The sequence below is a fragment of the Pseudochaenichthys georgianus genome, chromosome 23 (genome assembly GCF_902827115.2).
Source record: "Pseudochaenichthys georgianus chromosome 23, fPseGeo1.2, whole genome shotgun sequence".
NCBI classification, from domain to species: Eukaryota; Metazoa; Chordata; class Actinopteri; order Perciformes; family Channichthyidae; genus Pseudochaenichthys; species Pseudochaenichthys georgianus.
Window position 1 is genome coordinate 11,417,334 of NC_047525.1, and position 72,089 is coordinate 11,489,422.

A 72,089-nucleotide genomic window follows, 5' to 3' on the forward strand; every position below is an offset into this window, starting at 1 on the left:
AGGTTACTGGACTCACAGACGAGAACGACCTGGACAGAGCATCGGGCTTGGTATTTTTGGAACCAGGGCGATAGGTGAGGGAGAAGTTGAAGCGGCCGAAGAAGAGAGCCCACCTAGCTTGTCGGGAGTTCAGCCGCTTGGCTGACTGGATGTATTCCAAATTGTTATGGTCCGTCCAAACCAGAAATGGCTGCTCGCTGCCCTCGAGCCAGTGTCTCCACTCCTCCAAAGCCATCTTCACTGCCAGCAGTTCCTTGTTGCCCACATCATAGTTTCTCTCCGCAGGGGAGAGACGGCGAGAGAAAAAAGCACACGGGTGAAGCTTGTTGTTTGGCCCAGCTGTCTGAGACAGAACAGCGCCCACTCCGATGTCTGATGCGTCAACCTCAACAACAAATTGTTTGCTGGAGTCCGGCTGGATGAGGATGGGGGCAGAAGTGAACAGAGACTTGAGTCTGAGAAAGGCCTCGTTAGCCTCAGAGATCCAGGAGAACTTGACTTTGATGGAAGTGAGACTGGAGAGTGGAGCTGCGATCCTGCTGAAGTTTTTAATGAACCGGCGATAAAAGTTGGCGAAACCCAGGAACCTCTGCAATTCCTTCCGCGTCGTGGGGACTGGCCACACAGAGACAGCGAGAATCTTTCCAGGATCCGCCTCCAGCCTGCCTTGTCAGATGATAAATCCAAGGAAGCTGACACGTTCCTGGTTAAACTCACACTTCTCAGCCTTGACGTACAGCTTGTTCTCTAGCAGTCTCTGTAGAACCTGGCTGACGTGATTCTGGTGTTCCTCCAGGCTCTTGGAAAAGATCAAGATATCGTCGATGTAAACAAAAACAAACCGGTTGAGGAAATCCTGCAAAACATAATTCACCAGGGACTGAAAAACTGCTGGGGCATTTAGAGAGTCCGAAGGGCATGATGAGGTACTCAAAGTGGCCAAGGGGAGTTTTAAAGGCGGTCTTCCACTCATCACCTTGGCGGATCCGAACCAAGTGGTAAGCGTTTCTGAGATCCAGCTTTGAGAAGATGGTGGCACCTTGGAGAGGCTCAAAAGCAGAGTTAATCAGGGGAAGTGGGTACTTGTTCTTCACAGTGATGTTATTCAATCCACGGAAGTCAATACAGGGATGTAGTGATTTATCCTTCTTGTCCACGAAGAAAAACCCCGCACCTAGAGGGGAGGAAGAAGGACGGATTATTCCAGAAGCCAGAGAATCACCGATATATTTCTCCATGGACTCTGTCTCAGGCCGGGACAGATTATAGAGTTTGCTTGTTGATAATGGCGCTCCAGGCAGCAAATCGACGGGGAAGTCATATGGACGGTGAGGAGGGAGAGAAAGAGCCTTATCCTTGCAGAAAACTTCCCCCAGATTGTGGTAAACCTCAGGTACGCCAGATAAATCCACATCAGAAGAATCACAAGGAGCAGACACTGGTTTAGCAGGAAATGGAGGTACAGCTGATTGCAAACAGTTAAGGTGACACTTCTGATTCCAAGCAATTATCCTTCCACCAGCCCAATCAATATGAGGGTTGTGAGCACGAAGCCAAGGGTAACCAAGAACCAACGGGGTAGATGGAGCGGAAATGACCTTGAGTTGGATTTGTTCTCTGTGATTCTCCGAAATAAACAGAGTTGCAGGTAAGTTCTGCTGGGTCACCCTAGAGATGCGTTGGCCATTTAAGGCATAAGCAGTCATGGGGTCCGATAAGGATTCCAATTTAATTTGCAGCTGGTTGGCAAGTTCCAGGTCCACAAAACTGTCCTCAGCACCAGAGTCTATGAGGGTGGAAAGGGGCAAGGTCTGAGAGTTGGAAAAGAGTCTGGCAGGTATGAGGAAACGGCGCAAAGTAGGGGCAATAATTGAGGTAGGAAGTGTACTCGTCAGGACCCCCAAATTCACAGACGAGCGCCTGCGTTTGGGCGGACAGGGCAACCGGCAAGGAGATGCCCCAGTTTGCTACAATACAGGCACTCTCCTGACCTCATGCGGCAAAGGCGTTCCTCAGGCGATAATCCTGCACCTCCCACCGGCATCGCTTCCTCCTTATCCAAGGTGGGCACGTGAGATGGCGAGGAAAATGCAGATGGTGTGGAATCAAAGGGAGCACTTCTGGGAGGATAGCTCGGCTTACTGGAAAAGGCATTTGGTGGACGCTGTCCTCGCTCTGCATAACGTTCCCTTAGCCGGCTGTCGAGACGAGAAACCAAAGAAATCAGGGATTGAAGGTCTGGTGGCTCATCTCGAGCAGCCAGCTCGTCCTTCAGTTGCTCCTTTAATCCTTTAACGAACACTGCCCTTAGAGCCACCTCGTCCCATCGGGCTTCTGCCGCCAGTGTACGAAACTCAATGGAGTAATCTGCCACGGTACGATTCCCCTGCTGTATCTTTAGCAGACGATTGGCAGCCGAGCCAGAATAGTCAGGGTGATCAAAAACTAAAGACAGTTGTTCAGAAAAAAACTCCAAAAGAAAGGGTGTCATAATCCACTAGGGCTGTGCATCTTCACTGGTCTCACGATTCGATTCGATTACGATTATCCTGTCAACGATTCGATTCGGTTCGATATCCCGGTGCATCCCGGTGCATCTCGATTCATACCAATGCGTTGCATCCTCAATTTTCTAGATTACTGCACATGGCTTATTTTTCATCAATGCATACATGCAGTCAATACATATGAACTCTCTTTTTATTATTTAGAAAGTGCTTCAGAAATCAATAACATAAATGTCTTGACATTCATTTATAAACCAAAATAAATGAATTGTATAGGTCTAGCCTCCGTGTGTGAAGTTGTTCCATCCTCAAAAACAAAAAGCTAATGCTTCTGCAGTCTAGCTGCAGCTTCTAGCCACGGCCTTCTGTTAAGAAAGGACACTGAATGTCCTGAATGAGGCATCACACACAGGACGTGAGTCTGAACACAGCAGACAACAGGAGTATTTACAACAGCATATACAAACTAAAATACTGCATGTGGGTGCACACTTACATTCTCTGTTTTACTGTTACATAAATCCAATGAATGAAAGATAAAATTAGCTTCATTATATCTCAGTGATTAAGTGAATAATAAAGTTTCTATCGGGTCACTATCAGCATGTCACTCATTATTTTCAGGGAGGGGGCGGGGCTTGGAGGAACGGAGAGGAGACGGTGATCGCGGAAGCTTTTTTCCTCCTGCCTTCACAAACTTTACACACGTATATATCGTCTGAAAATTGCTAGAGGACATTCATACTCTGTAATCCAAGACTTAATTAAATCCACCAAAAACCTGACATGATTGTAACGCGATTATTTTTGAAAAACATAAATCCCTGTCTGTGTCTCTGAGCCGCAGCAACACGGAGTGATTCAGAGCGGGTCCTTCTGCTGTGGGTTCTGGACTGGTGTTCTTGTGTTGGTGGATAAAGCAGACTGCTCCGTGTTCGGTGTTGCTGTGCCGCTGTCACGTATGTTCCCTGATCTCTGCGTCACCGACCGATTTGATATTAAAGTGACAGAAAAAACGTTATAGTAAAGCCGCGGCCGGAAAATCAGGAAGCAACGTTACTACTCTATAACCGATTATCTTCCGTCACTGCATCGAGACCGAATCGTCCACGTCCGCATCGCAATGCATCGTAGAAACGATTATTTTCAACACCCCTATAATCCACTGATGAACTTAGTGCCTCAGCCCAAGTTAAGGATTTACCACGAAGCAAACTCAACAAATAGTTGATCTTGGTAACATCAGAAGAAAAAGACTGGGGGCGCTGGCGAAACACTTTGCTGCACTGAAAGATAAATCCCCTGCATTTCTCCACCTCACCATGAAACGGCTCAGGGTCGGTGAGGAGGAAATCCCGGCATGGAGTGGGTACTGGAGGGGGATTAGAGGTGGCAGGAGTTATAGCTGCTGTCGTCAGGTTGGAGATCTGAGCAGCCAGGTTAGAGATGTGCTGAGCCATGGATTGGTTACTGTCCACCAACGCACGGATTAACTGTTCATGTTGACCCAAAAGATTGCCTTGAAGCGACAGAGCGTGCTGGACGGAGGAGTCCGGTCCGGTGTTTGTGGGGTTCATTTTAGGACCAGTTCGTTCTGTTAAGCTCCGTGATCGCTTTTCAGGACTGAACCCACAATACAAACACGGACAGGAAAACAGGAGTTTGCAGCAAAAGGTTTTAATTTCAAATCGTGACAGGGGATACTAACTGTTGTTAATATAGTCCAGGAAAGGGGATAAAAAAGCGAGGGAATGGAGATCCTCAGCCGAGGCTCCGGAGTGAGCTGGGGATATCGCCAGGCAGATGAAAGGTGGGTTGAGCCTGTGTCTTTACGCTCCCTAGAGCGAGTAGGTTGGAGCAGGAGTTAGAGTTTGTCCTACCGGACAGGAGTGTGGCGAGCAGGGGTTTCAGAGCTGAGGGGAGCGAGCAGGCTGGAGCTGGTTGCGTGGAGAGCGGATGAATCCGACGAGGAAGTGGCTGGACGTGGCTAGCGGAGGAGGTGATGATGGGTTCAGTGTAATCTTGACGACGAACTGGTTAAGACTGGATGAGGAGACCGGGTTAATAAGCAGGTGTGGATGAGTAGATGATCAGGATGAATGAGAAGCAGCTGCGGAGATGAATTGGCGGGAACCAGAAGTAGGTCAGCCACACCCAGCCCGGGAGACAAACACAGACAGACAGACAACAACAGACAACAAACAAAAAGGGAAGCAGAAGGAGGGAGTACTGCAAATCCTTACAATCAGGTGTGTGCAGGAAAAAGATACAAGGCAGTCTTGAAGCAAAATGTTGTTCCAAAAGAAGTAGCAGTTCAGTACATTTCATGTTTCAGTTAACGCTGAGAATGACCAGCGTTACAGTAGCAGTATAAAGGAATCAGAATACAACCAATCTGGGTATTTATGAAGTTACGCTGTCAGATTCTATAACATTGACTTACTAAATTGATTGTTGTATTATTTATGGAGATATTTGTTTTAGCCAAAGACCTGCACCATCAATCTACATACATTTGAATTGGCAGATAAGAATGTATTGCATATTCCAGCATACATTGATGTTGGCATACTAGGCCAGCCATGCAGAGTATTTAGAGCTCATTGAAAATAATGTAAATGAACTACATTCTTTATGAGGTCAATGCTGAAAACAAACCATCCAATTTTAATTATTCACTCAGCTAACATAAGCAGTTCTAGTTTTGTTTGATTTTATGCAAAGTATTCATGGCCAGGGAAACACAGAGGAGAAGGAATGTGCTGTATTTCACGTGTTCGCGACTCAGCAGAATCTTAACATCCTGCTTTGTGACTTTGCACAACCCTGGCACCGCGGCGAGACAAGGATTTCCTGGGTAAAGTGGGCTGGATTTCATAGGAGGGCAGACTACAACGCTTAAGGAATGTGTTCATATATGCTGGTATTTTGAAAGGAATGCCCACGAGCTACACATACCTCATTAAACACTAATTATAGATTCTTCTGGAAGAATGGTTCACCTGTTCACTCGCTGTGACACTGAGTTTTAAAGTTCAGGACATTTGGAAAAGGGGTTTAAATGAACCTTCAGGGCGATAGTCTGTCTGCTGTGTGGTGAATGCTGTCCTACTTCCAAACTGAATGCATCTGCAGAGCCGATTTCTGTCTACATCCACATCTGTTTCTTCAAATTGGACTGATGTAAATCGCAACTGGAGTCCAATGAATCATTGTTGTCTTTGTTTCCTATCAGTTGGTCCTCGTAAACATGTTTCCTCTCTGTGGAGGAAAACAAAGCTGAGGGAGTGGTGGAAGTGGTGACATGAATTGAAAGTGTAAGGTCAGGGTAAGGACAAGAAGGACAAGGACATTGTGCCAGTATTACACCTCAAGAGTGTATACAGATGATATACAAATCAGACAGAGAAATGAGCGCGTGAGCAAAGTGCGAGTTTGGTCTACGACTCCCAGGGGCCCTGTACACTTCTTCACACTCGGTTTGACACCAAACACATAATGAGGCAGGCAGGAGGCCTCTGGTGGTTTGGCCACACACACACACACACACACACACACACACACACACACACACACACACACACACACACACACACACACACACACACACACACACACACACACACACACACGCGCACATGCGCACACACACACATTTCACGCTTTTGAGAAATAAACACTACTATTCCCCGTTCTGACTCTTCGTTTCCTGAGCGTGTTTATGCCAAAACACAACGTCCACTAAAAACAAACCAAGATGGCTGCAGTAAAAACAAAGCTGGCTGGGAGCTTAACCTCAAAGTCACTTAATGGTTATTTTTTCTCTCAAATGCCCTAGACAAAGTTGCTGCGTAGAGTTAGATTAATTTAGAGTCAAGAGTTTGAGTCCGGGCCACCTGCTGCCGCTGCACCATTACCATTAATCACAGAATTCAACCAAAGTGAGTCTGAGTGTCAACAAACAATTTAAAGTGGAAATCAAATGTTTCACTGTGTTTACATAATGAAGTGCAACTCAACTTTTCCTGCCCTGGCTGTTTACTCATCACTCATACAAGCAGGTGTGGGGTCCACGGAGTCCCGCCAGGATCTATCAATGGCCCATATTCAAAAATCTTTGAGGGATTACTTTGAAAATGTGTCTACCTTTATAAGAAGAGCTGTGGCTTTATCTGCAGCCTATAATCCTGCATAACAGGACGCAAGAAACCTTTATATGAACGTTTTTATTAAAAGCATGCCTGGTAGTGAGGTCATACGGAGCTAACATCAAGAATTAATTATGAGTAGGCTAATAAGTGAAAAAATTGCTTAGTGGTTATTTGATGCAGTGCTAAAGATAATTGTGGTTGGGATAAGAAATGGTTTGCATTCAGTTCTAACTCTGACCCAATATTTCATCAGCAGGACATGGATTTGTTTGCAAAACAACCCACATCTGAAGAAAATCTGAATCTAAACAAACAATATACTGTAGTTTTCTGTGCAGTTTAAATGACCTCTGTTAATCTCTTCTTCAGTAAATCATAAAGCTAAGAGCTGTGTGCAGAACATAACATGGAAAATAAAGTTTGTCACGGTTAACATATCCACCAACAGTGACAGTTTAAAACATGAATATACTGTTGTCATGGCCATTTGCCAAGTGGGTACGATGCTGTTCACTGCAAGAAGGATTCCTTCAAATGTAAGGCAACCCCTTTAACATGAAAATAACAGATATGGAGACAGAACCAGGTGAGTGTTAGCTTAGCTTAAAGGAAGAAGTATAACGACCTTCTCAACCACAACTTGAACATTTGATATAACTTATATATTTGTGAGATCAGAGAAACTGGTAGGTTCATTGACTATGTAAAAGAGGTGAACATAGCTAGCTAGCTGGTTTGACTTGCTAATTATTTAGGAGCCAGGAGTGAAGATGGAGTATGTGACAATTACAATATAGCAAATGCTATAGTTACCAGCAAATGCTAGAGCTCGCAAGCTTGTTTAGTTAGCAAGGTAATGAAAAGTATTGATTGGATCTGTATATATATATTTATTTCCTCCTCTGAGAGCTGACTAAAAAATATTTCAAGAGAGTCTGTGATAACACACCAAGAAAATCACTGTGGGATTATGAATGAATCACGTCAGTATGAGAGCTCTCCACCTGTTGCTGGACTGAACCAAGACAATCATATCAGGCACCGAGAGCTGTGTTGAAACACATACCACAACCCCCATGTGAATTCCCACCTCTTCATATCAATGTCCGATAAGCGTTGCAGAGGATAAGAGAGCATTATGCTCAATCCCATGGCCTGCCAACTTTCTCACATCGCCTTATCAAAGACTGTCAAACCAACAAATCAACTTGGTGGGAAAGCTGAAAACTATCCCACAAGTATATTAACATAGAGTAACAATATTGACAAAAAACTTCTGATGATTTGAATTGTGTATCAGGAGGATAAGAATTCACACAAAGCATTTTTATTTCCGTTTCATTCGTGCCTTGCAGTTCACCTGGAGGTCTCCCAGCTGTGATGTTTTTGTGTGATATTGTGTGATTCCTGAAAGCCAGATAGAGCAGGCTGCCTGCTGTCACTCAGGCTGTATAATTACCACTCAGACACAGAGAGGTACTCCACTCCCTGTTGCCCTGACTAATGCATCCCACCTCCATCCATCCATCTATCTATGCATCTACCCATCAATCCATCCTACCCCTCTGCAGTTTCCACCCCTGACACCATCTCGCTTCTATGCTCAGCTACTATTACACACCACATTTGCCCCATTAGAATAAAAGGGCTTACAAATAGCCATGTCCTGGTTTCAGCTAATGATCTGTTCTCATACTAAATCCTTTGATGTTGTACAATCATAAACATACGATCAGACCATGCAGGGTGGTACCATTTGATAACATGGCAAAGTTGATGACATCCAGAGGTTATGAGCTTTATTTCAGTGTAACGTTCCTATTTTGAATTAGAGTCATTTGTTTATTAAGAAAGCTACAGTTTCAACATGAACATATTGTCTCAAAGAACAAAATCTGCTCTGTACAGCCTGTTGCTGATTTTTGGAACGTTTGAAGCCTTGGGTCAGGATCCTGAATTATTTTTCACATAATATGCAGGGAGACGCCAAGTTATACAGCAAGTCATGTGAGTGGCAGACGGGGGAAGAAATCCTTACAATCTTTCAGAGGTTTTATTATGGCAGGTTGCCGTGCGATGGTTTTATAAATGGAAAAAGGTATTGAGTTGTTTAACTTGGAGCAGAACTGCACAGTATATATGTGACACATTGTGATGTCTCATCGGTCCCTCTGTGCCGGAGCAGTGAGGCTGAAAATATGTCTGAGGGCTGAGCAGGGAAACATATGCAGCTGATAAGCTTGAGTTGAAACAACTGGCTGTTCATCTGGAGGTGATCACGAAATATCCCTACCAGGAAAGACACTTCCCGCTTCTGACAAGATTCAGCTCTAATGAAGCCGCCTCAAACGCAACCCCCCAAAAAAAGGAATAAAGAAATCAAATAGGAAATGCCACATTTATTTTTGTCTCTGGCAGCAGCCTACGTGTTGTGTCTGCATAACAGAATGTCATTGTCATGATTCAAAGGTTCTTAGTCTATGCACACTACATGGTCTCAGGATAGGGAATGAGGATAGAGTATACTCCTAATACATGTTGTAGCATTACTGCAGTTGTCCCTTTGGACCCACAAAACATCTGCACACATGAATAACAAATGATACAATCATGACTAAATGAAGATAAAACAAAGAATAATATTTGGAAATGCTGCCACCTAGTGAACATGTCCCGGTGATCATTACGAATATTTACACAGAGAGGCAATAACAGTCCCCCTGAAGAGGAAAGGCTTTGTTTATTATGTTATTAAGGTAAAAGAGAAGAAGAAATCCATGTAATGTTTTATTGCTAATTATATCACACTTTAAGGGCTATGTTTTGGAGCAAAATGTCTTTTAGGTGTAATGATTCCTGTTGATTGGATGATAATAAAGAACATTTGGGTAAATCACAAGCTATCCAGCGGTATGTAGAGTAATTAAAATGAGCCTCACGTATACTAGCTGCAACATTAAAGTGACATAAATATAATATTGATATAAAGTGATATAGTTAATAAATACATGCATCACTAATTTCCCAATTTGGAATGAATAAAGTATATAAATATCTATCTAATCATCACCTCACAACCTACCGCTGCAATAAAGATCTATCCATCTATAGTATATTTTGGTGATAATACTATAAGATTTAAATATAATTTCTTTAATAAAGATAAAGCTTTATGTAAGAGCATAGTTTCAGATGGAGAACTAAAACAGCAGTTCTGCCGACTGCCACTTGGTGCTGCTCTCTAAACATGTATTAAAGTGCTGAGGGTTATGCATAACATTAAGGGATAATAAAACTAAAGGGATACAATATTATAGAGTCAATTTTCATGAAGTATATTGATCAGTAAGTCAGTTAAATCCTAATTTCTCTTGTTAAATCTATACCATGGAGATGGAGATAAAGAGAATCAATGCGGTCATTGAGTCTTTTTTCGAGACAATTAAGGTGTACTTTACGCCAGAAGCAGATAACTATAAGATCCAAAGATAAGAATCATTACAGTCTGGGTCTGGAGTCAAATAATAACTTGGAGCAGAGGGGCTGAAAGTGTGTGAGTGCCTAAATGAAACTGTCAGAGTCAATACTGAGAACAAAATCTGAAGCTTTCCTTTTTTTTTGTGCCAGTACCTGGTTTCTTCACGCTCTGTCAAGTAGTGCCCAGAAACGTCCCAAATCTCATCAGCATCTGTATGTCAATAACTTCTCCTGAGTCAGCGTAAATAGCTTTGGGCATCAAATGAATACTGACATGAGAAAAAATACCCTGTAAATAAAGAAGATCCGTGATCATTTTTTACATTTTCAGACATTAAATGCTTGTGGAAACACGCAGGAAGTGAATAGCATTGGGAGAGCAACATTTCCAAGGCTGGATAAAAACCAAAATGTAAGCAAATGTAAAACCAATCGACTCAAGGAGGGAAAACAGCACAAACCAGATATATGTTTTCTAACCACTCCAAGATGAGTGAACTGCACGAAAGCCAATTAAGGCAAGTACCTATTTCAAGAAGAAGTGAGGAAATGGGTGGCAAACATACATCAAACATTGAACAGTTTGCTCAAATGAGCAATCAGGGGTATTGAAGCAAACTGACTCTTAAGTACAATCTGTGGCCTTTCATCAAAAGGCTTTTAGTGGCAAATCAAATGAACCGCGCAATCTTTTCTAGACAGTGAGACGCAACTAATGCCATTTAAAGTCAAACATGTACAGTCTGCTTGAAGTTGTCAAACTAATGTGCTGCATATAGTTTCATTTAGCAAATCCTAAGTAGCAGGGGCGGCAGGTTCTGTTGGCTAGGGAAGGCTAAACCTTCCCAAATATTTGTGTCACTGCATCCTGGTAAAATATAATGTATAATGTTTGTGTCTTTGACATTAGCACTGCTATGCAGCCACCTGTGCCCTGTACTACGAAGCCAGTTCAAACCCTGGATATGTTTGAGTTATCTAAACTAACCCTAAAAACGAGATCTCGACGCTGGTTAATATCAACTCGGTAAATCAAGCCAGGGCTTCTCTCACCAGCTGAGAGCGCGTTCACGTGAAAGGGGTGGGGTTAGCAACATTTGACCAATCACAAACAGGGACAAGTGTACTGACAGCGCAGCGTCATACTTCATTACTGAAAAGTAAACTAATATTAGACAAATATGAACTTTAAAGTTCATATTTGTCTAATATTAGTCATCCATGACTTAAACATAGTAATCCAGGATACAAGCCACCTGCAAGGTGAATAGTCTTTTTACTGGTTAAAAAATAAATAAACTACCGAGTGTTTGAAAGCGTAACAGTTTTATGATATCACTGCCCCATCTAAGACACGAGTGGATCTGACTTTAATTATATTTGAGTTGAGTGTTTCGTCAACCTAATGTGTTGCTTAAAATAATACTTCTGCATACAGTATGTCACACTGTGAGTGTTGCACGGCCACATACGGCTCAGCTGACTCAGATAAGGAGATAATATAGGCTATGATATTATATGATCGATGATCTGATTGAATGTGATATGAATGATAAGTGCGACACGTCGGCGTCTTCTCAGCATACAGCAGTTTAAACTGTATTTCCTTTATCCTGTAATATGACTTGATAGATTTAAACTTCGCACACTGAGCTCTGATTTTTCAGCAGGCGGTGCTTTCACGTTGATCTCTTTTCTATAGACGCCGGAGGCGGGCAGCGTCAGGTAAAAAAAAAGTGATGTAGCCTTCCCAAACCTGAGCCTCACGCGCCGCCTATGCTAAGTAGGCTAAAGGTCAGAATCATCGGAAAAAAGTCACACTGGGTCCAGAACAACACCCAGACTATTAGGCTACTAGTATTTAGGTTCTTTCTTTTGTCTCGTTTTTAGACTAACTACTGCATGGCCATGTTCCCATTGAGACTGCAGGCATGTGGCAGTTTATTATAGCTCGCTGGGACACATTTGATTAATGAGGCCACGCTGTGGTGCGCGCAAATACATGGAGCACAGATGCTTTGCTGGTTTTATTTCATTTCCACATAATGAACAAATAAGTAGGATCAAACATAATGCATTATGGTTACAATCAGAACTGAGAATGTACGAGCAGGGAGGGGAAATACAATTGGAAAAAAGCAAAAGAACATAAATCAGTGATTCATAGTCGTATACTTTCCCAACTGTGTCCTGTATTTTAATCAGAAATGTATAATAGCCAAAATGCCAAAAAAAAGATGGAAATAAATTATCTCGTAGAAAGTAGATGAACTTTACATAAAGGAGACATATTTTGACATTTTCTTGAATGGCTTGTCTCTGCTTAAACCTTTAGAGAAGGAATGGTCTGAAGTTAAATTGACAGCTATTCCATGATTCGTTGGTACAAAAGCGTAAAGTGCATTAAATACTTGAGTTTGAAAGTTATTTGTTGTCAGAAATACAAAAATATCATATCTTAAAGGTCTCCTATCAGGCAAAATGCACTTTTTTTTGTTTGTGTCCCTGTTGTGTCAGGAAACTCACAAAGTGTCAGAAAACAAAACCTCTCTCTTTTCCTCCGTACACAAATCTCTAAAAACGGGGGTACAATGGAGCTGATCCAGATTTGCGTCCGATATGACGTAATATCTGAAATGTGGGCTGGCTTTACACCCATGGCCCTATCAGAAACGTCACTATCAGAAACAAAGCACAATGTTTTTTGGAAGTAATATGGTCTTTGTTTACATTAGCAAGCATCACTAACACTCATAGCTAACCTGTACTGGAGAAAATATGTGTAAAAAAGCAGGAAATAAAAAAAGGAACTCACTTTGTGGTAAACCCGCAAGAGAAAAAGCATTTGAGCTCCATACTGTTTCAGAAATAATTCTTGAAGTGGTTTGGAACCTAATATGGCATTTAATCACGGCAGAAATTAGCTGACATTCTGCCGGCAGAGAGGAGACCTCACTGCTTGCCTTGCCGTGCTCAAACGGGGGCGGGGCCAGCATCACCCCTACCCTCATCCACCTTCACTGGCTCCCGGTCAAGTCACTCATCCAGTACAAACTCCTCCTGCTAACCTACAAATCTCTCCACTCCCTAGCCCCTCCATACTTCTCTGACCTCCTTCAGCCCTACACCCCCTCTCGTCACCTGCGGTCCTCTGACAAAGGGCTGCTCTCCATCCAGCGCTCCAAGCTGAAAACATTTGGCAACAGAGCCTTCAGTGTCGCAGCCCCCACCCTCTGGAATTCTCTCCCCTCTGCAATCAGGAATGCAGACACTCTGGACACCTTCAAAAAACACCTCAAACACCATCTGTTCACTCAGGCCTTTGGCCTCAACTAATATACAGTCACTTATTTCCTGCTATTGCTCTGTATGATTATTATTACCTTTTGTTTTGTTACTTCCCATTGTAAAGCGTCCTTGGGTTTCGTGAAATATATAAATTGAAATTATTATTATTATTATCAGCCGAATTCAAATTTAAAGTTACAGTCACAGAATCAGCGCTTCTCTAACAGGGCTGAACTAGAGGGATATGAGGGATATCTAAAATCAACACATCCTCACTCCCAGGTCGGCCTATGTTGACGTTATGTCAAGTCCCCTGTGTCGGCTTTTTCCAACGCAAGGGGGGGGCCCTTAGCGTACATTTTCAACTTTCCGGGATGTCCATTGCCGTCAGTTCTGCGGCGGGATTTGACGCTCATGGAAGCACGGCATTCAAAGGCAATGTGAGCGTCCATTCTAATTGGATAACAGAGAATTGTACACCCGGAAGTAAGTATTCCCCTTACTGTCGATTGATTTTACAGTGATATCTGCACTACTCATCGACTAAAAAACACCAGATTATCCTTGTTAATTACACAACATTGATTGGTTTAAATTGTGTGCAATGCTTTTGTATTTTTCCCCTTCGATTCGGAGAAACAAATGTTTTTTCGGAGTAAAGGATGGCAGAAGACACTACACTACCCAGAATCCCCAGCTATCGTTTGGACTACAACATGTGCTCTGTTTGACAAACCCCGTGATAGTCCTCAAGCTCTGTGATTGGAGAGTGTGCTTCGAGGGTTACGCCCTATGGTTACGCCGAGCCTCGAACAGCACTTGAAATTCGATGGAACCACGGCAGACTGTCCAAAACTGGATTGAACTTTATATCAGCTGTGCACCTTTATGGTGTAAATACAGCCTATCTACCAACTGGATCAAATATAAAAGTCAGCCAAATTAGTGTTGATACTGCAAGGAGACGTATTGTGTGAAAAGAAATGTAAGATGTTGTTTAATGGCTGATATATTTATGATCCATGTCACGTTTTCAGTGTTGGTGGCAGTTCCTCATGTTTGTCTAGAAGTCTTCTCATCAGGGCTCTATAAATAGAGAACTACGGCAGATATGTAATATTTAATGCAGCCGAACCGTGTATTACAATGCCGTTATGTGATGACCTCCAAAGAGAAAAGTAAGCACACTCGGAACGAAGTGTTTTTGGTCTGTTTCCAGTATTTGTTTATGACGATGTGATGTGAGATGTGAGACTGGAATTGCACAGGGGAAAATAAAGTATCTATGCCACCATTTTAGATGCGGATTTTGTTAAACTAATACGTTTGCGCTGTGGACCAACACTATACATTGACGGGGAAGGGGGTAGCAATAAAGATAACACCATTAAACTGTTACACAACATAACAGAAATGATATCGATAGCAGCGTCCCTAGCAACCACCTTGGTAACAATGAAAACGTTGTATCGACACAATTTCCTGAAGTAATCTTCGTAATAATAACTAGCAAACTAAAGATCATGTACATCCACTGCACACATAATCTGAAATAACAACTCATATTTCTTGCATCAAATGACATCAAAACGCATTTTAATGGACAAACTAACTTTAAAATAGGCATTTTCCACCGAGAATAAAACGAAGTTCGGCCATGTTTTTTTTTTCTGCAGGGAGAAATTTGAAGATCACGTGACGTCAAACAGAGCACATGGTGTAGTCCAAATGATAGCTGGGGATTCTGGGTAGTGTAGTGTTTTCTGCCATCCTTTCCTCCGAAAAAACATTTGTTTCTCCGAATCGAAGGGGAAAAATACAAAAGCATTGCACACAATTTAAACCAATCAATGTTGTGTAAATTGTGTAACAAGGATAATCTGGTGTTTTTTAGTCGATGAGTAGTGCAGATATCACTGTAAGATCAATCGACAGTAAGGGGAATACTTACTTCCGGGTGTACAATTCTCCGTTATCCAATGAGAATGGACGCTCACATTGCCTTTGAATGCCGTGCTTCCATGAGCGTCAAATCCCGCCGCAGAACTGACGGCAATGGACATTCCGGAAAGTTGAAAATGTACGCTAAGGGCCCCCCCCTTGCGTTGGAAAAAGCCGACACAGGGGACTTGACATAACGTCAACATAGGCCAACCTGGGAGTGAGGATGTGTTGCTAAAATGCATGATCTGTTTGGTATTTTGAGCAAAAGACATCATAGACAGGTTTTTTATATATTTTTATATATCTGAGACCCATAATATATGCCTAAAAATGGCATAATAGGAGACCTTTAAGGTCCACCCACTAGTGTTTTCAATAACTAGTATTTTAATAACCAGTGGATGGATAGGAGTTCTTTTTTGGTTAATTTCTTCTATTCTATAACAATCAGTATACTGGATCGATAACTTCTTGGAAAAAGCTTCAGACAGGAACTGCAGTCTAACACACACAATAAATCAGTGACCATAAGCAAGTGAATGCCCATAAAAACATCTTAAAATAATAAATCTTGTGATCCTCCCTCAAGAGGATTTGAGGTCTTTTTCCAGGGCTCTGAACAGCTGCACTGCTGCGTCTGTCCATGCCTCCTTCTGCTGCTGGCTGCTCGCTGCAGCCAGTGTCTGGGTGGTGTACACCAGCGTCAGCACCGTCTTCTCGAAGTCCTGCCAGCTCAGAGGCTGGCGGCGCCGGCCAAGCTCCACTGTTAGGCGGCGGATGTCTGAGAGCGACTTGGGCAGGACGTCCTCACAGATGACCTCCAGCTTCTCCACACTCCTCAGGGAGGCCAGCTCCTCATCTGGGATCAGCATGTGGTGTTCTGCATCTCGGATCTGCATTCCAGCCAGCAGGATCTGCGGGCCAAAGGTTCACCAATGAAAGAAGAACTCTATCTATAAGTACATTTTTATTGTCCTTTTTGTGATTAGAACTGACGAAAGCATTCAACTTAAAAAACATTCCTTTCATCCATGTCAGGAAAACTTTGGGTACACACAGTTCTCTCCACATGATTAGCAGAACAGCAATTTTTAGCAAAGGAAGATTGACTACAAATGTTAGACTGGGACAGATCTTTTGCACATTCCCAGTATAATTAAAGTGGCTTCCAGTATTAAAGCAGAGTCATTAACCATTTCAGCACCTCTGAACACAAAGGGTCTGAACTGACCTCAAAAAGCAGGTCCACATCCTCCGCCGATTGCAGGAACGTGGGGTTGATGAGGGAATACGTCCCGCGCTTTATCCTATATGCAGATGGATACAGAGCTAGGACCCAGAAGTACAGGAAATTAGATTAGAGGATCTCTCCTGTTTTCACGAAATTAGGCAGCACATTATCCGATGTGTCATGCTTGTGGGTGGGCCAGAGGTTGAGAAAACACAGATACGTTACTGCTCAAATATTATGCAGGTGGGAAGGAATCTGGCTCCAGCTGGGCAGAGGGTAATAGGTCTTTCACCAGAGCCACAGATGCTCCTATATTTACAAGTGGCAGTGGCCAGTGCACCCAGAGGTGAGATACACCCACTCACAGAGGGGCAGGTGTAGCTGACCTCAATTGGTCAGATTTCAGAGTGTCAGTTCAGAAGTGTAGCAGATCAGGGACCGCGTTATTGGTGGTGTCCAGATAGGGCGGGAAATAAAGACCTATCTCTCAGCTAGTGGAACAGTTGCCACATCTTTATGATACCAAATCTATATTTGACTGAATGTGATAACAATTGCCAATTCCACATGCTATGACACATTTGATCAATAGGTAGGAAGTAAATAAGTACATTTACTCAAGTATTTTGTTTTATTTTTTTCCCTATGTTTCACATTTTTTCAATTAAGCTACAACCAACAGGCAGTTAGCTTAGCTTAACACAAAGACTTGAAATGGGTAAACAGCCACATTAGCTTAGGTCAATTGAGTGCAGCTGAACAAGGTGAAAAAAACAACAGTGACACAATGTTTATGCATTTGTTGGGCGCAGTTATTTTTGGAAGGAAAATCCCTATAGTGAGTTTATTTTTTAGCATTTTGGCTACTCAGAAAGCTAATTCCTAATGAAATCAGAAAGGCTATCTGTGTCCAAGAAAGGATTTAAGAACTAGCCTGATCTCTCACCACCATAATAATCACAGTCTCATTTCTGCTTAACCACTCTGTGTGATGTTGTGCAGTAATCCCACTGGTAATGAAAAGTCTTTGGGAGTTCAAGTCAAGTCTTGAATATAAAAGCAGAGGTCACACAAGGATCCACATTTTCCCCTTGCATACTGTTTATACGACTACTATTGCTGCCCTGACTCTTAAAATATGTTCATATTACAATGCCATCCATTGTGTGAGAGAGTCCAAGAGCGATTGGATGACACTGCTTCAGCAGAGTTGTTACGATTATTGTGTTATGTCACGTTTTGTATGTATTGTTTTGGGTGTTTTGCTGTTCTATTTCGTTTATGGCTTCGCCCTCTAAGGCTATCGCTATTGGGTTATCCCTCTGCGCCCCCGCGCAGCACTGAAACACTTGTAGTCCACGCCCACCCGCTAGGTGGGCCCCACCCTCGGGCCTCCTTCCGGTATAAATAGGAAGGTGGCCCGGCAATCTGCTTCCTCTTTTCTTCAGCAACCAGCACAGTTACTGAAGCACGGAAAACAGTATGCGAATCCTGCCTGGGGTCAGAGCACGCGTACGCGGCTCTAAACCAGCAGGTAGCATGCACACACTAGCGCTCGTCTCCCCTCGGGCGACAGGAAGCGGAGAGCGGACGCTCTTGCTGCTGTGGCCGAGGAGGACGATTGGCCCGTCCAGGCTTACGAGCCCACGGACGCCCTTCGGCACCCCAGAGACAGTCTCCCGGCGGCGAGTCAAAGGGGAGGGAGGCTCCCCCGCTCCTGGTCTGCTCCGCGAGAGCCTCCAAGGACGCAGAGCCGGTAATTAAGCCGGCTGCCACTAATCTGTTGATTAAGTACGGCAGGGCTCCCTGCAGAAGCCTGCTGGTTTTAACCTATCGGTTAATAACCTCCAGAGCTCACGGCATTCCTCTGTCCGAGATACGCCTCCTACACACGGTCATAATAACCCATGAGCGCCGTTTTAACACCTCATGTGGACAACACTGCGCACACCTCCACTCATCCCCTGAGCGTGTACACGCCGCATGATGACAGCCGGAGTGAAACGCAGCGTGTGGAGGCTTCCTCGCAGCCCTTTCGCCTCACGGAAGGCTGAGTGCCCCAGCGGCAGCGCCACGGCATCAGGGCTCGCTGCAGAATTCTGCTAGTTTTAACCTATCGGTTAATAAACTGCAGAGCTCGCTAATTAAGCCGGCTGCCACTAATCTGTTGATTAAGTAGACAGCAGGACTCGCTGCAGACGCCTGCCGGTTTTAACCCCTGTTAATAACCTACAGAGCTCGCAGCATTCCTCTGTCCGAGATACGCCTCGTACACACAGCCTTAATAAACACGGCCTTAATAAACACATGAAAGCCGTTATAACGCTTCATGTGGGCAGCACTGCACATACCTCCATCCATCCCCTGAGCGTGTACGCGCCTCATGATGAGAGTCGGAGTGAGACGCAGCGTGTGGAGGCCCCCGCCTTGGGTTGCCTCACGGGCAGCGGCGGCAGGGGCTCTGGCGTGGCTCGTCACCATGACGACCAAAAACACATCTCGAGCACGTGCGCCCGCTCTCAGAGTTTTCTCAGAGTGGCAGCGCGCGGGTCTGATGGACAGATGGATGAGCAGGCTGATCAGCAGAGCATACGTCTTGCAGTTCGCCTCTCCCCCCCCCACAGTTCAATGGGATACAGGAAACACTCCTGTCCTCATGTCTTGCGCTCCAATCCGAGCCGCTGGAACCCCTGTTGAAAGAGGATATTTCCAGGGTTCCTCAAAGGGAGGAAAATCAGGGGTTTTCACTCCCGTTATTTTTCTAATCCCGAAAAAGACTGGGGCAATGAGACATCCTCGATCTGTCAGTATTCCACATGCTGACGATCAAACAGGTGCAGGAATGTGTTCACCAGGACGACTGGTTCACTTCCACCTGAAGGATGCATACTTCCACGTACCCCTCATCCCGAAACACAGAAAATTCCTGCGTTTCTCATTTCAGGGAATATCAGACCAAACAATCGTCTGCCGTCGGATATTTCCTGGCTCCTCCCATTTTTGTGTAGAGAAGGCTGGAGCCACTACACAGAGGAGGGATGAGAGGGTGGTTTCCTCTGGACGACCTGCTATTTGCTGGCTCGCTCCAGGGAGGAAGTCGCTTTCCAGACGGTACATCTCGTATCGCATCTGTCAAGCCTGGGTTTCATAAGAAATTGGAAGAAGATAAACTCAGCCAGCAGAGCGCGGCTCTCGCTGCAGCGAGTGGAGAAACTGACAGCTCTCCTCCGGCATGTCACAACCCACACAGCCCTCTCCGTGACGCAGCTGCTCGGCGTTGGCGTCAGCTGGTCACGTGATGATCCCCCAGGGTCTCTTCCAACAGGGGGACACTCCAGAGGTGGTTCATACGCTGCAGAAGCCTGCTGTTTTAAACCTATTGGTTTATAAACTGCAGAGCTCGCGACATTCCTCTGTCCCAGATATGCCTCCGACACACGGTCATAATAAATCCACGAGCACCGTTATAACACCTCGTGTGGACAGCATACACACACCTCTCATCCTCTGGGCGTGTACGCGCTGCATGATGAGAGACGGAGTGAAATGCAGCGTGTGGAAACTCCCTCGCAGCCCTTTTGCCTAAAAGTGCACAGACAACAGGCCACGGCTATGGAAGCAGCCTACCTCAATCGCCAGGGAGGAGTACGATCTGCGCAGCTTCTGAACGCAGCCAGGCGGCTGCTGTTCTGGGCGCGCACACACGTTGCTCTCCATCAGAGCAATGTATATTCCCGGCGAATTGAACAGAGGGGCTCGCAGAACGCAGCAGTATGCGAGGAGTATTGAGACTCAGACCTGTGTCACGCACACTGGCGCCTCAGTGGGATTTGGCTTGGGTGTTACGCGCACTAAAGCAAAGCCCCATTTGAACCTGATCAGGTTCCCCTTAAACTGTGTTCAGCCAAAGTAGTACTTCAATTTGGCTCTATCAGAGAAAAGGGTGAGTGATTTGTCTGCTCTCTCGGTGGCTCCGTCAGCTCTCCGGATCCAAGGAGATGGCAGTTCAGCCTGGCGCCGTTCTCAGCGCCTGTTTGTGCACTATAGAGAGCGCTCGATCGGGCAACCTCTGTCTGCACAACGGCTGTCACACTGGCTGTGTGAGGCTGTGTCTCAGGCATATGTCTCCTCTGGGGTGGAGCCCCCGGAGAACATCATAGCGCACTCCACCAGAGGAATTTCCTCCTCCACGGCTTTGCACGGAGGAATGTCAGTGGAAGATATTTGCACTGTTGCATCTTGGTCTTCCCCCTGTTGATGTATTCATTTTTATTTTTTCCTCTCTGACGCACCCTGTACTGGGTGTCCTGTCGGAGTGAGTGACGTCAGGGAACCAGCTGTGCGCCTCTCTCCTGCCTCTCGGGACGCGGAGAGCGGCCCTTTTCCCCTCGTATGAGAGGGATGTTCCTTTTACTCTGACACACTTCGTACGGAGTGCCTGGTCAGAGTGAGTGACGTCAGGGATCCAGCTGAGCGCTCTCCTACCTGTCTGACACGCAGAGAGCTGCTGTTCCCCCTCTATGATCGCAGGATAAGGTGGGACCTTCGTCTCTACTTTCTCACAGCGGCCGGTATGTATTGTTCCCAGCCTTCACCCCGTCGGGAAGATAGGCATGTTTTGCTATGTTCCAGGGACGGTGATGCGCCAGTACGCATGGCACAACAGGCAGGGGGTGTTATTGAGCAGGTGTGTCTGTGCTTCTAGTGCCGGGCGGACCCAGTGGGGCGCAGACTACATTTATTAGCTTTTCTTTTTTAATGCTTAATGTCTTTCATTTCTTTTTTGTAAAGCACTTTGAATTACCCTGCGTCGAAAAGTGCTATATAAATAAACTTGCCTTGCCTTGCCTTGCCTTACATCATGCGTCGCCCTTAACCCAATAGCGATAGCCTTAGAAGGCGAAGCCATATACGAAATAGAACTGGGGTTACCTATAGCTGAAGAAAAGTTATATTGTATGGGAGCAGATTGCCGGGCCACCTTCCTATTTATACCGGAAGGAGGCCCGAGGGTGGGGCCCACCTAGCGGGTGGGCGTGGACTACAAGTGTTTCAGTGCTGCGCGGGGGCGCAGAGGGATAACCCAATAGCGATAGCCTTAGAGGGCTGCGCCATTTTCTCATAGAAGCTGGGTTACAGTAGGTAACCCCAGGTCTCCCTGTCATGTTTTCCTCTTGGTATATTGTCTGGTCCTTTTCCCTGTGTTTTTCCTCCTGTCGTTAGTTTCCCTGGTGTGTCTAGTTGTCTCATTGTGTTCACCTGGTACCTATGTGTTTTCTCCTTCCTCCTCACCTGTCTCTTGTTTGTTTGATTAGTCCTGGGTGTATTTAGGTTCTGTGTTTTCTGTTAGTCTTTGTGAGTTCCTTGACGTATTTGGACGTTGTTCACGGGGTGAGAGTACTGTTTTGTCGAAGTTTGTTCCAGTAGCCTTGAAATAAAGGTATTTTTTTCTGTTCATCTGCATTTGGGTCCTGCTTGCCTCACTCAACCCTGACAAGAGTGAAGTGAAAAGTAGACTACAGCTAAAAGGGGATTCACAGCAAAACTAAGTAATTTAAACCTCTTTTGACATCTCACTCTCTCTTTCCACTGCTCGCATATGCTGCTGCTGCCATCCAGTTATTGGCTCAGCGTGTAAGCCATCACACAGATCACACAGATCTTAATGAGGTATACAGTATGAACGCTGGGCTCCATCTGAATTCAGATACAATACACCTCATGACAGCGGAATCCACGGTGTGCTCTCTCGCCAATTCTGGAGTAACGACCGGCCCCACTGCCCGCAGCCTCCTTGTCCAGATACAGTTAGGCTTCATAGCATCTGTGAGGCCAGCCAAAGCAACATGCACTGGCTCATCTCCCCATGTACCTGCTTCCTGCCTGGGCGACTGACCAACCCAGTCTCACGGCATTTCGTGTTCACCAACACGATTTTTTATCTATTGATTCGTGTTCACCCACACGATTTGCCCCTTTTTGTCGTGTTGCACAGCACGATTTTAAAAGCAATGTATTTCTACTGGTAGCCTAATGTGTTTCGTGCCTGCAGGGTGCAGCACGTCTTTTTCTCCGGTCGGGTCGAGGAAGACCGGAAGCTGTGTGGTTCATAAAAACATGTTCTTACTCAATATCAAGCCACAGTTATTGCTTTTATTTTAAATCGTATAATTTCGGACTTTTGTTGCCGTCTGTGAGGAAAATAAATGGGGCTCAGAGCCTCAGGATACTGAAATCTGTATTTTTTAAATCTTTTTTTCCTTCTAATTTGTTATTCTTTTCAAAATAACACACTGTTATTTACTCACCAATAACACACAATTATCCTTGCTTTTATTTATTGGTTTAATTCCATAATCTCTGACTTTTTTGGCGTCCCTCAGGAACTGAATTTCAAAATAAATATAACCGGAAACAGACGTAGGCATTTCGAGCGATTACCCAAGATCCTCAGCTATGGGTTTAAGCTCGCTGATTGGATGTGTTGCATGCTGGGATTTGGTGTTTATATGATATGAAATCCGGAAAACATTTTAAAAGAATAAAATAATACTTAATTCCGAGTGCTCTTGCTTTTCTCTTTGAAAGTCATCACATAACGGCATTGTAATACACGGTTCGGCTGTATTACATATTACAGATCTGCCGTAGTTCTTTATTTATAGAGCCCTGATGAGAAGACCTTTGGAAAAACTGGAAGAAATGCCGCCGAAACTGAATACTTGACGTGGATCATAAATATATCAACAATTAAACAACATCTTCAATTTCTCTTCACACAATACGTCTCCTTGCAGTATCAACACTAATTCGGCTGACTTTTACATTTGATCTAATTCACAGATAGGTTATATTTACACCATAACGGTAAAGGACTGTAGTTTTTAAAGATATTACTGATTTTCTTTGAATGTAAGAATGTAAATACTGAGTCTGAAATAGTATAGCAATATGCTGTAAAATGATGTGAAAGCATGCATAAAACTATACATCTTCAGATGTTGTACATACACACTAATAATACAAAGTTATTATGGCTGTGTGCACCTTGTGGGCACCTCCTAGTGGTTAAAGCACGTTATTGAATTATTGTTTTTATGTGTTATATTTGATTAAAAAAATATTCAGAGTACATACTTTCATAGGGGGAAAGTATAAATATAGAAATATAGAATATAAAAATCAAGAAGATACTATAAGTGATCTCTACAATAAAACAGTTTAGTGCAGGATGTACAAAGATATTAATAGGAGGAGGTGCAAAACAGAAAAACGGATTAACCTTTATTTAAACATTAAATAACAGATTAAGGTCTTTGGGGGTATCTATCTACAGATAAATATTAAGCCTGACAAAGTACTTAACGTCTAATATATTGCTTTCCTGCAATGTTAACTATGTTGAAGCACTTATTTTAACTGATATTATACACATTAATTATACTCTTATGTATGTAGATAGAATAAGAAATGTACAGAATATGACAGTTTAATGGTGGAGGTACACACATATTGATAGATGTCTTGTAATGCACTGTTGAGGAACCTGTGACCCAAGTTTTTCATTCATTGCATAACTACACCGTAGTTGTGTATATGTCAATAAACCTTTGAAAATCTTGAAAGGGATGTGCAAAATAGCCATAATATACAGTCTTTAATGAACTATTAGTAGAGAATAACGAGTAATGAATATACTTTATTACTTGTTTCCATTCATGTCAATTGCAGATACATGTTTAGTCTTCTCAAGCACCAACTATCAAATATCTCTCCTGATTGTTGGCACTTGACAATCACCTTACCTGAATTTTACTCAGGTGTAACTAAAGTCTGATTTAAAGGTTGTTTATATTTCACATAATTAATCAGAATCTGCAAAGTAACTCAAATAAATGCAGTGGAGTAAAAATACCAGGTTAACCTCTGAATTGTCGTGGAGTAGAATTACAAAGTAGCAATGAGCTATCATGTGGGTATATATTAATGCTGCGCATTATGGACACAAGCGATTTTCACCCATGTATTAATTATATGTTTTACATTTGATAACACCAATGTGTTTAATACTGGCAACTTCTAATTGTGGGAAAAACGAAAACGTTCAGAAGAGACGTCCCATAGAACATTTTGCGAAACACAATAGCCAGCATGTGTAGTTCTGGAGGGGTGTTCGATTCCAGTTTTGGATAGTCTGGCGTGGTTTCGTTCCATTTCACACAGCTGTTTGACGCTCTGCCTAACCTTACGGGAACTGTAGTCCTAAACGATAGCTGGGGATTATGGGTAGTGTAGTGTCTTCGGCCATCCTAAACTCAGAAATGTTGACAATCGCAATGATGCTCGAAATGTCCCTTATAGGCCTACGTCTGTTTCCGGTTATTTTTATTTTGAAATTCAGTTCCTGACGGACACCAAAAAAGCCAGAGATTATGGAATTAAACCAATAAATAAAAGCAAGGATAATTGTGTGTTATTGGTGAGTAAATAACAGTGTGTTATTTTGAAAAGAATAACAAATTAGAAGGAAAAAATATTTAAAAATACAGATTTCAGTATCCTGAGGCTCTGAGCCCCATTTATTTTCCTCACAGACGGCAACAAAAGTCCGAAATTATACGATTTAAAATAAAAGCAATAATTGTGGCTTGATATTGAGTAAGAACATGTTTTTATGAACCACACAGCTTCCGGTCTCCCACGACCCGACCGGAGAAAAAGACGTGCTGCAGGCAGTAGAAATACATTGCTTTTAAAATCGTGCTGTGCAACACGACAAAAAGGGGCAAATCGTGTTGGTGAACACGAATCAATTGATTAAAAATCATGTTGGTGAACACGAAATGCCGTGAGACTGGGTTGGACTGACAGGCTCAGCTCCGGCTTTGCTTTCACAACCAAGCCATCATTCAGAATGTAAAAGAAAATATGCAGCCCTATGTTACATTGTTAGAATAATAAAACCCACTTACATGGTGTTATTGTTAGCATATTATCTTAACCGTTCATCCTCTCAAACTTGCCCCAACCAAAAAAGGCCATTGTTGTGATTATAGAAATACTTAAGTCAAGAGTTCAACGTCCAAACTATTTTCTCCATTTGAAACTAATCTGTAAATCCTTTACCTAAAATTGAATAGTTGGTCATTTTGGGAGATACTGTACTTCTGTATTCCTTATTGCAAGACTAACCTAACTTAACACCACTCAATGGTTAAAATCTAGCTAGAGCTAGCTTAGCATAGAAGAGTGGAAACTGGGGGAAAGCTAGCCTGAATGCTGTACAAAGTAACACATCCATCAACTCCAAATATAACTCATCAGTACAGTAAAAAGGTAAAACTAATATGTTGCCATATCTAAGGAACTCCTAAGGACTTTTTTTATGCCAGGTGTACTGCTTCTAATCCTCACAATAACAATAAGACTGAAATAATTGCAATGTTCTCTTTTGTTACTTACCGACAGAGTCATACAAAGTGTTTTCCCTTGTTCAATATATAATATTATATTATATAATATATTATAATATCATCAAGGAACTTTTATTGACGCTCATAAAAGCAATGTGTTTAACTTATTGCTTCAAAACAAAATGCTAAGCTAAGCTAAGCATCTATGGCTCTAGCTTTATTTGTACTGTAGATATATGTAGTGGTATCATTCTTAGCATCTAACTCTGATCTAAAACTATTTATTGTGCGACAAAAGCTTTGCTGTAAACTCTACATACGTTTCAGGAACTTCTCAACAATGGATATTCACAATCAGCCTTCAAAAACTTTTGGAGTGTAATTGTAGAAGATAAAACCCTCCATAAATTGTTCTAACACCCCAAACGGCATTAAGGATTTTTTTTCTAGATCCAACACTGACATGAAGCTATGAAAACATCGCAACTAGCAGGTGAAAATTACCACTGCTCATTGAGTAAGTGACTCCCGAATGCACGATCAGCAGCACTGAAGGAATGCCTGTGCAGTCATAATAGATACTGAAGAGACCCTTTAGTTGCATCGAGGCATTGTCAAGGTAAACAAAACAGCACAAAGAGAAAGTGTGCTCATCACAACAAGGGTTATGTTGATAAAAGATCGTAGGTGGTTTGAATTAGGTGATCGTAGGTGGTTTCAATTAGAAATCAATAATCTGTGCTTTATATACAAGTTGTCTACTACTCGCTGTCATTGTTTGTTGTTTGAAAAATTACTTAAGTGTGAAGAGAGAATTGATGATTCCAGCAGCGGGAAACATCAGTTAGCAATAAAATGTTATTGCTAAAGCTCACATGGTTGGAGCAGCACTGATGTAGACGCAGAAACAGACCACAACATTCATGCAGGGAAATTAAAAAGAAAATGTGATGTTGTTCATTTGTAGGAGCTAGTAGGAGAGCAGGTACATGACTCAAATGCTGTATGATGTCCTTTTGTTGTTCTGTTTATGTTTTATGTTTCATGTGGAACTACTTGAGCAGGTCTCCCTTGAAAAAGAGATCAATGATCTCAATTTATCTGTATAAATAAAGATTTGAAATGAAATGAAATGTACACACAATAGCAACAGGCAGCTAAAAGCAACGTTTTCTGTTTAAATGGTCAACAACAGTGTTTACCAAGTTATCGAAATCAGTTCATTCCAGTTACTGTAAATATTAAGCCAGTTAAAAGATTTGTTAGTATTTAATATTCAGTTTTTAACGTGCCACTGCAGGAAAAAATTATTTTTCTAGCTGACTTTTTTTGAGTGTCAAATAAAGGTGTCTCTTCTTACTACATCTTTGCTCCTGTTGCTCAATCCTGTAGAGCTCCAAACAATCTGCATTTGGACGGGCAGGCTTCCCCCAATGCAGGGGCGGCGGGTGCTGTAGGCTAGGGAAGGCTAAGCCTTCCCAAATATTTGTGTCACTGCATCCTGGTAAAATAAAAATATAATGTATAATGTTTGTGTCTTTGACATTAGCACTGCTGTGCAGCCAGCCACCTGTGCCCTGTGCTACGAAGCCAGTTCAAACCCTGGATATGTTTGAGTTATCTAAACTAACCCTAAGAAACGAGATCTCGACGCTGGTTAATATCAACTCGGTAAATCAAGCCAGGGCTTCTCTCACCAGCTGAGAGCGCGTTCACGTGAAAGGGGTGGGGTTAGCAACATTTGACCAATCACAAACAGGGACAAGTGTACTGACAGCGCAGCGTCATACTTCATTACTGAAAAGTAAACTAATATTAGACAAATATGAACTTTAAAGTTAATATTTGTCTAATATTAGTCATCCATGACTTAAACATAATAATCCAGGATACAAGCCACCTGCAAGGTGAATACAGAACAACTGGTTAAAAAATAAATAAACTACAGAGTGTTTGAAAGCGTAACAGTTTTATGATATCACTGCCCCATCTAAGACACGAGTGGATCTGACTTTAATTACATTTGAGTTGAGTGTTTCGTCAACCTAATGTGTTGCTTAAAATAATACTTCTGCATAGCCTACAGCAGGCCTATTCAACTAGCGGCCCACGGGCCGAATCAGGTCCTTCAGAGCTTTTTTCTGGCCTCCAAGATGTTGCCTGCAAATCGAAATGGCATATGTGTAATAGCACTACATCCGACGATGCGGCGAAAACGCTGGTTTTTCCATTCATTTGAATTATTTTGAATCCATTATTTTGCCTGCCGCGCTCTGCTCATTAAAAAAAAACGCACTGTGTCCGCACTTGTCATTGGCTCAGTCAAACTCACGTTACACACTAGGTTTGCGGGCCAGCGAGTAACAGCGAGTAACAGCTTCAAGATGTCTCTCTCCAAGCCCAAGAAATGTAAAGTTGATTCGGAAAATCGCCAATTTCAGAATGAATGGACTGACAAATATGTATTTACTTTGCCAGCCGCAACAAGTAATACACCGGTGTGTTTATTGCGCAACGAAAGTATATCCGTGATGAAAGAATACAACGTAAAGCGACACTACAACTCAAATCACGGCTCGTTTTCTGCTAGTTTTCCCGTGGGCTCAGAGGAACGGAGAAGGAAAGTACAGGGACTGCTAGCATCATTTGAATGGAGTCAAGTGGCTTTTAGTCGCTTTTGCACGGAACAAGAGAGAGCTACGATAGCATCCCTGCGAGTAGCCTGGACACCAGACAGAAGAGGCCCTTTACCGACGCGGAGACCGTTAAAGATTGCATGCTTGCTGTCATCGATGAAGTGGTTATTGACCAAAAAGTAAAGACAGCGAATCGCTTCAGCCATTAAAAAAGTACCTCTCTCAGACACAACAACACTTCGCTCAGTGGAACTACTTGCAAAGGATGTGTCGGGGAAGCTTTTGGAAAACCTTCGAAAAGCAGAGTTTATATCAATCGCTGTGGACGAATCAACTGACTGTACTGACATGGCCCAGCTGTGCATCTATGTGAGGTTTTTCAATGGAGTTCGCTTTAGGGAAGAACTTCTGGGGATTATTCCGTTGGAGGGACACATTACAGGTGAGGTTATCTTTCAAAAGATAGTCTCGTTTTTTAACGAACGTCTACTGGATTTAAAAAAAGTGTGCCTGTTGGTCACTGATGGCGCTCCAGCTATGATCGGCAGAGTGCAGGGGCTGGTGGCGCGTCTATCTGCCATAGCCCCACATGCAGTATTTACACTGTATTATTCATCAATCTGTGTTGTGTGCAAAGCTCAGTGGTGATTTGAAAAACACCATGGACACTGTCATGAACATTGTGAATTTCATTTGCTCAACCTCCAGCCTACAACACCGCCTGTTCCGTCAGCTGCTTGCTGACACGTTTGCTGAACACACGGACTTACTCGTCCATAACGATGTCCGCGCATGTTAGATGAACAGTTTATGGCAGATGTTTACTTTCTGTGTGACATTTTTGGACACTTGAACACTTTGAATTGCGAACTGCAGGGTCGCGAAAAGTCTATCGCTGATTTGGTTGAAAGACTTTGTGCCTTCAAGACAAAGCTAACGAACTTCAAAACAGACCTAATGACGACAAAACTGCTGCACTTCCCAAAACTCCCTGCATTTATGACCACATCACCTGGAGCAAACATAACGCCAGTCATGACAGACTTCATGACAACATTGACTGATAACTTTACTGACAGATTCCAAGGCTTCAGCATTCCAATTGAGGTATTGCAGTTTGCCCGTGACCCGTTTTCCATCAAGCCTGATGCAGACTTCTGTGTAAAAGTAAAAGAGGTAATATCTTGCATTGATGAGAGCCTCTTTCAGATGGAGCTGGTTGATGTGCAGTCTTCCTTTGCTTTAAAACAGCTCCTGTAGTCTGAGGGTGTAGTGGACTTTTGGTCTAACCATGTTAGCCAGTATCAGTACCCCACAATGAGGAAGGTGGCCTTGCTTATACTGATAATGTTTGGATCTACCTATACTTGTGAGTCTAGCTTTTCTCATATGAATGCCATCAAAACAAGGGCACGCTGCTCCATGACCAATGAGAAGTTGCATGAGTGTCTCAGGATTGCTCTGACCACTTATGAGCCAAACTATGCTGAAATAGCTTAATCAAGGCAGTGTAATTTCTCTCACTGACTCAAACAGGCTAAACATGACAGAAGTCTGATGCATGGTATGTATGCAGATCAGTTTTGAATGGTCATTCAAACAAGCCTACTTACTGTTTAAAAAATTGTAAAAATGTTTCCAAGATATGAATGTTATTGTGAGTCTGATGGCTATTGTTTTACTATGTTCTATTTGCATTTAGTATTACATTTTATGGACTTGTGTTGTCTTCAAAGCACCTTATGTATGCTTGGAAGTGTTGAGGATATTATACACAGGGCTACTTACTGTTAATGTGATGAATACTGTTGTATTATATTCATCTTGTTTTGTACATTAGTGGACATGGAACTGTTGGGGAAAAAACCTCAGGTCTCCTTAGTTTTAAAGATGCAACATTTTGCACTTTTGTGTCAAGCCTTGTAACCGAAGCTTTCCTACTTTGTATGGACTGGTTGCTTTCTGTAATGATTTATGTTGATACAATTAAAGTAAAAAAAAGGGATGCACTCGACTAGTTCATTTAATGTATTAGTAGGCTATCTATTAACACTACTGTAAGCAAGAGTTATTTGTAGTGATTCCTTGACAAAGTATTGTGTGGCCCACAAACCCCCTGTGATTTTACTATTTGGCCCACTTGCTAATGAAGTTGAATAGCCCTGGCCTACAGTATGTGACACTGTGAGTGTTGCACGGCCAGATACGGCTCAGCTGACTCAGATAAGGAGATAATATAGGCTATGATATTATATGATCGATGATCTGATTGAATTAAGTGCGACACGTCGGCGTCTTCTCTGCATACAGCAGTTTAAACTGTATTTCCTTTATCCTGTAATATCATATGACTTGATAGATTTAAACTCCGCACACTGAGCTCTGATTGGTCAGCAGGCGGTGATTTCACTGAGTTGATCTCTTTTCTATAGACGCCGGAGGCGGGCAGCGTCAGGTAAAAAAAAGTGATTTAGCCTTCCCAAACCTGAGCCTCACGCGCCGCCTATGCCCCAATGTCATTATGCACAGGCAGGGAACTTGTAATCTCCTGTTAACTGCTTGCAAGGAGATGAGGGAACAACAAAGATCCATTAATTAGCAGGGCTAAATGGTATTCCTGGCTGGAGGGATGTCTTGATGAGAGAGAGAGAAAAACAAAAACAATATGGATGTCTGGATCCCTCTGGCTTAGGGTAACAGGGGTGAAAAGGACACGGGAGGGAATGAAAGTCTTAGCCGCAATGGCCCATCTTCTGCTTAGTATTTAAATTCACCACCAAATCATATTAAAATCCAAACCAACTGCATTTTTCTAGCAGCTCAGATGCAAACTCTAACATTTACAGTGTAAACAGAGACTTCCCCATAAATATTCCCACTGTGAGACACTTCTTTTACAAGCTAAGCAAGTCAAGTAGCGCAAGGAAAGACAAGATAGGATCTGAAACTTCGGATATTAAAATAGTTGTAAGACTGATGATGATTAGACACACTGGGATTTATTAGTCTGTATTAAAACATGTTACATAGTTGATTAAAGGTCACATGTCATGGCCATTTCCACTGATCATAATTCCATTGTTGAGGTCTACTAGAATAGATTTATACTGTGCAATTTTCCAAACTCACATTGGTTTCGCATACAGCATCTCTGTAAAGTATGTGTATTCGCTCTCTCCACTAAACGGCTCGCTGCAGCTCTTGCCCCCCCCCCCCCCCCCCGCCCCCCTGTGAGCCCAGTGTGCTCCGATTGGTCGGGACCAGTCGGGACGTTGTGAATCGCGCTAAGCTCCGTGGAGGTGTGATTTCATTGTTTAGCGATACACAGCCAAACTCACCCTGAGCACACACAAAGTCACAGCCGAAGTAAAAACAATAAGTGTGGCTTGATATTGAGTAAGAAAAAGGCTGATCAACGCTGTGAGAATGGGTCTGCAGAGAGAATTTCGCCGCGATCCCAACTGTCTGTTATCAGCCTGCAGCCAGGGAGGAGAAATCAGCAGAGCTGCATGCACTGAGTGTGTGAGGAAGTCGTGGATTGGTCAATTTGGACCAATCAGCGGGGGCTTAACGTAACGGCTGCGCGGACGTAATGTAACGGCTCCACGGATTGGTCCATTTTGTTCCGGGGACGACATGACATCATGATGTCCCCGGAAGAATCAAATGGACAATGACGTATCTCCAACGAGGCGTTTTGGGGAGGTATTTTCTGTTTTAGAGTTTTACTCCCTACATGGTGTACTTTGAGGGTTTTGACTCTGCACACCGTTTACATGCATACAAACCTTCATAACACACAAGGGGACGGGTAATAACCGGAAAAGCATGACATGTCACCTTTAAGTTCTACTCAGTGAAAAAAGTCAAGATAAAGGTGACAATCTTTCTATTTCACAATTAAAAGTTTCAAATGAATAGGATTGTTGTTTATGAAAGATATAAATGTTGTTTTGACTATGCCAAAATATATAAGCAACAGCTAGTCAATACCTTCTGTGTAATCTAATGGATGAAATGAATTCTAATGTGTAATGGATGTGTAAAAGGCAAATGTTTGCTTCAAAAAGGTGATATGTCAATGTTGTGTTTGCAGCTTTCTCTGCTCCCCTCAGGTGGCCAAACAAATATTACATTGTCATGAATAAAAACAACAATTCGCCAACTTTTCTTACAATAATTTGCTTACTGGCAGAGGGCAGAAAGGTCTTTAAAAACGATTTTAGTTAAAGTATCACTCAAATCCTGTCTGTTCTGAAGCTGTTTTTCAGCATCATGCAAGGAAGGAGGACCAAGGATGTTATCGTATGCAAGTTTGGGGAAAGGAATTTCCTAAGTGAGTGGATCCAGTAACAATAGGCCAGTCACTTTTCATTGGAAAATCAAGTGTTGATGTCTTGCATGTCACAATGTTCCCAATATCTCCGGAAGAAAAACACATTATTTCACAGAAACACAAACACAAAAGCAAAACAAGATTGAACTGTCAAGCATGTTTGTTTCCAAAAGCTAATAGCTAAACTATTTGAAATGAGGAAGCAAATCACAATCATAGTGATAGGGAGATAAAAGATACACCTACTTTTCCTGTGATGCTGAGAGGCTGCCAGGTGCATGGCCAGGTTAAGAATGATGAGTAGAGCCCAGCACTGCGTCATGTTGATCCTCCTCACACACACAACGATGGTGGACAATGCTGTGACTGTTGAGTTTCAACATTTCACAGGACTTTCATATGCAGGATCATTCCTTCATTCAGTGCATTCATTTGTTGCCACCTCCCTCCCTACTTCCATCCCCTCTCACTCTCCCTTTTTGTATTCTGAGTGTGTTTTCGTCTCAGGCCTGGCCGTCTGGGCTCTCATCTGGAAATCATCAGGAGTTGGACATCGCCTGCCCTTTTGGCTGGACTTTTCTCACGGGAACTGGCCGAGTGCTTGACTGGCTCTGGTTCAATTACTGTGTGACTCTTCACTGGACTGGATTGATGTGTAGCTGACTGACTTGCCGATTGATTGACTGAATATATTGGCATCCCATGAGCCAGAACCAAACCAGAGCTAGTACAATAAACGGCTGCTAATATTAGAAAGTGCTCTAGCTGCGTGATCAAGCAACCTTATTAGCTTAATGGGTATTTCTGGCTTGTTTCAATTTGGGTTATTTCCACTGTTTCGGCAATCGATTCTAATATCTTTAACACGCAAAGTTAACTACTAATATCAGAGGAAACAAGAAACCAAGTGATTTTGAATAAACCAAAAGCGCCAGATGATGTCCTTTTTTATTTGGGATGGAGCATAGAGCATCAGAAATGTCAGTACAAATCTCATTGCATATGGAAACTGCGAGCCAAACACTTGCTAAATTGCCTAAATTTGTTGCAAACTGTTACTGTTTGGTAATGACTTTAGGTACATTGGTGTTTAGCTTGAGTTGTACATGGTGGCACCATCAATTCAAAAGTTACATTTGTTTTATACTTTGGATTATGGCCAAATACACAAATTATTTCATATTAGACTCAGCTTGATTTGTGAATTAGCTAATATTAGCATGCTAACACCAAAACGATGGTCAACCGGGTATTAGCATTGCCCTTTAGATCATGTTAGCAACATGATATGAGCAGTTAGCCCAAAGCTTAGCATGGCTTTTGACCTTTAGCCAAAAGCTGTACATAAGTCTAACTGTTTTAGAATTTCTAGCAATATTGGCGTAGTGAACAATGTTATCATCCAAGTGGTAATATAGTTTTTCCTTTAATGTATCCAGTCAAAAATGGAAATCATCTTTCTCTCTTTATATATTTTGGCTTGGATTCCAGGTTAATTAACTTGTATTCTGTCCTGACATAAAAGACCTGTTTGATCGTGCGTAGCATGCAGGAACTCTACGACGATGGAACCCAGACGGAGACAGGCGGAGACATATTGCTACGTGTCGACAGTCAACATCAACAACGACATGAGGAGCATTTAGAGCATCTTGATTCAAGGCTGTCAAGACTCTTTCCCCCGTCTTTATACTCTCTCCTGCACCGCCTCTCCTGTTCTTTGTTGTCACAGAATGTGTGCAATCATCAGACAGTCCTCGTGCCAAAGCACATGAAAGAATGTGAAGGTGCGCTGGATTTCAGAAGGTTTGCTTTCTTGGCTCAACCTCTAAGAATGCATCTGCTAGAATAAAATAAACATACTGTTCCAGTAATGTCCTATTCAAAAGAGGCAGCGGATATAAAACTGAAATGTCTATTCAGACTATGTAATGCTGATAAGGGCACACTATTTATTTTCGACGCTGTGCTGTTAAAATAAATAATGAAGTCTGGTCATTTGTGCAGTTATCGTCTCCTTTTTGAATCATAAGCCCTACTTTTTTTGCTGCTAAATATTCCCTGTTGACACAAGCATTTGAAGTCACAAAAAGCTATCATAAAAAGCTGCATAAGACTAGTAGTGCTTCTATTTCATTAAAGTGCCGATAATAATATTGAGTGGACACGAGGGAGCCATAACATCGAGTGCTTTGGTGTCACAGTGAGGAACAACTTACCAAGAACTGAACATTTGTGTCTCAGGTGAGATGCATTCAAACAGCAAATAGATCTATTTTTCCTGCTTGAGGAGGAAGCAATCATATCATATTGTTAACCTAGTTGTATTTAAATGTTTGATTAATCTACACACTTTAATTCATGTGATTTTGCTCTACTCCCACCACCATATGTTGGATTGAATATTTGCTCGCAGCAGATGGGAAACCAAGGTATGATGCCCTTCTCTTCTTCTCTTTTTCCAGCTTGTAGAATATAAAAAACACATTTACATGGATGATGAAGCTGGAATAAAAAGCACCACAGTGTACAAGCTGCATCTCTGCATGTGATTCACATGACTAACACTAAGGCAGATGGCTGAAAAAAAGAAATACGGTCTATTCTTTTCAAAGGTTTCTGCAGGTGTAAGAAAATACTGACCCTTGACTGTTGAGGGTCAACAACACAAACTCACATGCTCCAGATGCTCCTTCTGTTATGACCATAAGGGGGCAGTGTTACGACACACATCCAGAAAGATCCTACACTTCTCCAAGATCCTGCAGTGATGGCTGCTGCTCCCCAACTCTCTAGACTTTTGGTGATGCTGCATGAATTCTGAAATAATTTAATCCTATTCATATAAAGTCTGACAATATGAATGCAGCCACTTACCAGAGATCAAAGGGTTGTTTGGGTACAAGACAGGTGGGGCCCTTGAGACATCCGGTGCTTTAATTGTTTCTGTGCTATAAATCACCAGAATACTCTACAATATGCAAAATAGTACGTGGCCACTGTATATCTGAACTTGCATGAGGCTCGCTTAATAGTCAAATTGCTGTGACAACAAAAGTCTGCAGCTGCAATTTGTCTTACAAAGCTGTGAGTCAGGGTAAAAGGTACACACCTGACCTGAATGTGCAAATATAGAATATGCTTAAAAGGTGAGGTTGTACTTGTTTCCAGCCCAGGGACAGTGACTCATGGGGAGGATTTTGAGTCAAATGACTGATTTTAAATTCCATTTTCTTAATGTCTTTCATTTTTTGTAAAGCACTTTGAATTGCCTTGTGTTGAAAAGTGCTATATAAATAAACTTGCCTTGCCTTGCCTTGCCTTGCAAAGTTAAAACTATGTTATAATACATCGAATATTGCTCCTGACAGATTGCAGGAACTGACGCGAGGCCACAGCAGGAGGCTGCATGTACGGGATGTCAAACACACTGCCTTACAGCCTGCAGTTATATTAACTGAGGAGTTTGTACATTGCTACAGTATGCACTGCAGTCTGTGTCAAACCAAGCCAAGCCTTTAAGAGGTTAACATTGTTTTTAATTATTCTCAATCCCCAACCAAAGCTCTGTTGAAATGTTTTGGGGCCTTTGCTTTGGCATTCACTGCGAATAAGACTTTGTTATTGCTTGCTCCAAAAAGTTGAGTAAATAAAAAGCACAGAGGTAAGTCGAACAAATATTTTTGTTTGTGGAAGGACATTTTCCCTTAAATGAGTATGAGCAATGAGAAAAGTGTGGAGGTCTTTGTGTTGGCCCAGAGAGGGAAAAAGTTTGAAAACAGGAAGTGAACTCTTTTAAAGTTTTAAAAGATCTATTGATTGACTATAGTCACAAGTGAGAATAGGCTGTCTGGTACACCACTACCCAGCTGGCAGGAGGCATCAAAACAACTCAACAAAATACAAGTGTGAGTGTTGAACCACAATGCCTAATCATCATAACTCAGGCAGAATAATGACCTCAACCATCCATCAACAGTTTCATCAAGGCTCATCTGAATAGAAGCACAGTCGCAGCGCACACTCTTTAAATGGAGCTGGCAGATCTTGGACAGCCGGCATTATCATGGTTGGCCCTGGTGGGTGTAAAAAAAGTGTCTGCCTGAAACGCTCTGCACACTGGAGAGGAGACAGCCGCAGCAGAACTCTGCACTAATACACCACCTGTCTCATTACTGTGCGGCATCCACTATTTATTTCCATGTACTATCGTAATTAGTCATCATAGTAAATAAAGCTTCATAACTGTTGTTGGAATTAACTTCTTGGTGAAGTTCGCGTTGCTAATGTCCTCTTTTGTTCTGCTGCTTGTAATTCTTGACCAATTAATTTATAATGACCGTATTCACGGGCCAGATGGCAGCCACTGTTACGAGGAGAAAGTGTGAACTGCAAAACTATAATTGTCCTAGCTGTGTATATTTGTCAAAAAAGGTTTAGCTTGATTATTTTATAAAATACTCCTGACATGTCTTAAGTGTAGATTAATACATTCATATAGAAAAACAGGAATAGTAAAAGTTGCTGGTTTTTATACTTTTAGATAATATTGAAGTAATATAAATCTCCAGTTTAAATGCCTTTAATATTTCAGTATTTATCATACTTACATGAGGTATTTTCACAAACTAATAGACAGTACTGGACTACCCTAATGAAGAGAAACTAGTTTATTATGTCTGTTTTTATATATATAACAAAATACCTAAAGCAGAAATTAATTGGCAGTGTGAATAAGCACGGTTGCAGAAATCAACACGGTAATGAAAATGGTTGATTAAAATGCCACATTAAAGCACTAGCAGACACATTCTTCATTCTAAACATCCATCCATCCATCTTCTCCCGCTTATCCGTGGTCGGGTCGCGGGGGTAGCAGTTCCAGCAGAGAGCCCCAAACTTTCTTTTCCCTGGCGACATCAACCAGCTCTGACTGGGGGATCCCAAGGCGCTCCCAGGCCAGCGAAGAGATATAATCCCTCCACCTGGTCCTAGGTCTACCCCTCGGTCTCTTCCCAGCTGGACGTGCCTGGAACACCTCCCTAGGGAGGCGCCCAGGTGGCATCCTTACTAGGTGCCCGAACCACCTCAACTGGCTTCTTTCGACGCGAAGGAGGAGCGGCTCAACTCCGAGTCCCTCCCTGATGACCGAACTTCTCACCTTATCTCTAAGGGAGACACCAGCCACCCGGCGGAGGAAACCCATCTCGGCCGCTTGTATCCGCGATCTCGTTCTTTCGGTCATGACCCATCCTTCATGACCATAGGTGAGGGTAGGAACGAAAATGGCCCGGTAGACAGAGAGCTTTGCCTTCTGGCTCAGCTCCCTTTTCGTCACAACGGTGCGGTAAAGCGACTGCAGTACCGCTCCCGCTGCTCCGATTCTCCGGCCCATCTCACGCTCCATTGTTCCCTCACTCGAGAACAAGACCCCTGAGACCACAGCTCCCCACCGCGGCTTCGGCAATAGAGGCTTTGAACACCGACCACTCTGGTTCAATGTCCCCAACCTCCACAGGAATGCCCGAAAAGCTCCGCCGGAGGTGCGAGTTGAAGGCCTCCTGAACTTGGGCCTCCTCCAGACGTTCCCAGTTCACCCAAACTACACGTTTGGGCTTACCAGGTCTATCCAGAGGCTTCCCCCGCCACTCGACCCAACTCACCACCAGATGGTGATCAGTTGACAACTCCGCCCCTCTCTTTACCCGAGTGTCCAAAACATACGGCCTCAGGTCCGATGATACGATAACGAAATCGATCATGGACCTTCTGCCTAGGGTGCTCTGGTACCACGTACACTTATGAGCATCCTTATGTTCGAACATGGTGTTTGTTATGGCCAATCCATGACTAGCACAGAAGTCCAGTAACAAACCACCACTCCGGTTCAGATCAGGGGGGCCGTTCCTCCCAATCACGCCCCTCCAAGTGTCTCCATCATTGCCCACATGTGCGTTGAAGTCTCCCAGCAAGACTAAGGAGTCCCCTTCAGGAGCCCCATACAGGACTCTTTCCAGGGTCTCCAAGAAGGCCGAATACTCTGAACTGCTGTTGGGTGCATAAGCACACACAACAGTCAGAGTTTTCCCCCCCATAACCCGCAGGCGTAGGGAGGCGACCCTCTCGTCCACTGGGGTAAACTCCAACAACGAAGCACCTAACCGGGGACTTGTGAGTATCCCCACACCCGCCCGGCGCCTCACACCTTGAGCAACTCCGGAGAAGAATAGAGTCCAACCCCTATCCAGAAGTAAGGTTCCAGAGCCGACGCTGTGCGTAGAGGTGAGCCCAACCAGATCCAACTGGTACCGCTCCACCTCCCGCACAAGCTCCGGCTCCTTCCCCCCCAGAGAGGTGACGTTCCACGTCCCCAAAGCCAGCTTCTGCCGCCCGGGTCTGGTCCGTCGAGACCCTCCGCTTTCACTGCCACCCTTCTGGCCGCGCACCCGACCCCATCGATGTTTCCCGTAGGTGGTGGGCCCGCGGGACGGAGAAGCGGAGGTGTTGCCCACGTTGCCTTTTCGGGCTGGGCCCGGCCGGGCTCCGTGGCAAACATTCTAAACATCAGATGGTTTAATCATACCATTATCTTTGTAAACAACTTTAAATGCATTACCCATTCAATGTTATATACTTGAGTTATGTGCCTAAACTTTTAAATCGTTAATACTGTATAAGCTAAAGATTAGTAGCAATATGAGCAACACTACTCAACCCAGACAGTATTTGTTTCAAGGGATTCATTTCTCTAGTGGTAATAGCAAAATAGTCCTCAGGTACTCTCAGATAAATAAGGGAAACTTTTGCAGGACACAGACTTCTTGGTCTGAATCTGGAAGGAAGCCGCTTTACTTCCTGTGCCACCAAGCTGCTGGCAACTGCTTCTAATAACTAGAATAAGAATGGATATGTATACTTCATTTCCCTTGTAATCACTGCGCTACTCATGCTTGAGTGTGCGTCGGCGGGCTTCATGTTAATGAAAGACGCTTATGGACTCGTGGTGAGAGGCAGAGCGATAACATCTGTCACTGTCATCATGACTGATGTGTGAATCCCAGTCACGATTTCCAGTTTCCATCATCAACCGTTGATAGGTAATGAGGATGTGTTTGCAGGGCCTGGTCATCAGCGCCTCCTTATTAAACACACCCCAGAGGGGGAGTTGTCACGATGGCAGGGGAACTGAGTGGGCCAACATTTCTGCTCATAACGAGCGAATGAAAGAGATTTGGCAAAATAAAAAATGTTGTGTGTGTTGATACTAGGAAAAGTAGTTTGACAAAGAAAAAGGATTGTTTATCTTTCAACCATTACAAATATTCATAATGCATATTTAGTTGGCATACAGTTTAAACCGTACTAGAGTGGCGTGTCAATTGTATTTTACAATTCTTTACTGCTGTGTTCCGATTAACTAAAGCACATTTTTGAGCAAATATGTAAATGGACGCAAAAAGTAGCAACGTTTCTTTGGTCAAGGATAAATGAGACAAGACGAATACGTCGGAGAAAGATTTAAACTTGAACAAAAACCGTCTGGAAATGGTTTGACTCCACCATAAAGAGATTATAATTGATTGGAGTGAAACAAGGGAGTAAACTGACATTCCTGGTGAGCTCTGCAGTCAGTAAGAGTAGAGTTTGTTATTTTTGGTATCCATTGGTTTTGATACTTCTTGCAAACCTCAATTTCTTTCCTCGGTTACATCGAAACATTTAGTTTGAATGCGGCAAACTTTAAAAAAAGTAAACAAGTATTATATTTACCTTCATGTCTTTTTCCAGGCTCTGCGGCTCGGCGTTTTTGCCACTATAAATACAATCTGCACTTTTTTTTCCGTCAACATGATTTGAAACTTTAGAATCTCACGCTCTTGTAGCACCTCATGGACAACATCTCCCCTGCACCTGGTTCACAGAACAAAGCCGCTGCCCTGTAGGACATCATGTGGACGAATGAAAGATGGAGGGGCCGCAGACCCGACTGAACCCGGTGAATGAGGTCAGCTCCTGGTCTGGGGGCCGGTGAATGTGTTGCTGTTTGTGTGTGAGGTAGTAGATTGAGGTGGGAGGTGAGTTTGGAGAGGAGGGTAGAGGTGTTTGCCTCTGGACTAGAAACAGAGAGCTGTGCAACACATCAAAGCTCCTGCAGCCACAGATGGCTAATAGCAGGATCAGACTGAAGCCTTCTGCTGATGATGCAGTACTTCAGTGGGAACAGGTAGAGGGGGGGCTTCATTGGACGAACACATGGAGGACTAAAGAGGCATTTCTAGAGAGGAAGGTGTTGGAACAAGAGTATACACATGGGAAAAAGACCATTATCACATGATAAGGTATGAATGAGTGCATAACATAGTTGTGCAATGGCACCTCCTATAGACCATTTGATAGAGACACATTAAGAAAAGCTTAGGTGGACAGAGATGTGGAACGATGACTAAATGGTGTGGGGGAAATAAATCACAAGAGGCCAAAATAGAAAACAGTAAGGGGAAAGAGTGAAATGAAAACATCTAAAAGCAGGAAATATGACAGAAAGCGCTTGGAGAGCAGGAAGACTGAGACCTGCTATGGGATGTGGCTCAACAGATTTTCAGCATCAAAAAGGAGGTTGCATAAAAAGTAGAGTGCATCAATGTGCTGGTACCACAGAAACTTCACACAGGCCACGGCCACACTTTTTTTTGCAAAATGTCCTCTATAGCATTTGCTGAATACACTTTACAAAACTGGCAGTGCAAGATATTTGGAATTCTGTTATCAACATATGGCAGTTAGGCTATCTCCAGCTTGGGTACAGAAAACTACAAAAATGCACAATAAAATGGCAGCAAATTGTCTGCAAAGCCACAATAGCTGGCAACAAACAAAATGTACACCAACATAGATTCAGTTCAAAATAAATATAAAGAACTGTACACTGTTTACACTTTTCACTTGTTAGCTAACTGCTACAAACATGTAGAATAATATAAAGAGCTAATTTAGGCTTGACTTTAATGTAAAGTTACTGATGGGGCTTTTGGAATGTCTAATGCACCTGGAATAACCTTTTCTGCCATTCTTCATATTTTGCTAACATGAATTTAGAAGTTCTTAAATCTGTTTTGACATTGAATTAGCTTAACTGTTATGTAGCCACTGTATCAGTTTTAACAGCTAATTTGTTGACTGGCAATATTTGGTACTAATGATAATCCTAAATGAATTTGAGTTTCTTTCAGTCAGAAAAGGGAACTAAAATAAGGAGGAATTTGGGTCTCCATGTATTATGTAGAGAAAAAGATGAGGATTGTTACTAGAGCGGCACGAATAATAAAACCCACAAATATCCATTACAGTACAAGCCATTATTTTCCCTTCACTGCTTTCACTCCAAATTCATTCATGGAACCTTGCCAGTACTATTAATGGAAGACATTTCCTTAAAAACATATTGATCAGACAAGGTGGATTGGTGGCGTCAGATCAATGTTAAACGACATGAGGGGGTTTTGGTGCTCGATGCAGTAAACAGCTGGGAACGAGAAACCCATCTTTCAAAAACATTCCATCTCTCAACTTGTGACTGGATTTGTGCGTCGTCTTTTCCATGACAATGCTCAAGCTTTGACTTTCTGTATCAGATTTCAAAACAACATCTGGAGGGAGGGAGGGGGCTCAGCTTGAACCTGCATTTCTCTCTTTTTGTGTGCTTGCGTCTTTGTGACTGTCAAGCAGTGACAAAGCCAACCAAATCCAAAATCTATCCCTTGTTAAAATCTCTCACTTCTTTCCCTGCCCCAATCCTCTCAAAGCTGTCTACCGCGGAGCAAAGTGCCTTGTTAGATCAGATCTGTGTCTGCTTCTTCTGCAATATCCCCGCCGCACAAAGTCTGGATTATACAATTAAACTCTACATCTTTGCATTTCAAAGCACAAGCCCTTATCAAGGCACCAACATACACAAGATTTAAGGAAATGAGCAACTTAAAGAACGCCTACACAAGACATGTGAAGGAATTTGGATGCTACTCAGAAATGCACACAACTGGTAATTAGTTTGTCATAGTTTTGTTTCCATAAGCCTCTGTGTTTTCCCTTCCAGGTTATTTACTTTGAATGTGACTTTCCTGTCCTCTGCCACCTCATTCATTCGTCTCATTAGCTGTCAGCGCTCAAAAGCTTTCTGTGCTTCAAGGCTGTTCCTCCAGCAGACACGCTCTGGTTGCTTTGCTCGTTCCTTCACATCCTCAGGACCAGTCAGTGACAGCACATATCTGCCTCGCCACTCAGCCACAGCGCTGCCATAAAAAGCAATAGCTCAGTTGTTATGTCTTAAAGTAAAGTCTTGATTTCCTTTTTCTTGCTGGCTTGTTATGGGGAAAAGGGACCACCCTGAGAAGTTGTAGTCCAATTGTCATAAACTAACAGTTACATCTTAAGCCACATAGACTTTTTGCCATAGAGCTACACTGGCTGGTCTGGACACAATTTATTTGATAAAGCAATTTTGACTATGCTTGTATTGGACTAAAGATCACATTTGTGGGAACATGTAAGAGCTGCATAGCTCTCTGTGTCTAAAGTAGAGGTGCATTTAGAAGAGAGAAGGGGGATAAGGGGAGGAGAAGAGAGAAGACAAGATGCAAATTACTTTATAGTTATTGTAGATCGCCCTCAGTCAGTGAACAACAACGTGACAAATGGACTCCAGATTGTGTCCGTCATTAAATACTTTCATTGTACGTAATTAAACATCGTCTACTGCCATCAGTGTAAGTGGACCTTATTTGCAGATGAGAGAAAATAGGGCTATGTCGGTCGATGCCAATGTCTGGCCAATTAATCAGTGCATCCTTAGTCTAAAGGAATCAGTATGCTTTTAACAGAGTATTCTTCGGGTTGCAGAAACTCTGATGTTTTCATTGGACAACTTTAGAAAAGTTTTGAACTTTTTGAAACAGACAAGCCTTGTTGTTAAGCCTTGTAGGAAAGTGACACACTTATTGGATAGCAAGCCTGTTGCTTTAGTCCAGTTTCTAAGTGAATTAGTATTCCCTCTTTAATATTTTGGAAAATGTTTGGTAAAAACATTGATACCAATCTCATATCTGCAATAGCTAGTCAGGAGATAGTTGGCTTAGTTTTGCAACAGAAGTTCTCAGCAACAGCCTTGTAGTAAGTAATCATTTCTAAAGATCACTAAATAACACATTGTATCTAATATCTTTAATGTGTACAAAAAAAGTTCTGGTTTAACAGTGGGGTATGTGATGGACTATTCCTTGATAGGCACGAGTCACTTCCTGTTCTCAGTTTGATGTAGGAAGACTTTAGGGCAGCTGATTGGCCGATGGAAAACAGCCAGTCTCCTCCATGCTTCAACCCTATATGGTAAGCTAACTATCTGCTGGCTGTAGCTTTGTATTTATTGTACAGACAATAATCTCCTCTACCTCTTGGCAAGACAGTGAAAAAGCGTATTTTCCCAAAATGTCGAGCTGAGTCTTTGTTCTTGCTGCATCGCCACTGGCGCAGGATGTAAACAGACAATAGGTGTGTAGACGTGTCTACCACTTTTCTGTTTGGGGTATAATTGCAAAGGCTAGAATAAATCTAAGTTAATATTTAGAGTGTTTTCCCGGGAAATCTCTGCCATATCAGCAAAGTAAAAGGAAGGAAGGATAAAATGCTTGAGATCAGGGTGTCCTCATGTCCCCTCTGCAGATTAAAATCATGACACTGAGAGTTGGCTGCCTTCACATTTCCCCATCTTCTGTAAAACACAGGCTGCTAGATTTTTTTTATTGGATTTTTTTATGTGCAATGGAAGCACAAGCTTCTCTTTGACTTTTGCATCTAATTTAACTGGCCTTACGAAATGGGGCTTGGGGAGGAAACGGCAAAACAATAAAGGAAGGGACCCAACACCAAATTTAGAATTTGTAAAATGAAATCCTTAAACGGTTAAAGACTTTTTTTGCAGGATAATCTTTTGGCTGTGCCCCAACTACCCTGATGTGTCTCTCCTCCCCAGCAGTCATTTCTGTCATTATTATCTCCCCCTGCTCTCTATCCATCCATCTTGCCTACTCATAACTTATTCCATTATGTTCTTCTGATTCCTTCCCGCTCTAACTCCCTAAACCCCTCCCTTCCCTTTTCACTTTCTTTGTCTTTCTTTCATTTTCTGTCAATTGCCCTCGCCTTTAATCCTCCCTCTTGATGATTGGATCCTCAAGGTCAATTTCCTGTTATAATCAAAGCCTCAGATATAATTAAAAAAACGACTACTCCAAAAAAAGCAGTGACCCAGCCTTGAGCACAGTGGCGTCAGGATAAACTCTGCAGAAGCACATGCAGGTCACAACCTCGTCTGTGTTTTCATTGAGGTTAGGCTTGGTCATTACGCCTCTTTGGCCATGATGTTTGGTTGTTTGTTTGTTTGTTTGTTTATCATCATTTGTCCTCTACTTGTCACGCCTCTCTGCTGACCCCTGGGTTGTGTTCAGGGCCCCTCTGGCAATGACCGTTCTGACCCCAACAACCAAAGACATAACACCACAGCTCATTCCTCATCTAACACAGACGATGCTACACGAGCCTGCATAGACTTTTCCATGAATGCATGCAAGCATGTATGTTGGTGAATAGAGAGAATGAGGCCACCAGCCGGGTTGTATAGATTTTCTTTGCTGTTGATACTCCCCAGTGCTCAGGGGATCACCGACCCAGTCAGTTAGTTGGCAAGCCAAGGGCCAGCATTGATCATTTCTCACACGGTAAACAAACCTCCATGAAGGCTTGCCATCATCCCTTGCAGCATCTAGGATCCAGTGTCAGAGGGGCAACACTGGGTCCATAATCCTGCATTACCCCATTGAGGTTTGCTTTGTACTGATAAAAGTTTACGGCTTTATAAAATAAATAACAATATGTATTAAATATGAAGGCGTTATCAGCACTGAGCAGCCTCCGAATCCCAATCTAATTTTATTTTCAACAGATGAGAAAAGGTATTAGGTTTGAAGTACAGCTTATTCATTTATATATTTGTCAAAAATCGGTTCTGGTCAATGATGGTAACAATATTATAAAAGGTTTCTGGAGCTCTGTTTACTTTCCACAGAGTATGCTCTGCTCTACAGCAACCTGTGAGGTTAGAAAGTTGGATTTCATGTCAAGTTTAACAGAATAAGTGAATGATTTGTATCCAGTGAACCTGCATCAGGTCTGATGAAACCCCTTGAATTCGGAGAAATTCCATGGCAATGCTTGCAATGCTGAATGAATGACCCGAAGCTTGTCCTCGGGGGGGCTCCCATTGTTCAAGAAACTGAAGCCATTTTTCAACCATCCCAGGTAGGCAAACTCTCTGAAGACACTGCACTTTGTCAAACACATACATATTTAATTAAGTTCAGCACAAAGGAAGAAAATCCAAAAGGGCTCCGTATCGAGAGCCCTTCTACCCATAAAGACGTATAAGCATTAAAGTTTTGTGAAACTTTCTCAAAGATCGTAAAAGAACTTGAGATAAACACAACACTTTGCATAATTAAACTCCCAGCTACACAGTAATTAAGACCATGCTATCAGTTATCCTTGACAACATGATGCAGGCACAGGAGCTACATTATCTTTGTTTTGTGTCTATTTCAGGAATGGTGAAAAATATAGTTTCTCTATTTTCAACAGCTTCCTGATTGTAAATGAGGTGACAAGGTTCTTTGTATGCTCAATTGGTTCCTGGGTTGCTTTTTTCTCCCGCTCACAGTGATGTCTCTCCCAGATCAGAAGGAATCAGCCTCTCAGGAAGAGACCAGCTGCTGTTCCATTCACATTATTTGCACTCGCTACTCTTTTGCGTTGACAACATAATTACCAAAGCCGAGGCCCTGTGCAATTAAAACCCAGTGGCTGCTGACGGGGGGCTTGAGTAGAGCGAACACGGTGGGATGAGACAGGATCTCAACAGAAGTGTCTCTTAGAGGGGACATGTCCCCGTTTTTCCACGATAATGACAGGAGCGCAGGAACAACATAAAGTTTGCCGTTGCAGCAGGACTTGAATAAATCAAAGATGATGATGTGGATGCCCCTCAAATGTCCCCTTCTACCATGTATCTCTTTATTAGCTCACAGGGGATTGTGGAAAGGGTGTTTTATCGCATGAAAGTACTCATAGAACATTTACAGATTTGAGGATCAAGGGTTGCCCTCTAGGATATTTGCTGCAGGATCCTATTCAAGTGCATAACCAAAAAAGTCAGTGATGTGAAAGGGTTAGGATGGATTTAGGATTAAAGGGTTACACTGGACTTAATGGAGGCTACATTCAACTACAACAATACCACTTGTAGACAGCAGGAACTGCCATTGGTTATCATGAGCTGCTTGTGTTTTCTCTCACTTGTTTCTGGCTTGATAGAGATTATTGTGAAAAAATATGTTAAGCTCCTCGTAAAGAGACACAAAAACTTGAACCCGCTATGCAAGAACATTGGGACGGAGACTTAGGTGAAGTGTCAAAAAGACTGGATTTAATAAGTCCACAAAAACCCAGGCAGGGGACAAAGCAAACTCTGAACAGAACGTGGAGCAGGGCTGAGACGGAGGTTGGGCTGGACGTGGCAGGCAGGACGGAATGGAATGTGGAGTTTCTGGAACAGGCAAAAAACAGAACAGGATTAGCATACGAAAAAATCCAACAGGAAGAGTATACAAAAGGACTAGAACATCTAGTCAGCCGGAATTGGAGTTTACCACTGTGAGTATACGAAGAACTGGCGAAGTCTGATGATCGAACCGGAGTTTTAAGCAGCAGCAGGTGAGTGGTGGTAATCAGTGATGATGAGAAACAGGAGCGGAGGTGAGTTGGCGGAAAACGGAAAGTAGGGCCCTTTCTCATTTCATCAAATCCCCCTCCTCGACTCCTCGACTCCTCGGTCCTCCGGTAGTGACCCGGAAATGAATTTCAACGCGCCATGTTGAAGGACATCTCATTTCTCTAAATGCACTTCGAGCACCGAGGATCGAGCATCGAGGAGGCTCTCTGGAGGAGCTATAACCGAGGATACACTGATGGGTCCTCCACAGCCCTCCACGGCTGCTTCGTGGATGCATTTCCGGCAACAGAGATGTTTCAAAGAATCGTGACGCACGGCCGGACTTATCTCAGCCAATGACAGCTCTGCATGCATCCCCTGGATATTATTTTATTAACTGCTTTCATCGCGACACGATGTTTACAGTGAGAACAGCTGTGAGGTCCGTGCAGAAAGCAGAGCAGTGTGTATAATATATATCACTCAGTAGAACAGGCCTACTCTCTTTGCTTTAGTTTAGTAGATATCTACAAACAAAGAGTCGATATTTTTCTAAAACCATTTAGTGCTTCACAATAAAATACACAACGGCTGTAGCCTGTTTTAGGAGCTGTATATGCGTGTGTGTGTGTGTGTGTGTGTGTGTGTGTGTGTGTGTGTGTGTGTGTGGTGTAGGTGTGTGTGGTACAGTGTGTGCATAGATGCAGCGGACAGACCAACACACTCTCACTCCCTAAGCGTCCAATAGCGACGTTTGGTCAGTGTCCGTGGCGTCCAATTGTGACGCTCCTAGGCTCCTTCAGCGTCATAAAGGGACGGAAATAGCTTTCAACTGATTGCAATGTATTCCCATCTGCGTCGGGATTTGACGCTCATGGAAGCACGGCATTCGTTTATGCTGGCTGCTCTTAAAGGCAATGTGAGCATCCATTCCCATTGGATAACGGCGAATTGTACACCCGGAAGTAAGTATTCCTCTTACTGACGATTGATTTTACAGTGATATCTGCACTACTCATCGACTAAAAAACACCATTGGTTTAAATTGTGTGCAATGCTTTTGTATTTTTCCCCTTCGATTCGGAGAAACAAATATTTTTTCTGAGTAAAGGATGGCAGAAGACACTACACTACCCAGAATCCCCAGCGTCTATGTCACATGATCTTCAAATTTCTCCCTGCAGAAAAAGAAAACATGGCCGAAATTCGTTTTATTCTTGGTAGAAAATGCCTATTTTAAAGTTAGTTTGGCCATTAAAATGCGTTTTGATGTCATTTGATGCGAGAAATATGAGTTGTTATTTCAGGTTATGTGTGCAGTGGATGTACATGATCTTTAGTTTGCTAGTTATTACGAAGATTACTTCAGGAAATCGCGACGTTTTCATTGTTACCAAGGTGGTTGCTAGGGACGCTGCTATCGATATTATTTCTGTTATGTTGTGTAACTGTTTAATGGTGTTATCTTTTTGCTACCCCCTTTCCCGTCAATGTATAGTGTTGGTCCACAGCCTAAACATATTAGTTTAACAAAATCCGCATCTAAAGATAGCCTACGTTATTTCCCCCCTGTGCAATTCCAGTCTCACAGCACATCGTCATTAACAGACCGAAAACATTTAAAAAAAATAATAATAATACTTTATTCCGAGTGTGCTTGCTTTTCTCTTTGAAAGTCATCACAAATAACGGCATTGTAATACACGGTTCGGCTGCATTACATATTACATATCTGCCGTAGTTCTGTATTTATAGAGCCCTGATGAGAAGACAAACATGAGGAACTGAAAACGTGATGTGGATCATAAATATATCAGCCATTAAACAACATCTTACATTTCTTTTCACACAATACGTCTCCTTGCAGTATCAACACTAATTCGGCTCACTTTTATATTTGATCCAATTGGTAGATAGGCTGTATTTACACCATAAAGGTGCACAGCTGATATAAAGGGACACCTGGTGGTTAAAGCATGTTATTGAATTTAATTATTTGTATTATTAGATATTAATACGATCCCTATAAAGTATATTCATTACTCGTTATTCTCTACTAATAGTTAATTAAAGACTGTATGTAATGACTATTTTGCACATCCCGTTCAAGATTTCATGATTTTCTAAGGTTTATTGACATATCATATATGGCCTACACAACTGTGGTGTAGTTCTGCACTGAATGAAAAACTTGGGTCGCAGGTTCCTCAACAGTGCATTACAAGACATCTATCAATATGTGTGCATACCTCCAGCAATGTTAACTATGTTGAAGCACTTATTTTAACTGATATTATACATAATGTATTACTCTTATAAGATGTATGCAGATATTTCATCTCCGGCCTTGTCAGTTATTGAACAATCAATAAATAAAGAACACAGAATTGTTGAATATAAAACACAGAATTTATGTGATTATACTAAATGATTTACAAATAAACATCTTAAGCTTATCTTATCTTAAGCTGATCGATGGCTACTGCCATATTTGCAAAATGTGCCTCTGAACCTTGACAAGTGCATGTTTCAGGCTTATCAATTAATGTAATGTAATGTTATCACAGGGGTCACACACATAAGACCAGCTGTTAAATAAAGCTCTTCTGACCTTAGCTGGCATGTGGGTATATATATTAATACTGCCCATAATGGGCACAAGCCATTTTCACCCATTTATTAATTATATGTTTTAAAGTTTTGTCCCCTAAACCTCCAGGGATGTACACAGTTTAATACTGGCAACTTCTTATTATGGGAAATACGAAAACGTCTTTTAAAACTACAACTCCCAGTAGAGACGTGCCATAGATAGAGAACATGTTGAGAAACAGAATAGCCAGCATGTGTAGTTCTGGGGACGGGGTGGGGGAGGAGGGACGCGGTGGACCCGTTCAAATCCAGTTTTGGACAGTCTGCCGTGGTTCCATCCCATTTCAAGTGCTGTTCGAGAATCGGCGTAACCCTCGGAGCACACTCTCCAATCACAGAGCTTGAGGACTATCACGGGGTTTGTCAAACAGAGCACATGGTGTAGTCCAAACGATAGCTGGGGATTCTGGGTAGTGTAGTGTCTTCTGCCATCCTTTACTCCTGGGAATGGACGCTCACATTACCTTTAAGGGCAGCCGACATAAACAAATGCCGTGCTTCCATGAGCGTCAAATCCCGACGCAGATGGGAATACATTGCAATCAGTTGAAAGCTATTTGCGTCCCTTTATGACGCTGAAGGAGCCTAGGAGCGTCACAATTGGACGCCACGGACACTGACCAAACGTCGCTATTGGACGCTTAGGGAGTGAGAGTGTGTTGGACAGACAGGTGTCAGTTGGTTTAGTGTCCTCTGCTTACTTGTAATACTTGTAAATACAACTTTTGGCCCGTAATTTATTTTCCACATTGTAGCGACCAGAGGGGAGAGGGGGGGATATATCCAGTCTCTGATAGTGTTACGTTATTATGAGAGTGCTCTGCTTGATTCTGAAATTGTATATATTTATATAAATATATACATATATATGTGTGTGTGTGTGTGTCCCCGCATCTGTAGCCATTATTGTCTCATTATAACGCACTGTGAATGAATCAAAGTAAATATAGAAGTGGTCATGAACACATCTGTCCATCAGACAGAGGGCTGCTGTGCCTTCTGTCATCATTAATGGACGTCTCTTTAAAATGACCGCTCAGAGGAGAGGAGTTCTCATTTCTCTAACCGCCTGCTGCTTCCTCTCTCCTCGGTTCCCCTCCTCGGCTCCTCCGCTCGCATCTCCTGTGGGCGGGACTAAGTATCGAGGATAGGAGTCGAGGAGGGGAGTCGAGTTAGAGAAATGAGAAAGGGCCTTGGTCAACCACGCCCAGCCAGGAAGACAGACAAACAGATAGACAAACAAACAGAAAAAAGGAGAAGGAGATACTGCAATTCCTCACAAAATATATTAGGGAAGTTGCATGAATGCTCTCACATCTAGCAACGCCATGTTTACTGCAAACCTTCTGTGCACCCTCAACACAGTAACAAAATAACCTTAACACAGTGTCTTTGGGGACTCCAAGAATAAACTTGAAACAACCATCATAGCAAAATGGTAACATCTTTCTTCTTCGAAAAAGAAAGGTATTAGTTATGTAACTAATATAATTTGAAAATGAAGTTAATTTGCATATTCCAAATATTAACATAATGCAAAAATAAACCTTATGACGTTATCTTTGCCTGTCTCCTTGTCTGGATAAACAGCAGCAGGGTATCCTACAGGCCAAATGACTCAAACCTATATGGCCCTGGGGCGGAGAGCTACATAGATAAAAATGCACGTAAACGCACACGCACAACACACACGCACAACACACTAAGGCTCACACTGAGTCAGGTCTTCCAGTGAGTGCATGCATGCATGGCCAGAGGGAAATTACTGTCACCTACGATGTGTGTGGGTCTGAATAATTGTCTGCATCTATTTTTATGGTAATATGTGCAGCCCTTCAGTGCATTCAGCATAAATCAAATATATAATTTTTCACTTTTTAATGAAGAAAAAGTACCTACTTGTAGCAGCGCAGCTTGTTAGACCAACAACATAACTGGTGTTCAATCAGGAGAGACGTGATGTATGAGTACATGTTTATTTATCGGGACACATGATATGCGGGAATAGTGATTGACGTATTACAACAAGTAACTGTAATGATGTTTTGGCGACTAGGCCCCGGGTTTGCAGGATGATCATTCAGGAGGGAAAGAATCGCTCTGATGAACCCCCGGGGTCTAGACACTGGTGGTGGTGATAGTAGTTCAGTCCGATCTGAAGGGAGAAGGTTTAGCTTGGCCCTGTATTTAGGAGACAGGAGGCGAAGGGGTGGAGGAGGGTTTGCGTTGACACCTGAAATGACAACTGACAGGAAGGGGAGAGCAGATTTAAAGAGGTTAGCAGGTGCGATGATTGGCTAGCCGGGGCGTAATGCCCCTGATCACTTATTGAAATAACGTGTGACACCCGATGCTGTTGTCTTCCTGATTGAACTTACACTGAGCTACATTTCAATCAGGAGAGACGTGATGTATGAGTACATGTTTATTTATCGGGACACATGATATGCGGGAATAGTGATTGACGTATTACAACAAGTAACTGTAATGATGTTTTGGCGACTAGGCCCCGGGTTTGCAGGATGATCATTCAGGAGGGAAAGAATCGCTCTGATGAACCCCCAAAAGAAGTGAAGTATGAAGTACGGAGCTGTGAGCAATCCTTACCTTGCGGCTGGCTGCGGAGATCTATGGATGAAAAGGAGATTAACATGGGGACATGATGAGCGCCGGAATCGCTTCCGGGCTGCGGGGTTAGTCATGTGCGGGACCACTGCCCGAAACCTGCACGCAGGTTTACCATGACGCAGACCCACTGGCCGCAACCTGCGCCCGCAGGGTTAAACCTAAGCGCGGACCCACTGGCCGCAACCTGCGCCCGCAGGGTTAAACCTAAGTGCGGACCTGTGTCCGCAACCTGCGCCCGCAGGGTTAAACCTAAGCGCGGACCTGTGTCCGCAACCTGCGCCCGCAGGGTTAAACCTAAGCGCGGACCTGTGTCCGCAACCTGCGCCCGCAGGGTTAAACCTAAGCGCGGACCTGTGTCCGCAACCTGCGCCCGCAGGGTTAAACCTAAGCGCGGACCTGTGTCCGCAACCTGCGCCCGCAGGGTTAAACCTAAGCGCGGACCTGTGTCCGCAACCTGCGCCCGCAGGGTTAAACCTAAGCGCGGACCTGTGTCCGCAACCTGCGCCCGCAGGGTTAAACCTAACCGCGGACCTGAGTCGGCAACTTGACTCGGACCCACGTTCGCGACCTGCACTTGCGGGATTAGCATACGCAGATCCGGAGTCATAGCCTGACAGATCCGGAACCGTAGACACGTATACATGCTGACATGTTACCACCACCAGTTATAGGTATATTTACCATCTTTTAGTGTTTGAGGGACCTTTGGATAGCCAGCACGGCACTGATGTCCGGGCGGATGTAGGATGTGAAGGCAGAGGAGGACCATCGTCCGAGTTGTTGCAGGGATGAGGATGAGACGCCTTGATTAGCAGCGGAGGTAGCTGCGCCTATCCTGAACGAATGCCCCGAGAATAATTGGGGCGATAAGCCGGATCTAATGAGAACTTGCTTAAGGTAATGATTGAACTGGTGTTGAGTTAAGGGAAAATCCCCTGAAATAAGAAATAGTGGTGAGAGAGGATTAATGGAAGGTCTAAGACGCAGGAATTTGATCATGGATCCATAAGGGCAGAACGGGGAATCGTTGCGAGCTGCGATGACGGAGCAAGCGCCTCCGCATTTTGAGTGTTTAATGTTTAAACTAAAATGGCTAGCGTGGAAGGATAGGTCGTTAAGGCAGACGTCTTGATTGGGATTGAATGATCGTGAAGCTGTGGTAAATTCGCCTGGTCTAAGAAAAGCATAAAATGCCAGCAGAAATACGGCGTCGAGTAGGGCGTCGATGTAGGGAGAAAATAATCCTTCTCTAAGTTTGGAGAGCATAAGGCGCAGAGTGGAGAGTGTAATGGGTCGTCTATGGTCTAACGCTGGGGGAAACGTTTTTAGAAGACCTCTAAGTATGAGTTTAACGGATAGGTTAGCAAGCAAGCTGGGGAAGCTGGGATCGAAGCAGCGAACGTTAAATTGTACTCCTGCTAAGAGGCCCCGGGTGTATTGGGGTTTGAGGTGGCGATCAGTGGCGCAGTAGCACATGAAGGCGCACACGGTGGGGATGAGAACGGGTCTAAGTGAGATGCCTACGGAAACACAAAAGAACGCAAACGTTCTCCATGCAAAGTCGTACGTTCTGAGGGTGGAAGTGGCTAAGCCTTTCCTCATAAAATATCTGGCCGACTCTAGGTGCCTAGCTAAGGGGCTCTTGTTTAATGTAGAGAGAGGAGATGCAGAGGAGGAATCCCAACGGGTTGCGGGCTGGCTTCCGGGCAGAGGTTCCGGAAGGTCTGAAATTGAAAGCGAGAGAGGGAATCAGCCACTATATTGAGGTGGCCGGGGACGTGACGAGCTGAGATGAGGAAGTTGTGAGTGAGGGAGGACCACGTGATGCTTCTCATGAACGGCATGATGTCACTACAAGAGGAGCGACCTTTATTGATGATCCAGACCACTGACTGGTTGTCGCAGAGGACCGAGATGCATTTCCGTAGCCAGAGGTGGCCCCACACGTGGCAGGCAACAGCAATCGGATAGATCTCGTGCAGGGCGGAGGATGAGGCATGATTGGGAAATGAGGGAGGCCACGGGCCCGCGAACCACTCTCCCTGAAAGAAACCCCCAAAACCCACGGATGGGGCAGCGTCCGTGAAAAACCTCATGGAATCAGAGGAGTACACGAGGTCGTCGTAAAAGAAGGTGATGCCATTCCAGTGGGCGAGCAGGAGAGACCAGAAGCATAGGTCTGAGCGGCAGCCTTCGTCTAGAAACACGCGGTCGTGGAGGTTTGTTACAGCCGACGCTGCGTCCAGGAGGCGGGAGATGAATGAGCGCCCCTGGGGGATGACGCGCATGGCAAAGTTGAGGTGCCCGAGGAGGGAGAGCAGCTGCTGTTTGGTGATGACTTGTTGCTCGCAATAGGATTTAGTGATGTCGCGTATGCGCTGCAGTTTGGCGATGGGGAGAGATGCTTTCATGTCTATAGTGTCGAGTGTGATGCCTAAAAACTCCAAGCTAGTGTCGGGTCCTATGGTTTTCTCTCCGGACAGGGGGACGCCTAGCTCCTGAAAGCAGCATTTGAGTTTCGCCAGGGAAGCGCCTGAGTTATCCCGAGGGGGATCTATGAGGAGAAAATCGTCCAGCAAGTGGAGAACGGAGGGAATCCTGACATTATTCAGCAGAATCCAGCAGAGAGCTTCGGAAAAGGAATTAAAAATACAGGGGCTACTTCTGCACCCGAAAGTCAAGCGAACTGCAAAGTAGAATTTAGCTTCCCACTTAATACCGAACATGTTCCACTGGGATGGATGGATGGGAATGATCTTGAATGCGTCAGTAATATCTGCCTTGGAGAGCCAGGCTCCTTGCCCCGCAAACTTAATTAGTTTGATTGCGTTATCGACTGAGGCATAATGAAGGGAGAATGGCTCTGGAGGAATAAGGCTGTTAATACTGCAAAACGGGCCGGAGCGGGGTGCGGACAGATCGAAAATCAGCCTTTTTTTCTCAGAGTATTTACTCGTGGCTATTCCTATTGGGCTTGTCCGGAACACTGAGAACGGGGGTGAGTGAAACGGACCGATAAGGTATCCTTTGTTGAGTTCTTTCTCGATAAGCTGGGAGACTATGGTGGGTTCTTTAAATGCTGATTGCAGATTTTTTGAAACAAGGGACACGGAGGGAGGAGAAATAACCCCGACCCTGAACCCTTGAGAGAGCCCTGACAGAAGATATTCTACGAACACGGGATCTGGGTGAGTAGAAAGCGCTGCTGCTAAATGTGGGATGTTGATGGGGGTGGAAAGGTGATGTTTCAGGAGTTTTTTCCCCCACGTGGTTTCTGCTGCGGGAACTTCACGTGCCCGCGCCTGGGGCAAACTGACTTCGGGTGAGCCTCCCTGCAGGTACTGCAGATATGGAGATAAGAACAATAAGCAAAGGTGCAGATATTTTCGTTGAACTTATAACAGATCCTGTCGTCTGCCCTAATCTGCGCCTCTTGCCTATTCTGCACCTGTTTTTTTTGTTTATTATTCCCCGACTGTGACGCAGGAAAAGCTCTGAACCCGGAGAAAGGCACTGATGGGCAGAAGGGGGAGGTGTGGCCCTGCGTCCCGCAGCTGATGCACGAAACAACTTGTTGCCCGCCAGTCGCCATCACGAGCAGCTCGGTGTCCAGCACGGACCAGTCCAGGCGAACGTTGCAGTGGGCTAAGTGAAGCGCTGCTTTGCTAGAAAAGCTCTTGTGATAGGAGTAGAACGTGGATTTCCCGAATTTGAGATAAAGATCGCCGATGAGGCCCAGATAAGCGTCTAACTCAACTCTTCTTTCCGGGTAAACGGAACACAGGACATCGCGGAAGATGCCGAAAGCAACCAGAAATTGTCCTATGTTGAGGTCTCTGAGGAGCCGAGGATCTGCGGACTTAAAAACGGCAGTGATGCTTCCTCCCGTGGCGATTGACTTGTCGCACTCCGGGGAAGGCAAGATGAGGGTGACTAAATTTATGTCTTTCCCTTCGAGGATTTTCGCTCTCAGCCGAGAGGAAATGTGAGCGCTCTGGGGAATATGAGGCCTACCTGAGTGAGGCGCTGGGAGTGCTGAAGCCAGGGAGTGAGGGGGAGCTATGATTTGTGGAGGGAAACCCCCGAGACCTGGCATAAATCCTGTTGGCAGCGAAGCGGGGACCGAGGCCCAGTTCGCAGAAGAGGTTGAAGCTCCGATGGGGCCTTTATCCATGGCCTGCAGGCGAGCGTCAATTAGCAGCATAGAGCTAGCCAACGATTGCAGGGAGTTTGCTATGCTATCCGTTAGTGGCTGATTACCGGGGCTCCCGGGCTGGGCGACGCTTGGGTGAGCCTGTGGAAAGGTGGACCTTTTAGATGGACCGGCTCTAGAGGGACTTGACTTTTTTTTCCTTTTCCCCCCGCGGCTCCGCCCGCGTCCTCGCTCCGGCCTCTCGGGGGTGATAGCTGGAGAGTTGGCTGGAGCTGCTGGGGCTGCTGCCCTGGGCTGATGGACCGCGCCGGAGACTTGGTCCGAGAGCTCCCTGAGCTGGGAGAGAGGGAGATCTGAGGCTGCAGAGATACCCTGCTGCCGTAAATGGGTGATTATGAAGTTTGCTTCTGCTGATTGTGAGCTGTCACGGGAAGCCAGGCGGGCGCTCATGCGCCGGAGGCTTGAGGAGTTCGAAGCTGCATCCGGAGGTACATCGGAGCCAGGATCGAGATCCTTCGAAAACGGTTCGTTCTCGGAAGAGTCTGTGTTAGACATTGTGGTTTGTTTTTCTTTCTTTTCTGAGTGTTTACGGAGGAGTATTCGTTTACTACCTTTTGCGTTGACACCTGAAATGACAACTGACAGGAAGGGGAGAGCAGATTTAAAGAGGTTAGCAGGTGCGATGATTGGCTAGCCGGGGCGTAATGCCCCTGATCACTTATTGAAATAACGTGTGACACCCGATGCTGTTGTCTTCCTGATTGAACTTACACTGAGCTACATTTCCCGTTGGGCAACATGGCACCAACCTTACCAAATGAGCCCTCCATCACATGTGATCAATAATTGTCATCCCTCGTTCCACTTTGAGAGTACGGCAAGTCCAAACCTTGCATTATTCTGCTAAACCCTGCGCCACCTCTACAGATTAATCGGGTGTTTTGTGACAACAGGATTGCTCTTTACAAATGATTTAACTGCAAACTAATTTGTTTTCAGGTGGATTGAAAGCAAAAGATTAAATACTTACCATTTGTGAACAAAACACACGCCGCGTACCGAGATCATATTGATAGCGCCCAGGTCTAAATACAAAGCAATACATGCATGCTATGCTGAAACCTTTAGAGCATTAGCTGTTATTAAGTTGATTTACTTCAATGCAGTTTCACGATTATACAATGTCAAAACATGAAACAATCAGCCCAGAAATAATGACATTTTGAATATTTCAAGCCTTGAGCACTTTCTGGTAGGAATTTAATAGCATTTTCATTAGTTTTTGCAGAGATAAGATGGCTGTTTGATTATGAAAAAGCAGAGAATGGCACTTTGGTTTGTTAAACAGCTTAAGAAATGAAAAGGAAGGCAGTGAGGCATTACAAACGAATGTTGCCACTGCCACGGTACTTAATCATCCCCATAGAGACAAAAACTACTTTCTATGAGCTTGTTAACTGTTGTCAATTGGCCTTTTGGTCTGCATGCGTGTCTGTCTGACAAACTTGCAACAGAATCTTGTAAATAAGACCAAACATGATGCACTCAACCTCAAGCTTTCTTCCCAAACTAATTATCCTCATTGAAATCCACAACAGATCATACACATGGACCTTAAATGAAGCTTATTTTTTAACCAGTGGGTAACTCTCTTTAGAAAAGTGTCATCACAAAGCAACAATGGGGGCGGGGCCACAGCAGTCAGCACAGCAACAGTTCAGTCTGGAACATGATGCCCGCTGCTACTTATCAAAAGGTTGTTGTTTACTCCAAAAGTCTTGACGTACACAGCAATCAATGACCTGCCCTGTGGAGTTAATACTTAAAAGTATACAAAGGGTGAATTTAAAATGATGAAATGTCAAATAGTCACAGGGAGATATAATGGTGGTAAGTATCACCTGTACTCAATTACCTCTATCTCAGTTTACAGCTGTTTGCTACAGTTTGTGCCAAACATCATAAACCTGCTCTTTGTTTGAAACTTCATTTATTCAGGGATGTTTTGCTGCAGGACTGTTTACTTGCATGCAAAGCCTGCGATAACATTATTAGTACATGCTACTCGGAATACAAACAGACTACAAATCAGATACTTCCAATTCCAAACAATACTTTTACTACTTCAACACGTTTGATAAATTAAGAACTACCCAAAATGTATAATGAATGTGTGAAATTAGTCAAAACAATTAAATACTAACTGAACTCCCTACAGCTATGCTACTATACAGTCTATGGCTAACAAACAGCAGCGCTTAACTTATTAGCACAACTCACAAAGTACACTGACATTAATGTAGTTCATTTTGAAGATTGTTGGACAATAGACACCTTTACATTTTTAATTATACATTTCATGACTGTCCATCAAATGGTCTTGGTCCCACTATTTGCTAAAAATCCCATAATAAAGACAGAACAACCAACATATTAGCTCCTAAAATGCTAGCTTCCCTTTTAACAGCTGGTTATCCTTCTCTAACACCTGCCAGCACAACACTGCAGAAGTTTTTTCAGCCCTCTTTTCACTTTTTCCGTCTCAGTCATCACCTGAAAGCCACCTGTTCCCTCTCCACTGCTCTTCTGTCAGCACTTTACCCGGTGACCTTTGAAAGTCTTATTCAAAGCACCAGCTTGTTTTTCTTAGAGTGCCAACATCTGTGTAGTGGTGACAGCTACTGTATGTCTAAGTGCAATTCTGTCAGCAAATGTTCAGCCATAATTCACTTTATGTCAAAACGTATGGAATAATTGATAAATTGATTATAGGTATATGACAAAGGCTTAAATAGAGGTTATACGACGCTACCTGAGTATTTATTTTCCCATTTGTTCAGGGCCAAATTGCCTAGTTGTTTGAGGAATGAAAGCAATTTAAAACAATTGACCGATAAAGGTACACCTAATAACATATTGATTTTAAAATTAAGATATCTGCCACCACAATTTCTGTCTGATTTCTTGGGAATGTTGTGGTCGTAGATTGCGGCAGAAGAAGAAAATCCCATGGCTCGTTTTTTTCCACAACCAGTGCAATTTGCCGCCGTCACAGGGAATGCTATCTCTCCTTTAAGTCATCTTAAATTCTATTTTGAACACCACCTCCTCCTCAACCTCCTGCTGCTTTCTTATTATTCACTTCCCTGTTACATTTATTGTAAAAGCACAGAGCAGTGATCACTAACAGATTGAAGCCTTTCTGTTTAAACAGCCACCGGCCTCAGAAGCGAGGAGAGGGAAGTCAAATGTATCTTTCTGCCACCCACTCCTCAAATAAAAAGTCAAATGTTGGCATCCTCTGCCTCTATAGCCATCCCATTTGTCCTGAGCGCCGTTCAGGTTTCAATGCAATTTGTTTGTACATGATTCTGGGAAATAGCTGTTGGAGAGGTGATAGTAGAGCTAAATGGCCTAGTTGTCAGAGTGTGGATGGGGAGGGCTGATGGTCATAAGGTTTAATCAGCACCATACGTCTTGCAGAATGGAACGAGGGCTGATCTCGTATTAGCTGTAATAACCTCTGTCACAACTCACAATACTGACACGTTCCCCTCATTATAATAAGTCCACATTATGCTTTATGATAATAGGAACTTCATTTGTATAGCATTTTTAAAGACAGACTTAAAAAAGAACTGGCAAAGCAAACAAGGCAATAAAAAGCCAAACCCAAGGGCCAAACAAAAGCTAAACTAAATTAAGGTAACATTACTATAAGAGAGGTCAGCAGTTTAAGGGTGCATTTTTCATTAAATCAACCTTCAAATGCTAATTTGAGCGTGCGCTAGTTTCCCGTAAAATCACCAGGATATATTCTCTACAGTACAGAACGAAGCTGAATACAATCTGAAAAAGCAAAACAGAAACCTGCTATTCAGTTTTGCCTTCCACTTATAAGGAGGATAGCCAGATGGTGGGACCATGAGGAATTAATGTGAAGTTATTTTGGACATTAATAATCTCAAAAGGAGAATGATGGTTGGGAAAATAGTGTCTCATCCCTTCTGCCAGTGTCAGCCTCAGTGGAAGCGTTGTGGGTAAAAGTTAACAAAGCAGTAGACAGAGAAAACAAAGTGAGAAAGTCCTTCACAAGTGTTGTTAATATAAAGGTCAGCCGTACTGCAGCGCCGCTCCTATTGGGCCCAATTTGTTTCTGCAGTGATCAATACAGGAAATGTGAGAGAGGATCCTCTGTCAGCAGCCCTCAGAAGTTTAATCTGATGTTTTTCAAATATTTCATCAGCCTAAAAGAGATCATTCTGCTCATTAATCTCAGACCAAAATGAGACAGTAAACTGACTCATAATTTCTGGTTGTTCCGTCTTGTTTTATTATCTGGATCTGATACTCCCCGCTCACAGATTTCCTGGGCGATTAGTTGTCAAACACAATAAATGATGGACTTTTTCAACTTTATGGCAGCAGCTATTAACTTTTTTGCACCAAGTCATTATCTTTCTTAAGAGACACCATTTCCAAAGAGATTTAACTGTACTTCCAATTGATGTGTCCTTAATCAAGGCAATCACTGGCATTAACAGCTGTTTTTCAATCAAACACCACATACTAAAAGATGGTTTTCAGTGTGTCTGTTACCAAAATTGTGAAAAATCAGCACACACTTGAAAATGCTTGATGTTTGGTGTTGACTAATCCCCCACAATGCAATTCACAAAAGAATAATGGGAGCTGCAACTCATGACAACAAATTGTGGATTAGGGTGAGTCCATTTCAGGAAAATCCTGTGTGTACTATGTTTAAAAAATATTAGATATTTTCAAAATGATTATAGCTACAGTGTTAGTTTATTAGTAAAGGTCATTGATGTATAGAAAAAAAAAATAGCATAAATGCATCCGTTTCTGCATTCTACTTTCTCAGCTTGGTTGGACAGAGTGTTGGACTATATAGGGTAAATTACCATCTTAAATCTTTATGCAGCATTTTCTTTCAAACAAACTTCTTTAAAGTATTTACTAAATAAAACACATTGCTATGAAGACCAAAGAAGCCATGGTCTACTTGTTGCGCTACACACTTTTTTACTTTGAGCACAGTGTTCAATTGCATACTTTAACCAAAGTAGTTTTTGTAATTCGAGTGACATAAACTTAATATTTCCAGTCTCGTCCGAACAATAAAGCTGAAAATGTACTTGAATATTTAAAGAGAAGTAAACAAACAAAGTCTCAGAAATTAATTAATGATTGGTATATAATCCATTAAAAAGTGATTAGAAGCTTTGTAAGCTACCAGCCCTTTACTATTAAACACTCTTAAGCCTCTGTGCTAATAAGAAGAGCAAACCCATACGTTGTGATTACAATTTAAATTAATTATGCATAAAACAATAGTGAAATACTTTCATCCAGAGCTAAAACCAGCCCACTTATTTATTTGTGCATCACAACAAACCCGAGCTTCCGTGTGAAGCAGATGTGCCATAAAGCAGCTGACTTGAATTCATTTCCAAGCATTTAATTTTCCACGATGCATTACCTTTTCCTTCATTTGTTTACTTTGAAAGAACCTTAAAGTAGCCATCTGAAGTAATTTTTCAATTTGACCTATACTGCTTAACAGCACAAACTGCCATAACGGCGAACACACAGCCAGGATGCAGCTTTGATATTTTTCAAGTGATAAGTAAAATACTAAAAGGAACTGTAAAGGTTAATAGAGTTCACATCATCCTCATTATTCTCAAAAGATTGCAACTGAATTACCCGCCAAGCCTTGAGGAAAATCGTAACTCTCAGTTAAAGAACAAAATGAGGGTGTACAGGTATTTGCACTGCTGTCACTTTCCACAAAGACCATCGAAGCGAGAAAATAGCTTACTTTCTCATTTGAATTTCTACACCTCAAGCCTCTGCCATCAGTTGGGCTTGACGTTGTAATTTCAGCCCACCATTCGGTAGACTACTATTGCACACATGATTTGTTGGCATTGTGGTTCCCTTTCCATCGAAGGAGAGAGAAGACGGATGCAAACAAACATAATCAGTCCCCCTGAGAAGCTTTTGCTGATGGGTTAAACAAGTGCCCTTGCTGCCAGCAGCCATTAACCACTGCAACTAGGGCCCGCTCTGACAGAGCATGGGGATGTTTAGGACTCAGAGTTCATTTGGAAAAAGCCCTATAATTGGCTGCGATCTGTCTGACAGCTTTGAGTGGAGGTCCGGGGGGCTTCTATATTGATGAATCTTCCTGAATTTAAACCTCGCTACCTTCTGCTGGCAGCGTGGGGTCTACTTCATAAATCTAATGGTCATGCTTATATTCTCAAGTCTTTCAAACTTAGTAGAAACTGTATGTCCGAAGAGGGTTGGGAAAAAGTTGAGTAACGACGGTAGAAACTGATTCTGCTTCTCACTTAATTTCTAAGCTCAGTAAAGATGTTCCTAATGAGTGTATGGTCTCAACTGCTTGTTTCAACACTTATTAATTTAGTAAATTATGGTCCAAGCTAGAGTATAATAATTGCTAAAACAGGGTATGTTTTAAAGCCTTAACCCTAAAAAACTAAATGGTGACAGCCAAACAACAAGCTTTTAAACAGTTGGGTGATGTCATCTTTTATTCAGTCTATAAACAAGACCCTAATTAACCCCAGACTGAAACAACCTGGGGCAACTCCCACTACTCAACTGGGAATGACCGCCCATCAACCAGCCTGAGTAATAATCCCAGACTCTGTTTTTCATAATGCTTCACTACGCCTCAGTGCCAAGTGGCTCCCATGATTCTTTGCTTCCCTTTGTATTCTCTGAAAATATGTTCATATTGTTGTGTGCAGGATTTATGTCCAATGTTAGCATAGGTTACTGTAGGATGTTAACTAAAGTGGAGAGTAAGGGTATGAAGGTCATGGTGGGAGTGTGTGTATTATTAGCCAACAATTGCAACATTGCAACACCCCCCTCAGTGGGGGGGTTTCAACGTTGTTCAACGATCCAGGAAGCACTTTGTTTGAGGCACACTGACATGTTAACCATAACCAGAACATTCAACTTATAAAACACACTTCTCTGGGGTGACCATGGGAATCTTGGGGAAGTCAAGCATTTCCCCCAAAGGATTTATGTGCTGGATAATATCATTAACAACATATGATGTCACTCTTGAAGGTATGCTATGTTAAAAACTGCAGATGTTCACATATGCAAATGAAGATACTACCACCATTCCTCTACAAAACCAGACTTTGGGAAAACTGGGAGACCAAGACAAACAATAACTTCACCTTTCCTAGCTTTTAGATAACATACAAAGGTTGTAACAAGTGTCTCCATTTAGAAAACACGCATTTTAAAAGGTTTTCCGCCTGCCGTCTGTCTGCAGACTTGTCAAAACATTAATTCATGGTTTTTACTAACCGGTATTAGTATGTTGTTACTTCGGGATCATTTTGAAATGTGTATTACAATTAAATCACGGTCAAATATGTTCATTTTGTTGTAGTTGTAGCCCCCTTGCCAGCGATTCTCCCTCTAGTTTAGCATACTCGGCCGACTCAGCCTGGTTGTTGGCCCGCTAAGAACCTCGATTTTATGGGGCCGGAAAAACTGTGAAATAGTACCCGCTAGCAGGTACTACGCCAAGTGGAAACGCAACCAAAAACGGGCCGGGCACGGCACGCTTAAACCGCGCTGTAGTGGAAATGCGCCATAAGTGAGCAATGATCAAGCCGTTTTCTTTTACGCCCTAGGGAAAGGGTTTTAACTTAAAGGATTTTTGTGGGATAACTCTCTGCCTTGTTGTCTTAATGTTGATTTTTCACAAACGAATTGCAGTGCAGGCTTTTGCTGTGTTAGAATGTGTCCGATTACAAGTGTGCTACTGAACTACTGTATTAAGGACTGTATCAGTGTCTGAAGGACATTAATGTGCTTACTGGCTGCACTTAATGAGACAGCACTCTGCCACTGAGGCCACAATAGTCCTTAAGCTCCCGAAAGTTCTCCGTCAAGTTGTTGCATGTCCTTAAGAGTTCTCTCTCAGTTGCTAAGACTTTATAGGAATTGCAAATTGTGTCTTTCTCACACGGTGAAAACCACAAATATCAGAAACCTCCATTCAAATAGTAGGTAATAACTGTGTGCGACTGATAATTTGTTGATAACAAGAGAGGTATAAAGTGTGGCCCTCTTATTAGGCCTCACTGACTTCTGCCAGGACAGGAATAACTGAGTTGTATTGTCATCTAATGCCAAGATGAGATATGATCATAATGCATGGCAGATAGTGACATTAGTCAAAGGGGACGACACAAATGGAGACATCAGCCCTGTGTTAATGGAGTTGGTTTTAGCCTCAAGTGCTACCTGTGCTATTAGTCACTCAGGTCCTTCTATCAGGCTGCCTCAGACAAACAAACAGTGCCTTGAGAAAATAAATGAATCAATGGGAAAAACAAAGAAGATCTTTCACAGATTTCACAGCACCACGGGCCACTACAGAGCTCCTCACACTCCATCTGAGCACTCAGAGAGTACTGCGTGTTCATTCAGTTTGACTAAGAGAAATGGCTGTCCTTCTTTGCCTTTGTGAAAGACTGTGGGTACAGAAAGTTGGCCAGATAACTTTGCAACTGTTCTAAAGTATTCTGAGTAGGCACTTTTTTAAAGAAGAGCTCTAAAAGGAGCAAACAGACACTGAGTATGACATATGGCTAACTTTAGCTTGTGGTGCCACGTGTTGGGACATAATTCACCTCTGGTTATTGTGTTGCAACACGGACCCGTTAGAGAGGGCACCGGAAGCTAGGTTCATTCATGCTAGCTTCACAACAAGTAATAAGCTAATGTCTTAACCTGTCTGAATGTTCTTTGATAATAAAGTGTGGAGTTCCATACTGAACACACCGCCCCCGACTCCCATTCATCGGCTCTACACTGTTGACCCCGACGTTTCCGAGAAGGTTTCCGGAAAATTAACGAACATGGCTGAGCGCGATGTTTTCGTAAAGCTGCCGGAGTTTTGGGAGAATGCCGCGGCGGCGTGGTTTGCACACGTGGAGGCTCACTTCGCCTGCCGGCAGGTCCGTGTCGGGGACCTGAAGTACTACCACATTGTAGCAGCGCTAGGAGGCTCCACGTCATCCAGGTTGGTTGGTTTTATCACAGACCCCCCACACCATGGCAAAGACACAAGGAGACCTAGGAGACAGCAAGCCATCTCAGCTAATGGAGAAAATGCAAAATCTGCTAGGGGGGGAAGATCCCCGGATTTTATTCACGGAGATTTTCCTGCGTCACTTGCCTCCCCGGGTCCAGGCGGCGCTGGCCAACACGCCTGTCACGGAGCCGCGCGCCTTGGCTGAGGAAGCGGATCGTTTTTTCCTGGCTACACAACAGCCCGGTGCAGAGACGTTAGCCGCGACGCTCAGCGGCCCATCTGCAGTCAAGACAGCATGGCGGAGGCCGGACACGGCAGTTTCGAGCCGGCGTGGAGACACCGGAGAGTGCTTTTACCACCCACGTTTCGGGACAATGGCGAGGAAATGCATCGCTCCGTGCAGCTACAAACCCCCGGGAAACGGAGGGGCCGGCGCTCAGTAGTGGCCCTGAGTGTCGGCGGCACGTGCAGGCTCCTCTTCGTCAGCGACAGCGTTTCGGGGAGCCTGTTTCTGTGTGACACGGGCGCTCAACGGAGCGTAGTTCCCGCGTTGAGTGAAGACGTCACCCGGGGTTGGCACGGACCGCGATTGACGACGGCTAACGGCGGTCCCATTCGCACGTACGGTGTGAGGCCTATGCGTTTGTGCATCAGAGGACAGCGTTTCAGCTGGGATTTTGTGACAGCGGACATTTCGCAGCGTACGACGGGCTGTCGGGCTCGCTGTCAGGGGGCAGACACGTTTCTCAGACTGTTGGCCGAGTTTCCAGACCTGTCGCTGCCCACCTTCTCTGCGCTTACCACTAAGCATGGCGTGGAGCACCACGTCACTACCGAGGGGCCTCCTGTCTACGCCAGGGCCCGGCGGTTGAACCCTTCTAAGCTGGCTGTGGCGAGGGCGGAGTTCGCAACCATGGAGCGCCTGGGCATTGTCCACCGCTCCGACAGTCCTTGGGCTTCACCCCTGCACGTCGTCCCCAAACCGAACGGCGGGTTCCACCCGTGCGGGGATTATCGCCAACTCAACGACGCCACTACGCCTGACCGCTAGCGATCCAGTGCCGCACATTCAGGACTTTTCGGCTCATCTGGCCGGGACAGGGGTGTTTTCCAAGGTGGACCTGGTGCGTGGATACCACCAGGTGCCCATGCACACCCTGGACTTCCCCAGACAGCAGTGATAACACCTTTTGGACTTTTTGAGTTCCTGCGGATGCCTTTTGGACTCAAGAATGCCGCTCAGACGTTCCAGCGCCTGATTGATTCGGTGCTGCGGGACCTGCCGTTTGTGTTTACTCTACCTCGACGACATACTCGTCGCCAGCGCTTCAGTGCAGGAGCACCTGTCCCACCTCCGAGCCCTTTTCACACGACTCAACGAACACGGATTAATAATAATAATAATAATACATTGCATTTCGAAGCGCTTTTCCAGGTGCTCAAAGACGCTTTACAGTGGTGATAAAACATGATAAAATAGAATTTAAAAGTTATTAGAACAAGATAAAATAACATTTAAAAGTTATTAAAACAGCAATACAGCATAATTCACAGATTAAAAGCCAGTCTGAAGAGGTGTGTTTTGGTCAGTGTTTTGAAAGTGGGGGGGTCAGTGCAGTCTCTGATGTGTTGTGGGAGGGAGTTCCAGAGGGTGGGGGCAGCGATGGAGAAGGCTCTGTCCCCCCAGGTTCGGAGCTTGGTTTTCTTGGGGATAGAGAGGAGGTTCGCTTCTGATGAGCGAAGGCTGCGGGAAGGGGTGTAGTGGTGGATCAGGTCGGAGAGGTAGGGGGGAGCCTGGTTATTGAGAGCTTTGTGTGTTAGCAGAAGGATTTTGAAGTGTATTCGTTGACGAACAGGGAGCCAGTGCAGGTTTTGAAGGACGGGGGTGATGTGGTCTCTGGAGCGGGTGTGGGTGAGGAGGCGGGCAGCGCAGTTCTGGATGTATTGTAGTTTATTTAGGATTTTGGATGATGAACCATACAGGATACTGTTGCAGTAGTCCAGTCTTGAAGTGACAAATGCGTGGATGAGGGTTTCAGCAGCCGGGAAGGTGAGTGAGGGACGGAGGCGGGCAATGTTTTTCAGATGGAAGAAGGCGGTCCTGGTGATGTGGTTTGTGTGTTTGTCAAATTTGAGCTGGCTGTCAAAGATTACTCCAAGGTTGTGAATGTGAGGAGAGGGGTTTAGAGTGGTGCTGTCAAGGGTGAGGTTGAAGTTCTGAGTGGTGTTGGTGCGGGATGGGGGTCCGATTATGATGATATCAGATTTGTCGCTGTTCAGTTGAAGGTAGTTTGTTTGCATCCAGGATTTAATTTCTGAGAGACAGTTGGTGAGTGTGGAGTGAGTTGTGGCAGTGATGGTTTTTGTGGAGATGTAGAGTTGGATGTCATCTGCGTAGCAGTGATACTGGAGGTTGTGGCGACGGATGATTTTTCCAAGGGGGAGTATATAGAGGATGAAGAGGAGGGGACCAAGCACCGAACCCTGGGGGACGCCTTGGTTCAGAGGGGCAGTGGAGGAAGTGCAGTTATTGATGTGGATGAACTGGTGTCTGTTGGTGAGGTATGATTTCAACCAGGAGAGTGCAGTGTCAGTGATGTTGAGGGATGATTCCAGGCGGGACAGCAGGATGGTGTGGTCGATGGTGTCGAACGCTGCTGTGAGGTCGAGGAGGATGAGGATGTTGAGATTGCCGGAGTCTGAGGAGAGGAGGAGGTCGTTAGTGATTCTGAGGAGGGCTGTCTCTGTGCTATGTTTTGTCCGGAATCCTGATTGAAAGGGTTCAAACAGGTTATTGGAGCTGAGGTGGGATTTTTGTACCGAACTGGCACTTTGCAGGATTAATCATCAATCCTGCAAAGTGCCAGTTCGGTGTGTCTGACATTGATTTCCTGGGGCACCGCGTCACCAAGGGCGGTGCGACACCTCTGCCAGCGAAGGTGGAGGCTGTTGCGGCTTTTCCTCGCCCGCTCACAGCCCGGTCGCTCCGTGAGTGTCTGGGGATGGTGATCGATCTTCTACCACCGTTTCATCGCCCGGGCCGCACACATCATGCGGCCGCTGTATGAAGCGTTGAAAGGCAAGACCCCCATCCAGGCGATCGACTGGACAGTAGAGGCGGACGTCGCTTTTGCTGAGGTCAAGACCGCGTTGGCGGCTTTGCTGGCACACCCATCATCTACGGCTCCCATTTCCATCACCACGGACGCGTCGGACTACGCGGTCGGCGCAGTGCACGAGCAGTGGGTGGAGGGCGCTTGGCAGCCGCTCACCTTTTTCAGCCGCCAGCTGACGCCCAGGGAACGCAGGTACAGCGCCTTTGACCGAGAGCTCCTTGGACTTTATTTGGCCGTGCGGCATTTCCGTTTCATGCTGGAAGGCCGTCAATTTACGGCGTTTGTCGACCACAAGCCGCTCACCTTCGCCATGTCAAAAGTGGCGGAGCCTTGGTCGGCACGTCAGCAGCAGCAGCTGTTCTACATATCAGAGTTCACTACGGACATTAAGCACGTGGCTGGCAAGTCGAACCTGGTTGCTGATTGCCTCTCCAGAGTCGTCATCGGTGCCGTCCAGTTGGGCCTGGACTATACTCGCATGGGGGCGGACCAGGTCACAGATCCCGGCGTCCAGGCTCTGAAGGTGGAGGGCGCGGGGCTGCGCTTGGAGGACGTGGTGTTCGGCGACGCAGGCATTACCCTCCTGTGTGACGTTTCCACGGGCCTGGCGCGGCCTGTCGTCCCTCTCAGCTGGAGGCGCTCTGTGTTCGAGGCGGTGCACGGCCTATCACACCCCGGCGTTAAGCCTTCGGTGCGCTTGGTGCCCGAAACCAGCCCGAACACAGACCTGGCTGGGAGTTTGTGTGTGTGGTCACACACCGACTCATAGCCTCGCTGCGTCCCGCCGTCTCAGGGAGGAGAAATCTGCGGGGCTGCAGCTGAGAAAAGATTGAGTGTGTGTGTGTGAGGAAGTCCGCGGATTGGTCCATTTGAACCAATCCACGGACTAAACCTAACGGCTCCGCAAATGTAACGTAACGGCTCCACGGATTGGTCCATTTGGGTATGGGCACGTCACTGTACCCAGGAAGAAAACAATGGAAAAAGAGAACAAGGCGTTCTGGGGCAGCATAGACAGGTATTTTCTGTGTTAGAGTTTTATTCGCTACAGGGTGTACTTTGAGGGTTTGTGACTTTGCAGACCGTTTACATGCATAAAAACCTTCAAAATACACAAGGGGATGGGTAATAACCGGAAAAGCATGACATGGGACCTTTAAATCTTTTTTTCCTTCTAATTTGTTGTTCTTTTCTAAATAACACACTGTTATTTACTCAACAATAACACACAATTATCCTTGTTGTTATTTATTTGTTTAATTCTATAATATCGGGCTTTTTTGCTGTCCGTCAGGAATACTGATTTTTTTTACACGGAACAATAAGGACTTAAACTTTAGCCTATATAACATCAAGTGGTGTAGCAACATCAACCCTAATTGAACATTGCATCCACCTATTGATTGGAATATTAATCTGCAAAATGTATCGGATTGTTCTTTCGCTTTGAATTGATTGAAGGAGGTGAGTAGGTAGGTAGCGCAAAGGTTTCAGAGGGTGGATGGATTAGTTATGTTGACATAAAAGGCTCCTGGAAGATTAATTATGTATCAACACATTTTAACATGTACTAACCCCAAATATGTATTCATATTGATTTTTCAACGATTTAGGTGGATCTTTATTAATATTTATATTATCTGTGTAAGCATTTGCCTGCACATGCATGTTTTATATATTATTCATTATAATAAAATGTATTTGATATTTATTTTTAACATCATACGTATATGAGCCATTGGGTGTCTTAATGGGCACGTTTGTTAAATCTTCATTTGGCTCTGCAGAGAAGTTTAGAAATATAGTTTTAAATGAATTTATTTTTCAAAGTCGCTGAAACAGAAATTCACATTGCAGCACAGGCGTGTTGTCTTCAGACAAATTACCCAGGCTTCCTCTGAGTGCACATCCATGGCTGGCAGCCACGCTGCTTTCGACGTGCTCAGCCGTCATAACAGTAATAATGAATCCGCTTTTATATCCAATTAAAATGTTCCTAATAGCATTGTGGTTGCATCGATTTCTCTGCAAATGGCTGTTGGGCGGAGAACGTTTGCACTGAGGCATCTCGAGGGATTTAGATCTGGCTCATCGCACATTGGCTCACAGTACAAACAAAGAGGGACTGATAAGTAAATAGGCCGAAAGATATTTATGCTTATGCATGTGTATATGAGCCTGTCAGGGAACAACTGCCCGCTTTTAAATGTATTCTATAGCTGCTCAATAGACTAGGAAGACACTGATAATAATCTGAATCACAAACCCGGTCTATTTCTCTCTCTCTAACTTAGCTCAGAAGTTTTAATAACTTATGTCATTTGATTAACAATTGATTACATCTTTATTTCATTGGCAGGACTCTTTATTTATTTTCTAGTAGAAATAACCTATTGCTCAACCCGTCTCTAAACTATGATGCATAAAAAGACCACTGTTAAACCACCTATTTGAGTGTTTGGTAGTATTATAACAGAACATGGGGGCATTAACTGTTTATCTGAGCTTCATAAGGAGGAAACACAATGTCCCCCAATTTCCTTTAGTGCACTTCACTAAGAAACATAAGCATGCACAGTTGGCTCTCCCTATGATATTATATTATTTAATGACCCCTT

The 72,089-nt window shown here is 43.8% G+C and overlaps 2 protein-coding genes across 2 annotated transcripts; both read right to left on the reverse strand.

The window, feature by feature from the left end:
- Positions 1-15,951: 15,951 nt before the first annotated feature.
- Positions 15,952-33,305, reverse strand: LOC117468275 (protein FAM180A). Its single transcript, XM_034112304.1, has 3 exons — positions 33,230-33,305; positions 16,599-16,696; positions 15,952-16,281 (listed from the first exon to the last, which is right to left on the reverse strand). Exons 1-3 carry the CDS (start codon positions 33,303-33,305, stop codon positions 15,952-15,954), a joined length of 504 nt encoding a protein of 167 aa, XP_033968195.1.
- Positions 33,306-54,526: 21,221 nt separating this feature from the next.
- On the reverse strand, positions 54,527-57,786 carry LOC117439383 (uncharacterized). The gene is made up of 2 exons (XM_034075296.2): positions 56,661-57,786; positions 54,527-56,472 (listed from the first exon to the last, which is right to left on the reverse strand). The coding sequence occupies exons 1-2, from the start codon at positions 57,784-57,786 to the stop codon at positions 54,725-54,727; spliced, it is 2,874 nt and encodes a 957-aa protein (XP_033931187.1). The 3' UTR covers positions 54,527-54,724.
- Between the last annotated feature and the right edge of the window lie 14,303 nt (positions 57,787-72,089).

Bases quoted from the DNA above. Each gene is read 5' to 3' on its own strand.
- LOC117439383 (XM_034075296.2), bottom strand. From the start codon at position 57,786: ATGTCTAACACAGACTCTTCCGAGAACGAACCGTTTTCGAAGGATCTC. The intron at 56,473-56,660 runs GCGGGCAACAAG...ATCTGTTATAAG, and splicing joins GCTGCTCGTGATGGCGACTG to TTCAACGAAAATATCTGCAC.
- LOC117468275 (XM_034112304.1), bottom strand. From the start codon at position 33,305: ATGACGCAGTGCTGGGCTCTACTCATCATTCTTAACCTGGCCATGCAC. The intron at 16,697-33,229 runs GTAGGTGTATCT...TCTGGGTCCTAG, and splicing joins CTCTCAGCATCACAGGAAAA to CTCTGTATCCATCTGCATAT. The intron at 16,282-16,598 runs GTCAGTTCAGAC...TTTGGCCCGCAG, and splicing joins ATGTGGACCTGCTTTTTGAG to ATCCTGCTGGCTGGAATGCA.